The sequence below is a fragment of the Triticum aestivum genome, chromosome 4D (assembly GCF_018294505.1).
Source record: "Triticum aestivum cultivar Chinese Spring chromosome 4D, IWGSC CS RefSeq v2.1, whole genome shotgun sequence".
NCBI lineage: Eukaryota > Viridiplantae > Streptophyta > Magnoliopsida > Poales > Poaceae > Triticum > Triticum aestivum.
This window is the reverse complement of record NC_057805.1, coordinates 372,171,657-372,243,745: the sequence shown is the minus strand read 5'-3', so window position 1 is coordinate 372,243,745 and position 72,089 is coordinate 372,171,657.

Here is a 72,089-nt window from a genome sequence, read left to right as displayed (position 1 = left end):
TAGGTAATCCGGTGATGAAATCCATGCCAAGCTTGTCCCACTTCCATTCGGATATCGGCATGGGCTGCAATAATCCGGCTAGCTTCTGATGTTCTGCCTTCACTCTCTGACATACATCACGTATGGCTACGTACTCGACAATATCCTTCTTCATACCAGTCCACCAGAAACGCTCCTTCAAATCCAAATACATCTTGGTGTTTCCGGGGTGTATCGAGTATGGTGGGTCATGAGCCTCCTGAAGTATTAACTTCCTGATCTCTGCATTATTGGGCACATAAACACGGTTCCCAAACCACAAGGTGTCGTGCTCGTCCTCACGAAAACCTTTGCCTTGCTCATTCTCTCCTTTATCTCAGCAATCTCTTTGTCATCCTTCTGAGCTTCTCGAATCTTTCCCAATAATGTTGACTGAACTTCCAATGCTGCGACAAAACCTCTAGGGACAATCTCCAAACGAAGCTCCCTGAGATCTTCCGCAAACTCCTTTGGCAATCCTCCGCTTACGAGGGTATGAGCATAACTCTTCCGGCTCAAAGCGTCTGCTACGACATTGGCCTTGCCTGGATGATAGTGCAACTTCATATCATAATCCTTTATGAGCTCCAACCATCTCCTTTGCCTAAGGTTCAGCTCCTTCTGTGTGAAAATGTACTTCAAATTCTTATGATCCGTGTACACATCACAACGGTTCCCCATAAGAAAATGTCTCCAGGTCTTGAGCGCATGCACTACGGCTGCTAGCTCCAAATCATGCGTGGCATAATTCAACTCATCGAACGAAGCTGACGTGAGGCATAAGAAACAACTCTTCCGTCTTGCATAAGTACTCCAAGTCCTAAGCGAGATGCGTCGCAATACACTTGGAAATCCTTGCGTATATCTGGCAGAATCAGCACTGGGGTTGTAGTCAAACGTTTCTTCAATTCCTGAAAACTGGCCTCACATTCTTCTGTCCATTTGAACTTGGTGTCCTTCTTCAACAACTCCGTCATGGGCTTCGCAATCTTAGAAAAATTCTCAATGAATCTCCGGTAATATCCCGCGAGTCCTAGAAAACTGCGGATCTCTCCTACTGAGGTGGGTGCCAACCACTCAGTGACTGACTGAACCTTGGTGGGGTCTACTGCTATACCTTCTCCTGATATAACATGTCCAAGAAATCCAACTTCTTTCAACCAAAACTCACATTTGCTAAACTTGGCATACAACTGATGTTCCCTGAGCTTCTCGAGAACTAAACACAAATGCTCCTTGTGTTCCTCTTCATTCTTCGAGTATACCAAGATATCATCAATGAACACCATGACAAACTTATCTAAGAACTCCATGAAAACCTTGTTCATCATGCTCATAAAATAGGCAGGGGCATTAGTCAATCCAAATGACATAACCGTATACTCATATAGCCCGTACCTTGTGGTGAAGGCTGTCTTAGGTATATCTTGTTCTCGGATCTTCAGTTGGTGGTATCCTGATCGCAGATCGATCTTCGAAAACACTTTAGCTCCTTGCAGCTGGTCAAACAAATCATTGATCATCAGCAGTGGGTATTTGTTCTTGATCGTCACTTCATTCAACGCACGATAATCAACAACCATTCTTAACGATCCATCCTTCTTCTCAACCAAGAGTACTGGGGCTCCCCACGGCGATGAACTTTGTCGAATGTAACCTTTCTCTAGTAACTCCTTAATCTGTTTCTTGATTTCCTCCAGATCATTCGCGGGCATCCGGTATGGTCTTTTCGATATCGGTCCGGTGCCTTGATACGTCTCCAATGTATCTATAGTTTTTGATTGTTCCATGCTATATGATATTCTGTTTTGGACATTAATGGGCTTTATTATACACTTTTATATAATTTTTGGGACTAACCTATTAACCGGAGGCCCAACCCAGAATTGCTGTTTTTGCCTATTTCAGAGTTTCGCAGAAAAAGAATATCAAACGGAGTCCAAACGGAATGAAACCTTCGGGAACGTGATTTTCCGAACGAACGTGATCCAGAGGACTTGGACCCTACGTCAAGACATCAACCAGGAAGGCACGAGGTAGGGGGGCGCGCCTAACCCCCCTGGGCACGCCCTCCACCCTCGTGGCCCCATGTTGCTCCACCGACGTACTTCTTCCTCCTATATATACCTACGTACCCCAAACTACCAGATACGGAGCAAAAAACCTAATTCCACCGCCGCAACCTTCTGTACCCGTGAGATCCCATCTTGGGGCCTTTTCCGGAGCTCCGCCGGAGGGGGCATCGATCATGGAGGGCTTCTACATCAACACCATAGCCTCTCTGATGATGTGTGAGTAGTTTACCTCAGACCTTCGGGTCCATAGTTATTAGCTATATGGCTTCTTCTCTCTCTTTGGATCTCAATACAAAGTTCTCCATGATTCTCGTGGAGATCTATTCGATGTAATCTTCTTTTGCGGTGTGTTTGTTGAGACCGATGAATTTTGGGTTTATGATCAAGTTTATCTATGAACAATGTTTGAATCTTCTCTGAATTCTTTTGTGTATGATTGGTTATCTTTGCAAGTCTCTTAGAATTTTTAGTTTGGTTTGGCCTACTCGATTGATCTTTCTTGCAATGGGAGAAGTGCTTAGCTTTGGGTTCAATCTTGCGGTGTCCTTTCCCAGTGACAGTAGGGGCAGCAAGGCACATATTGTAAACAAGATGGGGTTTATATCATATTGCATGAGTTTATCCCTCTACATCATGTCATTTTACTTAAAGCGTTACTCTGTTCTTATGAACTTAATACTCTAGATGCATGCTGGATAGCGGTCGATGTGTGGAGTAATAGTAGTAGATGCAGGCAGGAGTCAGTCTACTTGTCGCGGACGTGATGCCTATATACATGATCATACCTAGATATTCTCATAACTATGCCCAATTCTGTCAATTGCTCAACAGTAATTTGTTCACCCACCGTAATACTTATGTCTATTTTCCATCATATTTAATCTCCCGAGAACAAGCTATTTCTGGTGCCGTTTTTATTTTGTTTACTTTACTTTGCATCTTTATCATAAAAATACGAAAAATATTATCTTATCATATCTATCGGATCTCACTCTCGTAAGTGGCCGGGAAGGGATTGACAACCCCTTTATTGCGTTGGTTGCGAGGATTTATTTGTTTGTGTAGGTGCGAGGGACTCGTGCGTGGCCTCCTACTGGATTGATACCTTGGTTCTCAAAAACTGAGGGAAATACTTACGCTGCTTTACTGCATCACCCTTTCCTCTTCAAGGGAAAACCAACGCAGTGCTCAAGAGGTAGCAAGAAGGATTTCTGGCGCCGTTGCCGGGGAGTCTACGCAAAAGTCAACATACCAAGTACCCATCACAAGCCCTTATCTCCCACATTACATTATTTGCCAGTTGCCTCTCATTTTCCTCTCCCCCACTTCACCCTTGCCGTTTTATTCGTCCTCTCTTTTCCGTTCGCCTCTTTTTCGCTTGCTTTTTGTTTGCTCGTGTGTTGGATTGCTTGCTTGTCACGATGGCTCAAGATAATACTAAATTGTGTGACTTTACCAATACCAATAATAATGATTTTCTTAGCACTCCGATTGCTCCTCTTACCGATACTGAATCTTGTGAAATCAATACTGCTTTACTGAATCTTGTCATGAAAGATCAATTCGCCGGCCTTCCTAGTGAAGATGCCGCTACCCATCTAAATAGCTTCGTTGATTTGTGTGATATGCAAAAGAAGAAAGATGTGGATAATGATATTGTTAAATTGAAGCTATTTCCTTTTTCGCTTAGAGATCGTGCTAAGCTTGGTTTTCGTCTTTGCCTAAAAATAGTATTGATTCTTGGAATAAGTGCAAAGATGCTTTTATCTCTAAGTATTTTCCTCCCGCTAAGATCATCTCTCTTAGAACCTATATTATGAATTTTAAACAACTTGATCATGAACATGTTGCACAAGCTTGGGAGAGGATGAAATTAATGATACGAAATTGCCCTACACATGGTTTGAATTTGTGGATGATTATACAATTTTTTTATGTCGGATTGATTTTTGCTTCTAGAAATCTTTTAGATTCGGCCGCGGGAGGCACTTTTATGGAAATAACTTTAGGAGAAGCTACTAAACTCCTAGATAATATTATGGTTAATTATTCTCAATGGCACACTGAAAGATCTACTAATAAAAAGGTGCATGCGATAGAAGAAATTAATGTTTTGAATGGAAAGATGGATGAACTTATGAAATTATTTGCTACTAAAAGTGTTTCTTCTGATCCTAATGATATGCCTTTGTCTACTTTGATTGAGAATAATAATGAATCTATGGATGTGAATTTTGTTGGTAGGAATAATTTTGCTAACAACGCGTATAGAGGAAACTTTAATCCTAGGCCATATCCTAGTAATTCTTCTAATAATTATGGTAATTCCTACAACAATTCTTATGTAAATTTTAATAAAATGCCTTCTGAATTTGAGACTAGTGTTAAGGAGTTTATGAATTTGCAAAAGAATTTCAATGCTTTGCTTGAAGAAAAATTGCTTAAAGTTGATGAATTGGCTAGGAACGTTGATTGAATTTCTCTTGATGTTGATTCTTTGAAACTTAGATCTATTCCTCCTAAGCATGATATCAATGAGTCTCTCAAAGCCATGAGAATTTCCATTGATGAGTGCAAAGAAAGAACCGCTAGGATGCGTGCTAAGAAAGATTGCTTTGTGAAAGCGCGTTCTTCTAGTTTTTATGAAAATAAAGATGAAGATCTAAAATTTATTGATGTGCACCCTATTAAATCTTTGTTTTGCAATATGAATCTTGATAATGATGGGACTCAATATGATCCACCTTTACCTAGAAGGCATTCCAAAAATTCGGAGTTTTAGATCTTGATGCAAAAATTGGTAAAAGTAGGATTGAAGAGATCAAAACTCTAGATATTAATGAACCCACTATTTTGGATTTCAAGGAATTTAATTATGATAATTGCTATTTGATAGATTGTATTTCCTTGTTGCAATCCGTGCTAAATTCTCCACATGCTTATAGTCAACATAAAGCTTTTACTAAACATATCGTTGATGCTTTGATGCAATCTTATGAAGAAAAACTTGAGTTGGAAGTTTCTATCCCTAGAAAACTTTATGATGAGTGGGAACCTACTATTAAAATTAAAATTAAAGATCATGAATGCTATGCTTTGTGTGACTTGGGTGCTAGTGTTTCCACGATTCCAAAAACTTTGTGTGATTTGCTAGGTTTCCGTGATTTTGATGATTGCTCTCTAAACTTGCACCTTGCGGATTCCACCATTAAGAAACCTAAGGGAAGAATTAATGATGTTCTTATTATTTCAAATAGGAATTATGTGCCCGTAGATTTTATTGTTCTTGATATAGATTGCAATCCTTCATGTCCTATTATTCTTGGTAGACCTTTCCTTAGAACGATTGGTGCAATTATTTATATGAAGGAAGGGAATATTAGATTCCAATTTCCGTTAAGGAAAGGCATGCATGGAACACTTCCCTAGAAAGAAAATAAAATTACCTTATGAATCTATTATGAGAGCCACTTATGGATTGCCTACCAAAGATGGCAATGCCTAGATCTATCCTTGCTTTTATGCCTAGCTAGGGGCGTTAAACGATAACGCTTGTTGGGAGGCAACCCAATTTTTTTTTTAGTTTTTTGCTTTTTGCTTCTGTTGAGGAATAAATATTTGATCTAGCCTCTGGTTAGATGTGTTTTTATGTTTTAATTAGTGTTTGTGCCAAGTTAAACCTATAGGATCTTCTTGGATGATAGTTATTTGATCTTGCCGAAAATTCCAAAAACTTTCTGTTCACGAAAATAATTGTTAAAAATCACCAGAACATGATAAAATATTGATTCCAATTTCTGCTGATCAATAAACAAATTATCTAGGTCTACCTTTTTTGTCTGAATTTTTGGAGTTCCAGAAGTTTGCGTTAGTTACAGATTACTACAGGCTGTTTTGTTTTTGACAGATTCTGTTTTTCGTGTGTTGTTTGCTTATTTTGATGAATCTATGGCTAGTAAAATAGTTTATAAACCATAGAGAATTTGGAATACAGTAGGTTTAACACCAATATAAATAAATAATGAGTTCATTACAGTACCTTGAAGTGGTGTTTTGTTTTCTTTCGCTAACGGAGCTCACGAGATTTTCTGTTAAGTTTTGTGTTGTGAAGTTTTCAAGTTTTGTGTAAAAGATTTGATGGATTATGGAACAAGGAGTGGCAAGAGCCTAAGCTTGGGGATGCCCATGGCACCCCAAGATAATCTAAGGACACCAAAAAGCCAAAGCTTGGGGATGCCCCGGAAGGCATCCCCTCTTTCGTCTACTTCCATCGGTAACTTTACTTGGAGCTATATTTTTATTCACCACATGATAGGTGTTTTGCTTGGGGCGTCTTGTATTATTTGAGTCTTTGCTTTTGAGTTTACCACAATCATCTTTGCTGTACACACCTTTTGAGAGAGACACACATGATTCGGAATTTATTAGAATACTCTATGCGCTTCACTTATATCTTTTGAGCTATATAGTTTTTGCTCTGGTGCTTCACTTATATCTTTTAGAGCATGGCAGTGGTTTTGTTTTATAGAAACTATTATTCTCTTATGCTTCACTTATATTATTTTTAGAGTCTTAAACAGCATGTTAATTTGCTTAAATTGGGAAATTGTTCCTAATATGTTAGGTATTCAAGACTAGTAAAAACACTTTCTTATGAGTGTGCTGAATGCTAAGAGAAGTTTGATGCTTGATGATTGTTTTGAGATATGGAGGTAGTGATATTAAAGTTGTGCTAGTTGAGCAGTTGTGAATTTCAGAAATACTTGTGTTGAAGTTTGCAAGTCCCGTAGCATGCACGTATGGTAAACGTTATGTAACAAATTTGAAACATGAGGTGTTCTTTGATTGTCCTCCTTATGAGTGGCGGTCGGGGACGAGCGATGGTCTTTTCCTACCAATCTATCCCCCTAGGAGCATGCGCGTAGTGCTTGGTTTTTGATGACTTGTAGATTTTTGCAATAAGTATGTGAGTTCTTTATGACTAATGTTGAGTCCATGGATTATACGCACTCTTACCCTTCCATCATTGCTAGCCTCTTCGGTACCGTGCATTGCCCTTTCTCACATTGAGAGTTGGTGCAAACTTCGCCGGTGCATCCAAACCCCGTGATATGATACGCTCTTTCACACATAAACCTCCTTATATCCTCCTCAAAACAGCCACCATACCTACCTATTATGGCATTTCCATAGCCATTCCGAGATATATTGCCATGCAACTTTCCACCGTTCCGTTTATCATGACACGTTCATCATTGTCATATTGCTTTGCATGATCATGTAGTTGACATCGTATTTGTGGCAAAGCCACCGTTCATAATTTTTTCATACATGTCACTCTTGATTCATTGCTATCCCGGTATACCGCCGGAGGCATTCATATAGAGTCATACTTTGTTCTAGTATTGAGTTTTAATCATTGAGTTGTAAATAAATAGAAGTATGATGATCATCATTCATAGAGCATTGTACCAAAAAAAAGAGAAAGGCCAAAAAAAGAGAAAGGCCAAATAAAAAAAAGGGGAGGCCCAAAAAAGGAAAATAAAAAGGGACAATGCTACTATCCTTTTTTTCCACACTTGTGCTTCAAAGTAGCACCATGATCTTCATGATAGAGAGTCTTTTGTTTTGTCACTTTCATATACTAGTGGGAATTTTTCATTATAGAACTTGGCTTGTATATTCCAACAATGGGCTTCCTCAAATGCCCTAGGTCTTCGTGAGCAAGCAAGTTGGATGCACACCAACTTAGTTTCTTTTGTTGAGATTTCATGCATTTATAGCTCTAGTGCATCCGTTGCATGGCAATCCCTACTCCTTGCATTAACATCAATCGATGGGCATCTCCATAGCTCATTGATTAGCCGCGTTGATGTGAGACTTTCTCCTTTTTTGTCTTCTCCACATAACCCCCATCATTATATTCTATTCCACCCATAGTGCTATATCCATGGCTCATGCTCATGTATTGCGTGAAGGTTGAAAAGGTTTGAGATTACTAAAGTATAAAACAATTGCCTGGCTTATTATATGGGTTGTGCATGATGAGAGCATTCTTGTGTGACGAAAATGGAGCATGACTAAACTATATGATTTTGTAGGGATGAACTTTCTTTGGCCATGTTATTTTGAGAGGACATAATTGCTTAGTTAGTATGCTTGAAGTATTATTACTTTTATGTCAATATTAAAATTTTATCTTGAATCTTTCGGATCTGAATATTCATACCACAATTAAGAGAATTACATTGAAATTATGCCACATAGCATTCCACATCAAAAATTATGTTTTTATCATTTACCTACTCGAGGACGAGCAGGAATTAAGCTTGGGGATGCTTGATACGTCTCCAACGTATCTATAATTTTTTATTGTTCCATGCTATATTATATTCTGTTTTGGACATTAATGGGCTTTATTATACACTTTTATATTATTTTTGGGACTAACCTATTAACCGGAGGCCCAGCCCAGAATTGCTGTTTTTTGCCTATTTCAGAGTTTCGCAGAAAAAGAATATCAAACGGAGTCCAAACGGAATGAAACCTTCGGGAACGTGATTTTCGGAACGAACGTGATCCAGAGGACTTGGTCCCTACGTCAAGACATCAACCAGGAAGGCACGAGGTAGGGGGGCGCCTACGCCCCTGGGCGCGCCCTCCACCCTCGTGGGCCCCATGTTGCTCCACCGACGTACTTCTTCCTCCTATATATACCTACGTACCCCAAACTACCAGATACGGAGCAAAAAACCTAATTCCACCGCCGCAACCTTCTGTACCCGTGAGATCCCATCTTGGGGCCTTTTCCGGAGCTCCGCCGGAGGGGGCATCGATCACGGAGGGCTTCTACATCAACACCATAGCCTCTCCGATGATGTGTGAGTAGTTTACCTTAGACCTTCGGGTCCATAGTTATTAGCTAGATGGCTTCCTCTCTCTCTTTGGATCTCAATACAAAGTTCTCCACGATTCTCGTGGAGATCTATTCGATGTAATCTTCTTTTGCGGTGTGTTTGTTGAGACCGATGAATTGTGGGTTTATGATCAAGTTTATCTATGAACAATATTTGAGTCTTCTCTGAATTCTTTTATGTATGATTGGTTATCTTTGCAAGTCTCTTCGAATTATCAGTTTGGTTTGGCCTACTAGATTGATCCTTCTTGCAATGGGAGAAGTGCTTAGCTTTGGGTTCAATCTTGCGGTGTCCTTTCCCAGTGACAGTAGGGGCAGCAAGGCACGTATTGTATTGTTGCCATCGAGGATAACAAGATGGGTTTTATATCATATTGCATGAGTTTATCCCTCTACATCATGTCATTTTACTTAAAGCGTTACTCTGTTCTTATGAACTTAATACTCTAGATGCATGTTGGATAGCGGTCAATGTCTGGAGTAATAGTAGTAGATGCAGGCAGGAGTCGGTCTACTTGTCGCGGACGTGATGCCTATATACATGATCATACCTAGATATTCTCATAACTATGCTCAATTCTGTCAATTGCTCAACAGTAATTTGTTCACCCACCGTAATACTTATGCTCTCGAGAGAAGCCACTAGTGAAACCTATGGCCCCCGGGTCTATTTTCCATCATATTAATCTTCCAACACTTAGCTATTTTTATTGCCTTTTATTTTACTTTGCATCTTTATCATAAAAATACCAAAAATATTATCTTATCTAACAGATCTCACTCTCGTAAGTGACCGTGAAGGGATTGAGAACCCCTTTATTGCGTTGGTTGCGAGGATTTATTTGTTTGTGTAGGTGCGAGGGACTCGTGAGTGGCCTCCTAGTGGATTGATACCTTGGTTCTCAAAAACTGAGGGAAATACTTACGCTGCTTTACTGCATCACCCTTTCCTCTTCAAGGGAAAACCAACGCAGTGCTCAAGAGGTAGCATGCCTGGCAACAGCTCTATCAAAAACTCAATGTCTCGATCTGGTGGCATGCCAGGTAATTCCTCTGGAAACACATCCGGGTAATCCTTCACTACATGCACCTCCTCCTGAACAACTCTTGAGAGGGAATTTACTTGGGTCCTCCTTGGCGCATGCCTGGATACATACTTGATCTTTTTTCCCTCCGGGGTGGTGAGCAAAATTGACTTACTGGCGCAATCGATGTTCCCTCCACACAACGACAGCCAATCCATGCCTAGAATCACATCCAATCCTTGGGACTCTAGAATTATCAGGTCTGAGGGGAAAACATGCCTACCTATGGTTAATGGCATCTGAAAACATCCACTGCTTGCCATATACTCAGCTCCGGGAGAGCTTACTAACATAGATGTTCTAAGAACCTTGGTGGGTAACTTATACTTATCCACGAATCCCCTTGAAATGTATGAATGCGATGCACTAGTATCAAAAAGAATGATTGCAGTAAATGACTTAACCAACTACTTACCGATAACTGCATCTCGCTGCTCTTCAACCTCCTCCACGTTAACGTGGTTTACTTGTCCCCTGTTGAAAGGGTTGGGCTTCTTCCCAGAGCTTCCATTGCCATTTCCGTTCTTCGCTACAGGGCACTCAGTGGCATAGTGTCCGGTCTTCCCGCACTTGAAACAAGTAATGTGACTTAGGTCCTTCTTGGCGGGTGTGGCTGGATTGGAGCGGTTCTGATTGCTGCCTGCTCCATTCCCATTCCCATTCTTGGGGCCATTGTGGTTATGGGAACTTCCTCCATTGTGAGTGTGGCCTCCATGGTTATGGGTATATCCTCCCGAGTTCGGGGTAAAACGAGGCTTCTGTTGTGCTCCTGAATTGTACTTCCCTTGTCCATACTTCCTTTTGCGACTCTCAATCTTCTGCTGCTTCCCTTCTATCATAAGAGCCTTGTCTACCAACTCCGGGTAGTTGTTAAAGGTTGCCACCATCAACTGCATGCTCATCTCATCATTTAGCCCTTCCATAAACTTCTCCTGCTTCGCGGCATCTATAGCCACATCATCTGGGGCATAGCGAGATAACTTACTAAACTCATCTACGTACTGAGCCACAGTACGGTTTCCTTGGCGCAAGTTGCGAAACTCACGCTTCTTCATGCTCATTGCTCTAGTTGAGACATGGGTTGTGCGGAATGCTTGCTGAAACTGATCCCAAGTGATATTGGCTATAGGGAAAGTGGTTATATAATTCTCCCACCATGAAGCTGCTGGTCCATCCAATTGATGTGCGGCAAAACACACCTTCTCAGCATCTGTGCAACCTGCAGTGGTCAACTCCCTTCCAATCCTGCGTAGCCAGTCATCAGCAACTATAGGCTCGGTGCTACTGGAAAACACCGGCGGCTGCAACCTCAGAAAACGGGCTAAATTGTCAACTAGAGGTGGTGGCGGTGGGTTGTTGTTGTTGTTGCCTTGGTTCTGAACTAATATCAGCATCAAGGCATTCTGCTGCTGGATCAACTGGGTGATTTCCGGTGGGAAGACAAATCCGGTGTCACGTCTCGGAGGCATCTGATGGGTTTAGATGGCAGAGATTAGAATAGAGTGGGGTCTAATGAGAAAGCACTACCCATATGCACATGAGACAAACACAATCATATCACACCAAATCAAATCAAGCAAGGGCATACAACCGGTCTAGAACTACTATTACAGTGCTCGGACTACTACTATGTACATGGGGAAGTGCTACTAATCATATGGTGGTCTACTAGAAATTTTGTTCAGTGGAAGACTCCATGATATCCGCTCCAGCTTCGTCTTCGTAATCATCATCACTACCATCAGGGTCAGAGTCCGTGTCGTCGATGATTATGTAGTCTTCAGAACGTATCTCCTTGGGTTCGTCGTCTTCTCCTCCTGGTGCGGGGTCTCCCATGAATACTCCTAACTTCCTTGTCAGGTCATCATTCTTCTCCATGAGTATTGCGATTTCCTCCTCATATCCGTCGCGTGTAGACTTGAGTTCCTCTTCTAGCTCCGTGTTCCTGGTCATCACCTTCTTTAGATCTATCATGCTTGCACACATCTGGTTCTCCCGTCGACGAATGTGTTGGTTTAACTCCTGGATGAAAGCTGCAATGGACCTGTCCCTCCTGGTGCTGGCTATCTCCCATTGCTCATCTCGGCGCCCACATATCTGGTAGACAGTGTCCTTCAGCTCCTGTTTGTAGACTTCTCCGATGCGTCCCATAGCAATGTGGGCTGCCATGCTCTTGCCTAGACTCCAGGTTGGTGCATCAAAGGAAAACTCTATGGGCTTAGTGACTGGCGTGAATGTCCTTCCGGGAACTTGAACTCGAATCATCCATCGCTCCTCTTTTTGTAAAGTGGCGGTATAGGTCCCGATGAAGCTTGGTATTCCGATATTCAGGTACCTAGTGACTTCCTTCAAGTGTCGTCCAAAAGGTGTGTCTTCATCCGGTTGTGCAAACTTGTTCCTTGAGTCCGCCATCCTAAAGAGTAGAAAAATGGAGAGCAGTCAGAAATGAGTAGAGAAGAGTGTCCTAGCGCTCATCTTAGTGGTCGTTTCCTACATTCAGCGTGTGCTCTGATACCATCTTGTAGCGATCCGACCTCAGATGGTCAAATCTCTGTGTTTAGTGTCATCCCTGGATTGGTTATGCTGACACAGACAGTACTTGAATGGATTGATAGCAGAGTAGCAAACACACACTTATTACGTTGAATGTCCCAAAAGAGAACTTATTATAATAAATATGGCTTAAGGCCATCTAACTAAGATAACAACGGAAGGCTTGGAAGATAAAGTGAGCCCATCAACTCCAACGGCATAACTGAGTGCACGACAAACGACCTAGCGCACCTTAATCTTCGTCTGAAAAGTCTGCAACGTGATATGTTGCAGCCCGAAAACGGGTCAACACATGGAATATGCTGGCAATATAACACAATAGAGCAAAGAATAGATAAATGCTATCACTACATGCAAATATGGCTGGTGGAGGCTCTATGGTTATAATGTTTTGCGAAAAGCCAATTTTTCCCTACAACAAAGGAATATGTTTTATTTAACTATCATGGTAGTTGAAACATCATTGAGAAGGTTCCTCCAACTCAATCCCAATTAGAGTAATCATTTACATCCCAACAAATTAATTTAGAGTTATGAGATCAATCAATAATTCAAGTACCAGATACTCTAGATGTCCATAACCGGGGACACAGCTAACCATGATTAGTTTGTACACTCTGCAGAGGTTTGCGCACTTTTCCCCACAAGACCCGATCTCCTCCGTTGGATTTCTCGCACTACATGGTGTTTGAGAAACGGATGATCGAGACACAGTCTTTCAGAAACATTTACTCTTTACTCTGGGTGGACAGTTACACCTACTTTCCCCTACATCTGCTAGCCCACCACTGAAAGAGGTCATGCAACCGACTCAACTATGCTAGAGCCCATAATAGCTTGTGGCTGCACACGGAAGTTTCTAGCATGAATAATATTATGATCCCTTTGAGCCTGGGTGGTGAACCATAGGATGATCACATGGGTACTCCGGGATATCCTAGGACAACACTGGATTCTCCAGGTGACCAAAACCAACAATCCACCCAGATGTGTATTTAAGTAGCCACCTTAAGTTAACCATTATTTATCAATCTCACATCTGTCATGGAATACACTCAAACCCAATCCACGTCTACGAGCATAGCATGACAATATAAGCATAACGTAGAAGTAACTCCCAAGGGTTTGATAATAAAAGGCAATAGGTTCTACCTCATCAACTACTTCCCAAACCCACATGTTAAGAGATCCTAATCATGCAATGTTTGAGGATTGTAACTAATGCATAAAAACTAGGTATGAAAAGGGTATGATCAATGTGTTACTTGCCTTGCTGACGATCCACAAAGCCTAGTGACTCGTAGTAGCACGCTTCGCACTCCGGGAATTCTATCGCAATCAAATAATAGCATACATAAGCCCTCAAGCAAAGATGCACGATTAAAACTCAATCAAGAAGATCGAATCTAAAAACTCAACTGAAGAGATTCGATCTGCAAAAAGAATCAATCGAATCGGAGCTACGTAACTAAAACTACGGTCAAAAGAACTTCAAATTCAAATCTGCATGAAACCAAAATTTTAAATTGTCAAAACCTTGTTCAAGTTGATTAAAAAGAAAGAGGGTTTCGAGACGAAGACTTTGGCGTTGGTTTCACTGGATTTGGACAAATGGTTGAGAAACTTCGAGGGTTTGAAAACCAGGGGCTATTCTGCGATAAAAATAATCGCGGATAGGTCCCTGGACAAAAAATAAAATAAAAAGAAAATACTAACGAACGAATGTTCGCTGTCTGAACCTAACCAACGAATAGCGTTCGTAAAAACAAACGAATGGACGAACTTCCGCTAAATAAATAAACCGACGAAAAACCAAACCGATAAAATAATAAAAAACGCATATAGGGTTTAAAAAATCGATCGGTTTTTACCTAAACCGAAAAAAACCAACGGCGGATTGGATCGGTATCGGCGGCGGCTCCGGCGGCGTGCGGTGCGGCTCCGGCGAGGCAGGGCAGGGCGCGGCGTGGCGGCGAGCGCGGCGGGCTGCAGCGGCGGCGACGCGGAGACTCGGCGGCGGGGCTAGCGACTCGGTGGCGGGGCTGGCGGGGCGCGGTGATGTGGGGCTCCAGGGGGGCCCCGGGGTCGGCTTATAAGGGGGGCGACGCGAGGTGGCGTGGGGAAGGGGGCTCGGCCTCGGGAGGCGGAGTCCCGGGCGGCGGCGGCTCCTCCCGTGTCCCGGCCGGACTCGGGGAAGGAGTCGGCGGGCGGCTGGGCCGACCCAGTTCGGCTGCGGAAGTTAAAAAAAAACAAATTCCGCCGGAAAAAAATCCTAAATAAATAAAAATCTAAAAATGCCAAAACAAATTTTGACCGTCTAAATAAAATATTTAGAACATGATGAACATTTTCTTGGCCTAAATATGCAATTTAGAAAAGTGCATAATTTTTCTAATTCATATAAAATAGCCATAAAATCCAAATAAAATTATTTGTCTGATTTTAATATTTTCCTCCAATATTTCATTTATTTTGGAGAAGTCATATTATCTCCTCTCATATATTTTAATTTAAAATATTTTCAGAGAGAAAATAATTAAAACAAAAATGGTCCTTGTTTCGATATTCGAGAAATTTCAAATATGAAAACGGTGAAATCCCCAACTCTCTCCATGGGTCCTTGAGTTGCTTAGTTTTTTCTAGGATCGCAAATCCAAATGCAATAAAATATGATATGCATAGATGACCTATGTATAACATTCCAAATTGAAATTTTGGGATGTTACAAACCTACCCCCCTTAAGATGAATCTCGTCCTCGAGATTCGGGTTGGCTAGAAAATAGGTGTGGGTGGTCTTTCAGTAGATCATCCTCTCATTCCCAGGTGGCTTCATCCTCGGTATGGTGGCTCCACTGAACTTTGCAAAACTTGATAATCTTGCTGCGTGTAACTCGGCTCGCAAACTCGAGAATCTTGACTGGTTTCTCCTCATAGGTCAGATCACTATCCAACTAAATTGCTTCCAGGGGCACTGTATCTCTCAGAGGGATATCGGCCATCTCTGCATGCCACTTGTTCAACTGGGAAACGTGAAACACATCATGAACTCCTGACAGTCCTTCGGGTAACTCCAACTTGTGGGCTACTTCTCCCATACGTTCCAAACCTCGGTATGGTCCTACAAATCTCGGCGCTAACTTCCCTTTGACTCCAAAACATTTAACTCCTCGCAGAGGTGACACACGAAGATATGCTTTGTCTCCGATTTCATAGACTACCTCCTTGCATTTCGAATCTGCATAACTCTTCTGTCCGACTGAGCTACCTTCAGTCTATCTCGAATCAGCTTAACCTTCTCTTCTGACTCTTTGATCAAATCCGGTCCAAACAACTGACGGTCTCCAACTTCATCCCACATCAACGGTGTTCTGCACCTCCTTCCATACAAAGCTTCAAAAGGTGCCATCTTCAAACTGGCCTGGTAGCTATTGTTGTATGAGAACTCCGCGTAGGGTAAATTGTCGTCCCAACTAGATTCATAATCTAGCGCACAAGCTCTCAACATGTCCTCCAGAATCTGATTGACTCTTTCTGTCTGTCCGTCCGTCTGCGGGTGAAAGGCCGTACTGAACACCAGCCTGGTACCCAAAGTCTGGTGCAGCTGGTGCCAAAACTTTGAAGTAAACTGTGTTCCTCTATCTGATACGATGGTCCTCGGAACTCCGTGCAGACATACGATCCTGGTCATATATATCTTGGCCAACTTCGCACTTGTATAAGTGGTCTTCACTGGGATAAAGTGAGCTACCTTGGTCAAGCGATCCACTACTACCCAGATAGAATCATATCCTGATCGGATCCTAGGTAATCCGGTGATGAAATCCATGCCAAGCTTGTCCCACTTCCATTCGGGTATCGGCATGGGCTGCAATAATCTGGCTGGCTTCTGATGTTCTGCCTTCACTCTCTGACATACATCACATACGGCTACGTAGTCGGCAATATCCTTCTTCATACAAGTCCACCAGAAACGCTCCTTCAAATCCAAATACATCTTGGTGTTTCCGGGGTGTATCGAGTATGGTGAGTCATGAGCCTCCTGAAGTATTAACTTCCTGATCTCCGCATTATTGGGCACATAAACACGGTCCTCAAACCACAAGGTGTCCTGCTCATCCTCACGAAAACCTTTGGCTTTTCCCTTGATCATTCTCTCCTTTATCTCAGCAATCTCTTTGTCATCCTTCCGAGCTTCTCGAATCTTTCCCAATAATGTTGACTGAACTTCCAATGCTGCTACAAAACCTCTAGGGACAATCTCCAAACGAAGCTCCCTGAGATCTTCCGCTAACTCCTTTGGCAATCCTCCGCTTACGAGGGTATGGGCATAACTCTTCCGGCTCAAAGCGTCTGCTACGACATTGGCCTTGCCTGGATGATAGTGCAACTTCATATCATAATCCTTTATGAGCTCCAACCTTCTCCTTTGCCTAAGGTTCAGCTCCTTCTGTGTGAAAATGTACTTCAAACTCTTATGATCCGTGTACACATCACAACGGTTCTCCATAAGAAAATGTCTCCAAGTCTTTGAGCGCATGCACTACGGCTGCTAACTCCAAATCATGCGTGGCATAATTCAACTCATGCAGTCGAAGCTGACGTGAGGCATAAGAAACAACTCTTCCGTCTTGCATAAGTACTCCTCCAAGTCCTAAGCGAGATGTGTTGCAATACACTTGGAAATCCTTGCGTATATCTGGCAGAATTAGCACTGGGGTTGTAGTCAAACGTTTCTTCAATTCCTGAAAACTGGCCTCACATTCTTCTGTCCATTTGAACTTGGTGTCCTTCTTCAACAACCCCGTCATGGGCTTCGCAATCTTAGAAAAATTCTGAATGAATCTCCGGTAATATCCCGCGAGTCCTAGAAAACTGAGGATCTCTCCTCGTGAGGTGGGTGCCAACCACTCAGTGACTGACTGAACCTTGGTGGGGTCTACTGCTATACCTTCTCCTTATATAACATGTCCAAGAAATCCAACTTCTTTCAACCAAAACTCACATTTGCAGAACTTGGCATACAACTGATGTTCCCAGAGCTTCTCAAGAACTAAACGCAAATGCTCCTTGTGTTAAGATATCATCAGTGAACACCACGACAAACTTATCTAAGAACTCCATGAAATCCTTGTTCATCATGCTCATAAAATAGGCAGGGGCGTTAGTCAATCCAAATGACATAACCGTATACTCATATAGCCCGTACCTTGTGGTGAAGGCTGTCTTAGGTATATCTTGTTCTCGGATCTTTAGTTGGTGGTATCCTGATCGCGGATCAATCTTCGAAAACACTTTAGCTCCTTGCAGCTGGTCAAACAAATCATTGATCATTGACAGTGGGTATTTGTTCTTGATCGTCACTTTGTTGAATGCACGATGATCAACAACCATTCTTAACGATCCATCCTTCTTCTCAACCAAGAGTACTGGGGCTCCCCACGGCGATGAACTTTGTCGAATGTAACCTTTCTCCAGTAACTCCTTAATCTGTTTCTTGATCTCCTCCAGATCATTCGTGGGCATCCGGTATGGTCTTTTCTATATCGGTCCGGTGCCTGGCAACAACTCTATCAAAAACTCAATGTCTCGATCTGGTGGCATGCTAGGTAATTCCTCTGGAAACACATCCGGGTAATCCTTCACTACAGGCACCTCCTCCTAAACAACTCCTGAGAGGGAATTTACTTGGGTCCACCTTGGCGCATGCCTGGATACATACTTGATCCTTTTTCCCTCCGGGGTGGTGAGCAAATCTGACTTACTGGCGCAATCGATGTTCCCTCCATACATCGACAGCCAATCCATGCCTAGAATCACATCCAATCCTTGGGACTCTAGAATTATTAGGTCTGAGGGGAAAACATGCCTACCTATGGTTAATGGCATCTGAAAACATCCACTGCTTGCCATATACTCAGCTCCGGGTGAGCTTACTAACATAGGTATTCTAAGAACCTTGGTGGGTAACTTATACTTATCCACGAATCCCCTTGAAATGTATGAATGCGATGCACCAGTATCAAAAAGAACGGTTGCATTAAATGACTTAACCAAAAACTTACTGATAACTGCATCTGGCTGCTCTTCAACCTCCTCCATGTTAACATGGTTTACTTGTCCCCTGTTGAAAGGGTTGTGCTTCTTCCGAGAGCTTCCATTGCCATTTCCGTTCTTCGCTTCAGGGCACTCAGTTGCATAGTGTCCAGTCTTCCCGCACTTGAAACAAGTAATGTGACTTAGGTCCTTCTTGGCGGGTGTGGCTGGATTGGAGCGGTTCTGATTGTTGCCTGCTCCATTCCCATTCCCATTCTTGGGGCCATTGTGGTTATGGGAACTTCCTCCATTGTGAGTGTGGCCTCCATGGTTATGGGTATATCCTCCCGAGTTCGGGGTAAAACGAGGCTTCTGTTGTGCTCCTGAATTGTACTTCCCTTGTCCATACTTCCTTTTGCGACTCTCAATCTGCTGCTGCTTCCCTTCTATCATAAGAGCCTTGTCTACCAACTCCTGGTAGTTATTAAAGGTTGCCACCATCAACTGCATGCTCATCCCATCATTTAGCCCTTCCATAAACTTCTCCTGCTTCGCGGCATCTGTGGCCACATCATCAGGGGCATAGCGAGATAACTTACTAAACTCATCTACGTACTGAGCCACAGTACGGTTTCCTTGGCGCAAGTTGTGAAACTCACGCTTCTTCATGCTCATAGCTCTAGTTGAGACATGGGCTGTGCGGAATGCTTGCTGAAACTGATCCCAAGTGATATTGGCTATAGGGAAAGTGGTTGTATAATTCTCCCACCATGAAGCTGCTGGTCCATCCAATTGATGTGCGGCAAAACACACCTTCTCAGCATCTGTGCAACCTGCGGTGGTCAACTCCCTTCCAATCCTGCGTAGCCAGTCATCAGCAACTATAGGCTCGGTGCTACCGGAAAACACCGGCGGCTGCAACCTCAGAAAATGGGCTAAGTTGTCAACTGGAGGTGGTGGCGGTGGGTTGTTGTTGTTGTTGTTGCCTTGGTTCTGGACTAATATCTACATCAAGGCATTCTACTGCTGGATCAACTGGGTGATTTCTGGTGGGAAGACAAATCCGGTGTCACGTCTCGGAGGCATCTGATGGGTTTAGAGGGGAGAGATTAGAATAGAGTGGGGTCTAATGAGAAAGCACTACCCATATGCACATGAGACAAACACAATCATATCACACCAAATCAAATCAAGCAAGTGCATACAACCGGTCTAGAACTACTGTTACAGTGCTCGGACTACTACTATGTACATGGGGAAGTTCTACTAATCATATGGTGGTCTACTAGAAATTTTGTTCAGTGGAAGACTCCATGATATCCGCTCCAGCTTCGTCTTCGTAATCATCATCACTACCATCAGGGTCAGAGTCGGTGTCGTCGATGATGATGTAGTCTTCAGGACGAATCTCCTTGGGTTCGTCGTCTTCTCCTCCTGGCGCGGGGTCTCCCATGAATACTCCTAACTTCCTTGTCAGGTCATCATTCTTCTCCACGAGTATTGTGATTTCCTCCTCATATCCGTCGCGTGTAGACTTGAGTTCCTCTTCTAGCTCCGTGTTCCTGGTCATCACCTTCTTTAGATCTATCATGCTTGCACACATCTGGTTCTCCTGTCGACGAATGTGTTGATTTAACTCCTGGATGAAAGCTGCAATGGACCTGTCCCTCCTGGCGTTGGCTATCTCCCATTGCTCATCTCGGCGCCCACATATCTGGTAGATAGTGTCCTTCAGCTCCTGTTTGTAGACTTCTCCGATGCGTCCCATAGCAATGTGGGCTGCCATGCTCTTGCCTAGACTCTAGGTTGGTGCATCAAAGGAAAACTCTATGGGCTCAGTGACTGGCGGGAATGTCCTTCCGGGTACTTGAACTCGAATCATCCATTGCTCCTCTTCTGGTAAAGTGGCGGTGTAGGTCCCGGTGAAGCTTGGTATTCCGATATTCAGGTACCTAGTGACTTCCTTCAAGTGTCGTCCAAAAGGTGGGTCTTCATCCGGTTGTGCAAACTTGTTCCTTGAGTCCGCCATCCTAAAGAGTAGAAAAATGGAGAGGAGTCAGAAATGAGTAGAGAAGAGTATCCTATCACTCATCTTAGTGGTCGTGTCCTACATTCAGCGTGTGCTCTGATACCATCTTGTAGCGATCCGACCTCAGACGGTCAAATCTCTGTGTTCAATGTCATCCCTGGATCGGTAATGCTGACACACACAGTACTTGAATGGATTGATAGCAGAGTAGCAAACACACACTTATTACATCGAATGTCTCAAAAGAGAACTTATTACAATAAATATGGCTTAAGGCCATCTAACTAAGATAACAGTGCAAGGCTTGGAAGATAAAGTGAGTCCATCAACTCCAACGGCATAGCTGAGTGCACGTCAAACGACCTAGCGCACCTTACTCTTCGTTTGAAAAGTCTGCAACATGATATGTTACAGCCCGAAAATGGGTTAGCACATGGAATATGCTGGCAATATAACACAATAGAGCAAAGAACAGATAAATGCTATCACTACATGAAAATATGGCTGGTGGAGGCTCTATGGTTATAATGTTTTGTGAAAAGCCAATTTTTTCCTACAACAAAGGAATATGTTTTATTTAACTATCATGGTAGTTGAAACATCATTGAGAAGGTTCCTCCAACTCAATCCCAATTAGAGTAATCATTTACATCCCAACAAATTAATTTAGAGTGATGAGATCAAATCAATAATTCAAGTACTAGATACTCAAGATGTCCATAACCGGGGACACGACTAACCATGATTAGTTTGTACACTCTGCAGAGGTTTGCACACTTTTCCCCACAAGACCCGATCTCCTCCATTGGATTTCTCACACTACATGGTGTTTGAGAAATTGATGACCGAGACACATTCTTTCAGAAACATTAACTCTTTACTCTGGGTGGACAGTTACACCTACTTTCCCCTACATCTGCTAGCCCGCCACCGAAGGAGGTCATGCAACCTACTCAACTATGCTAGAGCCCATAATAGCTTGTGGCTGCACACGGAAGTTTCTAGCATGAATAATCTTATGATCCCTTTGAGCCTGGGTGGCGAACCATAGGATGATCACACGGGTACTCCGGGATATCCTAGGACAACACTGGATTCTCCAGGTGCCCAAAACCAACAATCCACCCAGATGTGTATTTAAGTAGCCACCTTAAGTTAACCATTAATTATCAATCTCACATCTGTCATGGAATACACTCAAACCCAATCCACGTCTACGAGCATAGCATGGCAATATAAGCATAACGTAGAAGTAACTCTCAAGGGTTTGATAATAAAAGGCAATAGGTTCTACCTCATCAACTACTTCCCAAACCCACATGTTAAGAGATCCTAATCATGCAATGTTTGAGGATTGTAACTAATTCATAAAAACTGGGTATGAAAAGGGTATGATCAATGTGTTACTTGCCTTGCTGACGATCCGCACAGCCTAGTGACTCGTAGTAGCACGCTTCGCACTCCGGGAATTCTATCGCAATCAAACAATAGCATACATAAGAACTCAAGAAAAGATGCATGATTATAACTCAATTAAGAAGATCGAATATGAAAACTCAACTAAAGAGTTTCGATCTGCAAAAAGAATCAATCGAATCGGAGCTACGGAACTGAAACTACGGTCAAAAGAACTTTGAATTCAAATCTGCTTGAAACCAAATTTTTAAATTTTCAAAACCTTGTTCAAGTTGATTAAACAGAAAGAGGGTTTCGAGACGAATACTTTGGCATTGGTTTCACTGGATTTGGACAAACGGTTGAGAAACTGCGAGGGTTTGAAAATCAGGGGCTATTCTGCGATAAAAATAATCGCGGATAGGTCCCTGGACAAAAAAAAGACTAACGAACGAACGCTCGCTGTCTGAACCTAACCGGCGAATAGCGTTCGTAAACATGAATGAACGGACGAACGTCCGCTAAATAAATAAACCGGCGAAAAACCGAACCGATAAAATAATAATAAAACGCATCTAGGGTATAAAAGAACCGATCGGTTTTTACCTAAACCGAAAAAAACGGCGGATCGTATCGGGAACGGCGGCGGCTCCGGCGGCGTGCGGCACGGCTCCGGCGAGGCAGGGCGGGGCGCGGCGCGGGCAAGCGGCGGCGCAGCGCGGCAGCGGCGGGCGGCGAGTGCGGCGCGGCAGCGGCGGGCGGCGAGTGCGGCGCGGCAGCGGCGTGGCGGCGAGTGCGGCTGGCTGCAGCGGCGGCGGGGCGGTGACTCAGCGGCCGGGTTGGCGACTCGGCGGCGGGGCTGGCGGGTCGCGGCGATATGGGGCTCCAGGGGGGCCCGGGGTCGGCTTATAAGGGGGGCGCGAGGTGGCGTGGGAAGGGGGCTCGGCCTCGGGAGGCGGAGTCCCGGGCGGCGGTGGCTCCTCCCGTGTCCCGGCCGGACTCGGGGAAGACGGCGGCGGGCGGCTGGGCCTGGCCTGGCCCGGCTGGGCCGGCCCAGTTCGGCTGCGGAAGTTTTTTTTAAACAGATTCCGCCGAAAAAAAATCCTAAATAAATAAAAATAAAAATCTAAAAATGCCAAAACAAATTTTCACCATCTAAATAAAATATTTAGAACATGATGAACATTTTTCTAATTCAAATAAAATAGCCATAAAATTCAAATAAAATTATTTGTTTGATTTTAATATTTTTCCTCCAATATTTCATTTATTTTGGAGAAGTCATATTATCTCCTCTCATATATTTTAATTTGAAATATTTTCGGAGAGAAAATAATTAAAACCAAAATGATCCTTGTTTCGATATTCGAGAAATTTCAAATATGAAAACGGTGAAATCCCCAACTCTCTCCGTGGGTCCTTGAGTTGCTTAGGATTTTCTAGGATCGCAAATCCAAATGCAATAAAATATGATATGCATAGATGACCTATGTATAACATTCCAAATTGAAAATTTGGGATGTTACAACATTGTTTCAAATGAAGACCAAACTTGTAACTCAAATATTCTCCTCCACGATGAGATCGTAGAAACTTTATTTTCTTGTTACGATGATTTTCCACTTCACTCTGAAATTCTTTGAACTTTTCAAATGTTTCAGGCTTCTGTTTCATCAAGTAGATATACCCATATCTGCTCAAATCATCTGTGAAGGTGAGAAAATAACGATACCTGCCGCAAGCCCTAATATTCATCGGACCACATACATCAGTATGTATGATTTCCAACAAATCTGTTGCTTGCTCCATTGTTCCGGAGAACGGAGTTTTAGTCATCTTGCCCATGAGGCATGGTTCGCAAGTACCAAGTGATTCATAATCAAGTGATTCCAAAAGTCCATCAGAATGGAGTTTCTTCATGCGCTTTACACCAATATGACCTAAACGGCAGTGCCACAAATATGTTGCACTATCATTATCAACTCTGCATCTTTTGACTTCAATATTATGAATATTTGTGTCACTAATATAGAGATTCAACAAGAATAGACCACTCTTCAAGGGTGCATGACCATAAAAGATATTACTCATATAAATAGAACAACCATTATTCTCTGATTTAAATGAATAACCGTCTCGCATCAAACAAGATCCAGATATAATGTTCATGCTTAACGCTGGCACCAAATAACAATTATTCAGGTCTAAAACTAATCCCGAAGGTAGATGTAGAGGTAGCGTGCCGACCGTGATCACATCAACTTTGGAACCATTTCCCACGCGCATCGTCACCTCGTCCTTAGCCAATCTTCGCTTAATCCGTAGTCCCTGTTTCGAGTTGCAAATATTAGCAACAGAACCAGTATCAAATACCCAGGCACTACTGCGAGCATTAGTAAGGTACACATCAATAACATGTATGTCACATATACCTTTGTTCACCTTGCCATCCTTCTTATCCGTCAAATACTTGGGGCAGTTCCGCTTCCAGTTACCAGTCCCTTTGCAGTAGAAGCACTCAGTCTCAGGCTTAGGTCCAGACTTGGGCTTCTTCACTTGAGCAGCAACTTGCTTGCCATTCTTCTTGAAGTTCCCCTTCTTACCTTCACCCTTTTTCTTGAAACTGGTGGTCTTGTTGACCATCAACACTTGATGCTCCTTCTTGATTTCTACCTCCACAGCCTTTAGCATTGCGAATAGCTCGGGAATTGTCTTATCCATTCCTTGCATATTACAGTTCATCATGAAGCTCTTGTAGCTTGGTGGCAGTGATTGAAGAATTCTGTCAATGACACTATCATCAGGAAGATTAACTCCCAGTTGAATCAAGTGATTGTTATACCCAGACATTTTGAGTATATGCTCACTGACAGAACTATTCTCCTCCATCTTGCAGCTATAGAACTTATTGGAGACTTCATATCTCTCAATCTGGGCATTTTCTTGAAATATTAACTTCAACTCCTGGAACATATCATATGCTCCATGATGTTCAAAACGTCGTTGAAGTCCCGGTTCTAAGCCGTAAAGCATGGCACACTGAACTATCAAGTAGTCATCAGCTTTGCTCTGCCAGACGTTCATAACATCTTGCGTTGCTCTTGCAGCGGGTTTGGCACCTAGCGGTGCTTCCATGACGTAATTCTTCTGTGCAACAATGAGGATAATCCTCAAGTTACGGACCCAGTCCGTGTAGTTGCTACCATCATCTTTCAACTTAGCTTTCTCTAGGAATGCATTAAAATTCAACGGAACAACAGCACAGGCCATCTATCTACAACAACATAGACATGCAAAATACTATCAGGTACTAAGTTCATGATAAATTAAAGTTCAATTAATCAAATTACTTAAGAACTCCCACTTAGATAGACATCCCTCTAATCATCTAAGTGATCATGTGATCCAAATCAACTAAACCATTTTCGATCATCACGTGAGATCGAGTAGTTTTCAATGCTGAACATCACTATGTTGATCATATCTACTATATGATTCACGCTTGAACTTTCGGTCTCAGTGTTCCGAGGCCATATCTGCATATGCTAGGCTCGTCAAGTTTAACCCGAGTATTCTGCGTGTGCAAAACTGGCTTGCACCTGTTGTATGTGAACGTAGAGCTTATCACACCCGATCATCACGTGGTGTCTCGGCACGACGAACTTTCGCAACGGTGCATACTCAGGGAGAACACTTATACCTTGAAATTTAGTGAGAGATCATCTTATAATGCTACCGTCGAACTAAGCAAAATAAGATGCATAAAGGATAAACATCACATGCAATCAATATAAGTGATATGATATGGCCATCATCATCTTGTGCCTTTGATCTCCATCTCCAAAGCACTGTCATGATCACCATCGTCACCGGCGCGACACCTTGATCCCCATCGTAGCATCGTTGTCGTCTCGCCAACTATTGCTTCTACGACTATCGCTACCACTTAGTGATAAAGTAAAGCAATTACATGGCAATTGCATTTCATACAATAAAGCGACAACCATATGGCTCCTGCCAGTTGCCGATAACTTTGTTACAAAACATGATCATCTCATACAATAAAATTTAGCATCATGTCTTGACCATATCACATCACAACATGCCATGCAAAAACAAGTTAGACGTCCTCTACTTTGTTGTTCCAAGTTTTACGTGGTTGCTACGGGCTGAGCAAGAACCGTTCTTACCTACGCATCAAAACCACAACGATTTTTTGTCAAGTATGTGCTGTTTTAACCTTCAACAAGGACTGGGCGTAGCCACACTCGATTCAACTAAAGTTGGAGAAACTGACACCCGCTAGCCACCTGTGTGCGAAGCACGTCGGTAGAACCAGTCTCGCGTAAGCGTACGCGTAATGTCGGTCCGGGCCGCTTCATCCAACAATACCGCCGAATCAAAGTATGACATGCCGGTAAGCAGTATGACTATTATCGCCCACAACTCACTTGTGTTCTACTCGTGCATATAACATGTACGCATAAACCTGGCTCGGATGCCACTGTTGGGGAACGTAGTAATTTCAAAAAAAATCCTACGCACACACAAGATCATGGTGATGCATAGCAACAAGAGGGGAGAGTGTTGTCCACGTACCCTCGTAGACCGTAAGAGGAAGCGTTATGACAACGCGGTTGATGTAGTCGTACGTCTTCATGATCGACCGATCCTAGCAACGAAAGCACGGCACCTCCGCGATCTGCACACGTTCGGCTCGGTGACGTCTCACGAACTCACGAGCCAGCAGAGTGTCGAGGGAGAGCTTTGTCAGCACGACAGCATGATGACGGTGATGATGAAGCTACCGGCGTAGGGCTTCGCCTAAGCACTGCAACGATATGACCGAGGTGGGTTTTGGTGGAGGGGGGCACCGCACACGGCTAAGAGATCAATGATCAACTTGTGTGTCTATGGGGTGCCCCCCTCCCCTGTATATAAAGGAGTGGAGGAGGGGGAGGGCCGGCCCTCTCTATGGCGCGCCCTAGGGGAGTCCGACTCCCACCGGGAGTAGGATTCCCCCCTTCCAAGTAGGAGTAGGAGAGGAAGGAAGGAGGAGAGAGGGAGGAAGGAAAGGGGCCCGCCCCCCTCCTAGGCCGCCTAGTCATCTCTCACAGTAAGGCCCAATAAGGCCCATACACTCCCTGGGGGGTTCCGGTAACCTCCCGGTACTCCGGTAAATGCCCGAACTCATCCGGAACCATTCCGATCCAAACATAGGCTTCCAATATATCGATCTTTACGTCTCGATCATTTCGAGACTCCTCGTCATGTCCGTGATCATATCTGGGACTCCGAACTACCTTCGGTACATCAAAACACATAAACTCATAATACCGATCGTCATCGAACGTTAAGCGTGCGGACCCTACGGGTTCGAGAACTATGTAGACATGACCGAGACACGTCTCCGGTTAATAACCAATAGCGGAACCTGGATGCTCATATTGGCTCCCACATATTCTACGAAGATCTTTATCGGTCAAACCGCATAACAACATACGTTGTTCCCTTTGTCACCGGTATGTTACTTGCCCGAGATTCAATCGTCAGTATCTCAATACCTAGTTCAATCTCATTACCCGCAAGTCTCTTTACTCGTTCCATAATGCATCATCCTGCAACTAACTCATTAGTCACATTGCTTGCAAGGCTTATAGTGATGTACATTACCGAGAGGGCCCAGAGATACCTCCCCGACAATCGGAGTGACAAATCCTAATCTCGATCTATGCCAACTCAACAAGTACCATTAGAGACACCTGTAGAGCACCTTTATAATCACCCAGTTACGTTGTGACGTTTGGTAGCACACAAAGTGTTCCTCCGGTATTCGGGAGTTGCATAATCGCATAGTCATAGGAACATGTATAAGTCATGAAGAAAGCAATAGCAATATACTAAACGGTCAAGTGCTAAGCTAACGGAATGGGTGAAGTCAATCACATCATTATCTAATGATGTGATACCTTAATCAAATGACAACTCATGTCTATGGCTAGGAAACTTAACCATCTTTGATTCAACGAGCTAGTCAAGTAGAGGCATACTAGTGACATTCTGTTTGTCTATGTATTCACACATGTACTAAGTTTCCAGTTAATACAATTCTAGCATGAATAATAAACATTTATCATGATATAAGGAAATATAAATAACAACTTTATTATTTCCTTTAGGGAATATTTCCTTCAAGTCTTGGGGGTAGAAAGTATTGCTTGGTGATTGTGGATGATTATTCAAGATACACTTGGGTATATTTCTTCAAGAGGAAGAGAGAGACTCAACAAACCGTTATTGACTTTGCAAATGAAGCTCAACACCAACACAATGCAAAGATTTTAATGATAAGAAGTGATAACGGCACCGAGTTCAAGAACTACACCTTGGATGAGCTTCTTAGTGATGAGGGGATCAAGCATCAATATTCCGCACCTTACACCCCTCAACAAAATGGTGTAGCGGAGAGGAAGAACCGGACATTGATGGACGCGGCAAGGACCATGATGGCGGAGTTCAAGTCTCCGTACAAATTTTGGGCCGAAGCCATCAACACCGCTTGTCATGCATCCAATCGGCTCTATCTCCACAAAGGCTTGAACAAGACTCCATATGAGATACTTACCGGCAACAAGCCCAACCTCAAGTATTTCTAGGTGTTCTGTTGTAAGTGTTTCATTCTCAAGAAAGGTGTTCATTTGTCTAAATTTGAGGCTAGAGCTCATGAGGGCATATTTATTGGTTATGCTAAAAACTCTCATGCTTACCGTGTTCTCAACAAGTCCACAGGACTCATTGCGGAGACGTTTAACATGGAGTTTGATGAGAATAACGGCTCCCAAGTGGAACAAAGTGGTACTTGTGATATAGGTGATGAAATTCCTCCCCAAGCCATAAGAAGAATGGGTGTTGGCCATATCCTACCCATTTAGGAACCCCTTGTAGCCGAAGGAGAAGGACAATATTCCACTCAAGTGGAACCATCACCAACCAAAGACCCACACGCTTCCTAAGAACAAAGTGAAGGCCCTCAACCAAATGAACAAGATCAAGGGCAAGATCAACCTCAAGATGGTGGTGATCCACCAAGTGATGCCCAAGGTCAAGTTCTTGCCACCGTGCAAGTTCAAGATCAAGAGCAAGTTCAAGTTCAAGAGCAAGCTCAAGATCAAGAACAAGCTCAAGACGACGCTCATGATGATCAAGTTACCACTTCTCAACTCTCTCTTGAGGAGCAATTGGAGTCGTGCCGCCAAGATTGCGTCAAAGCTCACTACCAAAGATCATCTCATGAAGAATGTGCTTGGAAGCTTAAGAAAGGGGGTAAGCACTCGTAGACAATTATCAAACTATTGTGAACATCATGCGTTTGTTTCTTGTGTTGAACCCCAAAAGGTCTATGAGGCGCTCGAGGATCCAGATTGGCTTAATGCCATGCATGAAGAACTCAACAAATTCGAGCACAACAAGGTGTGGAGATTGGTGTCAAGTCCAAAGGAGAACATAATGTCATTGGAACCAAATGGATATTCAAGAACAAGCAAGATGCTCACGGGATTATCATTCGCAACAAGGCTCGTTTGGTGGCACAAGGCTACTCCCAAGTCGAGGGTATCGACTATGGTGAAACCTTTGCTCCCGTTTCTCGCCTTGAATCTATTCGTTTGTTGATTGCTTATGCTTCTCATCATAACTTCAAGTTGCAACAAATGGATGTGAAGAGTGCTTGTCTTAATGGTCCTATTAATGAGTTGGTGTATGTCAAACAACCCCCGGGGTTTGAGGATCCCGAGTTCCCGAATCATGTGTACCAACTCGATAAGGCACTCTATGGCCATAAACATGCCCCACGTGCGTGGTATGAGCACCTTACCGAGTTGTTGCAAGATCGTGGGTTTGAAATTGGGAAAACCGACCCCACTATTTTTACTAACAAGGTCAAAGGGGAGTTGTCTGTATGCCAACTATATGTTGATGATATTATCTTTGGTTCTCCTAACAATGCTTTCAATGAGGAGTTTGCCGCACTCATGACCTCGAAGTTCAAGATGTCCATGATGGGAGAGTTGAAGTTCTTTCTCGGGTTCGAAATCAAACAAAGAAGAGAAAGAACCTTCATCAACCAAGCCAAATACACTCAAGACATGCTCAAGAGATTCAAGCTAAGTCATGTCAAGCCGGCTTCTACACCCATGCCTACCAAATGCCAACTTGACATTGATCCCAATTGTCGTGGAATTGTTACGGCAGATGTCCTTGAGCTAGGACTTAGTCGTGGAGCCATCGCAACTAGGAAGCTTGAAGGGGTTATGCGGGACAAGGAACACGAGGGTTTATACTGGTTCGGCCCCTTACGGTGAAGGTAAAAGCCTACGTCCAGTTCGCGGTGTTATTGATTAGGGTTACGATCGCCAGGGAGCTAAACAGCTATGCCCGGTTCTCAATGAGGTTGTTGTCGCCCTTAAACCGCTGTCGGGTCCTCCCTTTATATAGGGAGGCTGACGCCCGGCAGCCCTTAGAGTCTCGGCCGGCTCATAAGAGCGTCCGGCTCGGACTCTGAACAATACTTGCCTTACACTACAAGCCTACTATAACAATGATTGTAACTACAGGCTTTAAGCCATATCCGGGTCTCAGCCCATCTCTGGCCCATTATCTTGACACTTAGCTCCGGGCTTCTGGCAATGACCCTTAGAATAACCCGGCCCTCCTGGCGGGTGACTCCAAGGTCTATATCCTCAACATTAGGCCCCAGATTGACTTGAGCCGGCTCGTGTCAATCTTCAACTCTGCAGACAGAAAAAATCTCCGGCTTACCATTCATGTGAAGGCCATAACCCGGAGTGACGTCATCCTCTGGACTCCGGATAATCCGCCGTGACGTCATCCTCCATTAAGTCCGTTTTTTACTCCGCCAGATCCGCAACGGATCTTTGCCTTTACTGTCATTCCGAAAATCGAGGCGCCGTGAGGGGGAGATAACCACGCCGTGGCCTCCTTGAATCTCGCGCCCACTTATGACCCTGCCTTATAAATAGGCCGGCCCAACGCTCTCTTCTCACACTCTCCTTCTTCCTCCTCGCGCTGTCGCTTCTCTGCCCGAGCTCCGCCACTGCCGCCGCCGTCGCGCCCCTGATCTTCATCAACCCGGCCGCTGCATCACCCTGACTCGGACCAGATAACGGCGGCGACCTCCGCTCTTCCTCAACTCCGGTGAGTCTTCTCTGCCTTGCTAGAACAGATCTGTGGTAGGGTTCCTTCCGTTCTTCGTGTTCGTCACCATTGCCCACAAACTCGGTAGTCCTTGTCACCACTGTAGTTGGTTGATCTTTAACCTTGCGTAGAACCACTGCGGTAGATGTTTGAAACCCATTTCATCTGCAAGAAATCCTCTTTTTACTGCATAAGAACTGTGTTCAACCTCAAGAACTTCTCCTGCCTCTGTTTTTTAGGTCTAGAAAATTTTCTCTGCTCCGACTATTTTGATCCAAAAAAGTTACGGTAGTATGTGAAACCTGTTTTACCACACTTAGTAAAAACTGCAACCATTGAATCTCGGCGGCTTACATGTTCGGCTTAAAGAAAACACGCGCCATAGAACTTTCCGGTTTAAGGAGAACCATGCTCTGTAGACTCTTCCGGCTTAACTGTAGTAATCCGTAGATGACCAACTTATTCTGAACGCTCCTACGGCTTAGATAACCCACCATATCTGAATACATATCATTAGTCCCCTTCATAAGCCGCCACCTTAGTTTGAACAATAGATCCCCGGCTTATAATTGACCCGGATACTCTTCTCTTTATTATAGACCACCAACCTTCACCATGCCTCCCAAGGCTCCTATCACTTGCAACTGGATGAGATCCAACGTCACTGACGAGACCCTGGCCAACTTCGTTAAGTCCGGATATCTGCCCAAGAAGGAAGTGATGTCCTACCGTGCCCCTAACCCGTCAGAAGAAAGACCACAGCCGAGGGACGGGGAGGTAGTGATCTTTGCGGACCATATGAGCCGGGGCTTCGCACCGCCCGGCTCAAAATTCTTCCGGGACGTGCTCAACTTCTTTGACCTCCGGCCTCAGGATATAGGACCCAATTCCATATCCAACATCTGCAACTTCCAGGTCTTTTGTGAAGTATATCTTGGAGAAGAGCCGAGTCTGCTGCTCTTCAGAGAGCTGTTTTATTTGAACCGCCAAAATGAGTGCGCCAACGGGCCAAGTCTAGAGTTAGGCGGCATCTCCATCCAGCGACGTAGGGACTGTCTGTTCCCTTACGCAGAGCCGCCGAGCCACCCTAAGGACTGGAATATGACTTGGTTCTACTGCCAAGATACATCCCCGGCTGACGAGAATCCGCTGCCCGGCTTTCGCCCAACGCGCCTGGAACCGACTCATCCACTATCCGACAAACTGACTGCCGCGGAACGCCAGCCCCTGCTTCCAACGATCAACAAGATCAAGGCCCTGCTAGGCAACGGTCTGAACGGAATTGATCTAGTCCGGGTCTGGATCTCATGGCGGGTGATCCCATTAAGCCGCCGCCCCGGCTTAATGTGTGAGTACACCGGGCGAAAGGATGACCCGCAGAGGCACAGTCGCAATGATCTTCCAGAAGACGTTGCCGAAGAAGAAACCAAGGCTCTGTTAAACGAGAGCCTGGCAGATTGTGGAAGAACCGGGCTAGCCCCGTTCTGCAAGACCAATCCAGCCCCAGCGGTAAGCCGCTGACTTTAACCTTTCCACTTCTTTTACATGTCACCTTGCTCTGAACCATTTTAAGAGTTCATTACTATATTTCTCAGGCTGATGACAAGTTCTGGCGGGTCAAGTATGACCATGAGGCGGCCAAGAAGGCGAGGAAGGCGAAGAAAGCCGCCAAGAAAGCCGCCCCTCGCAAAAAGGGAAGCAGACCCACTGCTTCGGAGCTGCTGCAATTAAGCGACAGCTCCGAGTCAGAGGTAACCCTTAAACCTTTAAACTCCTGCCATATTTGTCGTTTGCTGCTGTCCGCCTTATCAACATTTTGCTTATTGACAGGATGACACCGGCGCCAGTAACCCGGTGATTGAAGAGGTAACATCACTTTCCTCCGACTCGGAGCCTTTGCCGCAGCTGAAAGTCCGAAGAGTAACCCGGAAAGTAAGCTTTTCTCATCCATTAGCTCATCAAGACCCTCAATTTCTTTTGAAGCAACAGGTCCATGAAAGCCGGCGTCACACCCGGGCCCGCAAGGACGCCGACCTCTCCGCCGGTTTACCCGACGCAACAAGGAAGCGTCGTACTGAGGTTTTTTCTCACCTGTACCCTTTTCATCCATTGGCGGGTGTCATCCGTCAGCCACTCAACTCTTCTGACTCCAATTACCAAGAGACCTCCCCCTCTTCGGGTGACTCCATGCAGTCAAGTCTGCCGGCCTTCAAAACTGCACCCGGGTAATAATAATCTCCTTACATTATCTGTCTGTACTTACTCTTTGTATACCTAACACTTCTGTCTTTTCAGTGCCCAGGCAAAGCTCACCAAAAGAGCAAAGAAGACCAGGTCAGCCGGAGTGCCAGACTTGCCTGAGCCGGAGACGACAGCTCAAGAGCCGCCAGCCGCCTCCGCCGTCGAAGCCACCATTCCCATGGACACGGCGCCTGAAGCCCCTGCCCCGACCACCAAGACAACGACCGAAGCATCAGCTAACCCGGAGGCCTCCGGCTCAGCCCCACCAGCTAACGACCCGGACGTGGTAATTACCCGGACGGAGTATGTTGAGCCGGGGAGGCCGACCGCGCTGGCCAAATGCTCCGCCAAGGGGGAGTTGCTGCAACCCCACCGGGTGAATCTGGATCTCTCCAGCTACACCGACTTAAGCATTGGAGAGCTCGTCTCAGGCTACATCAGCCAAGTTCACAAGAGCCGGGACGCCGAGATCGCCATGGTCAACCAGATCCAACAAAAATCTGAGGTAACCTTCTGCTGTCTTCTTAGTTTCTGCATAGTGATCCTTGTCATTCTAGCCCCCAAGTCTATGACTTATACTTGAATATGTCGTAGACTTAGGTTCCGGTTTACTTAACTGAACCGGCAGTACATAGATAGATACATTCAATATGCATTAGCCCCCAAGTGCCAAGTGTCTTTGCTTGGAAAGTGCTTGGGACTTACAAAATGACTGTTAATAACCCGGAAATATATGCAGGCTGTTGGCAAGAAATTTGAGTCAGACCTTGCGGATCTCAAGAGCCGGCTAAAGACACAAGAGATGGAGACCCGGAAGGCAAACGCCAAGTTTGTCTCCAGCATCGCCGCTCAAGAGAAGCTGAAGACCGAATTCGATGCTGAGCGGAAGGCCTGGGCTGAGGAGAGAGCTGCCCTGGTGACCCGGGCCGAACAGGCGGAGAAGGCCCTCACTGAGAAGACCGCTGAGCTCTCCGGCCTAAAGCGCCAGGTTTCCCAAATGGTGGCTGCTATCTTCGGTAAGTCGCCTCGCCGGCTTTCGTCAAATCTGTATATGTTATGACTCATCCTTGTCACCGGCTTGTCTGACCTTTATTAAACAGGTCCCAGGAGTGCCAACCTCAACCAGAGCGTGGTCACCAAGTTAAAGGCCGTGTACACCCTGGTGGAACAACTCTACACCGGGTCACAGCGCGCCTTAGCTGTGGTGGCCCTATCCAACGAGGTGCCAACCCATCTGGCTGAAGTCCTGCGCCGGCTCGCTGTTCTGCCACAGCGGATCCAGGAGCTACGCCGAGCCTCCGCGAGATCCGGAGCAATTGCCGCGCTGAGCCGGGCCAAAGCATTCCTGCCGGAGCTAGACCCGGCAGACATCGCCCTGGGTTACCCAAGCCTGAAGGAAGACGGCTCCGCCTTCGACCAGAAGGACTTCGCGGCATGTGTGAAAGCTGTACGCCCGGTGGCCACCATCATTGGGAACGACACCGACTTATCCAAGTATCAGCCGGGGTACAACGCGGAGAATCAGAGGATTCCAACCCCTCGCTATGAAGCTCTCAGTCTGATTCCTCCGGCTCGCCAGCACACCTTCGCCCCCGAGATTGACCCGGCCGGGTTAATTGACGAAGAGGCCCAGTTCGAAGCTCTCAGCGGCATCGACTGGAAGTCATCAACCTTCGAGGTTTTGGGATCAGCCGGAGCAGAAGACGAGCCGGGGACTTCAACTCAGCAGGCGTCATAAAGCGGCTGGCGGTTCACCGAACAACGCTCCACCCTTGAGTCTTTGAAGGATTTTTGTAATAGAATAAGTGCAACAATTTATCTCTGCCGTGCCATCGTGCACGTAATGAATGCTGAAACCCCTTGAAGTTATTCTTTTGGTGCTCCTCCGGGTCATAATTACGCCTTTGTCCTTCTCAACCTTAAAAAATACCTTCAAGTGTCTGCATAGAAAGGAAAATCACAAGTCTCAAGGCGGCTTACCGCCCTGAGAATCAGACGTTTGAAATGGATAACCCGGAATACGAACCAAAAAGAACTGGTCGTTAACTATACTCGGAACATAGCCGTGATAGCACACTTAACGGCCTGTAAGCATACTTCCGGTTTAAATAACCCGGGTAGCTTGGTTGATACCTGAACTCGAATTTACCTGTCTGGATGACATCCATGATGTTCAACTAACAAGATAAACCAAAATTAAGCCGGCAAGTGAGACCCGGCAGTACATACTTTGACATGATCAGAGTAGATTTGTGACAAAATATAAAAATTTGGGGCTTCCGATTCGAATACGACCAGAAACCCGGTCCAAAGGGGTTAAGCTAAGATTTGGATGCGATCATATAGCCCCCAGTGGGTGCGGCGATGCCAATCAAAAGGGTATCGACAGCTATGTTCTCTTTGGTTCGAATACGACCCATGTTTGAACAGGAAGCCCCCAAGTGACTCTGAAAATTGTTTAACGACGCTGATTCGAATACGATCCACGTCGGTTCTCAGAGGGGTTACACTATGATTCAAATATGACCAAAGGCAACCTCCCAATGAGCTCGGCACTTTGCCAATCAAAATGGGTATCGACAGCTATGTTCTCTTTGGTTCGAATACGACCCATGTTTGAACAGGAAGCCCCCAAGTGACTTTACTGCTTACGGCTAGACTCGAATACGATCATAAGCCGGATCCTCCTTTCAAATTAGTATGTAAAAAATGACACACACATAATTGGAGGAGAAAAAAGGACAGAGGTCCTGCTTTATTGCTTATCATAATATATACATGTCTGAGATAAATATGTACACCACGAGAGCCGGCAGCTCAAGTGTAGTAAGGCCGAAGCTGAGCTATATTCCATGGCCGACGGGTCTCCTCCTCAGATTTACGCGAATCCTTATGTTCCCGAATATCAATGAGATAATATGACCCGTTGTGCAAGTTCTTACTGACCACAAAGGGCCCTTCCCAAGGTGGGGATAACTTGTGTGCATCAGTTTGATCCTGGATGAGCCGGAGCACAAGGTCGCCTTCCTGGAAGACCCGGGATTTGACCCGGCGGCTATGATAACGGCGCAGGTCTTGTTGGTAAATCGCTGAACGGGCTGCCGCCACATCACGTTGTTCGTCCAACAAGTCCAGAGCATCTTGGCGCGCTTGTTCATTATCCGTCTCAACATAAGCCGCCACACGAGGCGAATCGTGACGGATGTCGCTGGGGAGGACTGCTTCTGCTCCATAAACCATGAAGAAAGGCGTGAAGCCAGTAGACCTGTTAGGAGTAGTGTTGATGCTCCATAAGACGGAGGGCAGCTCCTCCACCCAACAACCCGGCGTCCGTTGCAAAGGGACCAAAAGCCGGGGTTTGATGCCCTTCAGAATCTCCTGGTTAGCTCTCTCAGCTTGACCATTGGATTGGGGGTGAGCCACTGAGGAAACATCAAGTCGGATATGCTCCCGTTGACAAAATTCTTCCATAGCGCCCTTGGATAAATTGGTGCCATTGTCAGTTATGATGCTGTGCGGAAAGCCGAAGCGGAAAATCACCTTTTTCATAAATTGAACCGCCGTGGCTGCATCGCACTTGCTAACTGGCTCAGCCTCCACCCACTTCGTGAATTTGTCAACGGCCACCAAGAGGTGGGTCTTCTTATCCTTGGATCGTTTAAAAGGCCCAACCATATCAAGCCCCCAGACCGCAAAGGGCCAAGTGATTGGGATCATCCTCAACTCCTGAGCCGGCACATGAGCCCGTCGTGAGAACCTTTGGCAACCATCGCATTTACTGACCAAGTCCTCTGCATCAGCGTGAGCCGTCAGCCAATAAAAACCATGACGGAAAGCCTTGGCTACAAGAGATTTTGAACCGGCATGATGGCCACAATCCCCTTCATGGATCTCGCGCAAGATCTCTTGACCTTCCTCAGGGGAGATACAACGCTGAAATGCCCCTGAAACACTGCGATGATGCAACTCGCCGTCGATAACAATCATTGACTTAGCCCGCCGGGTTATTTGCCTGGCCAGAGTTTCATCCTCCGGCAATTCTCCCCGGGTTATGTAAGCCAGATATGGCATTGTCCAGTCTGGTATGACATGAAGAGCCGCCACCAGTCGTGCCTCCGGGTCAGGGATAGCCAAGTCTTCTTCTGTAGGCAACTTAACCGAGGGGTTATACAGGACATCCAGGAAAGTGTTAGGCGGCACCAGCTTTCGCTGAGAGCCTAGCCGGCTTAAAGCATCAGCCGCCTCGTTCTTCCTGCGATCAATGTGCTCCACTTGGTATCCCTGAAAGTGCCCAGCAATGGCATCAACCTCGCGACGATAAGCCGCCATGAGGGGATCCTTGGAATCCCAGGTGCCTGATACTTGTTGAGCCACCAAATCTGAGTCCCCAAAGCACCTTACCCGGCTTAAACTCATCTCCTTAGCCACTCGAAGACCGTGGAGCAAAGCTTCGTATTCAGCCGCATTGTTAGTGCAATGAAACATCAACCGTAGCACATAATGGAACTTGTCACCTTTAGGGGAAGCCAATACAACACCAGCCCCCGAGCCCTCCAACTGTCTGGACCCATCGAAGTGGATAGTCCAATAAGTGTTATCCGGCTTTTGCTCAGGCACTTGAGACTCCGTCCAATCATTGATGAAATCCACCAAGGCCTGAGATTTAACAGCAGTGCGTGGCACATATTTGAGGCCGTGAGGTCCAAGTTCTATAGCCCACTTAGCAATTCTCCCTGTAGCCTCTCTGTTCTGGATAATATCACCAAGGGGGGCAGAACTGACCACAGTGATGGGATGACCCTGAAAATAATGTTTGAGCTTCCGGCTCGCCATGAACACACCGTATACGAGCTTCTGCCAATGCGGGTACCGCTGCTTGGACTCAATGAGCACCTCGCTGACATAATAAACCGGCCGCTGAACCGGATGCTCCTTACCCGCCTCCTTGCGCTCCACAACAATAGCCACGCTGACAGCTCGTGCATTTGCCGCTACATATAGTAGCAAGGGCTCCTTATCAATCGGAGCAGCAAGGACGGGGGGCTCTGCCAGTTGCTTTTTCAAATCCTCAAAAGCGGTATTAGCTGCATCATTCCAGATAAAGTTATCAGTCTTCTTCATCAACTGATATAGAGGCATAGCCTTCTCACCCAAACGGCTTATAAACCGGCTTAAAGCAGCGATGCGACCCGCCAAACGCTGAACGTCATTTATACATGCCGGCTTAGCTAGGGAGGTGATAGCCTTGATCTTCTCCGGGTTAGCCTCAATGCCTCTGTCAGAAACCAAGAAGCCCAATAGTTTGCCTGCAGGAACACCAAAAACACACTTGGCCGGGTTAAGCATCATCTTGTAGACCCGGAGATTATCGAAGGTTTCCCTTAAGTCATCTATCAGGGTTTCCTCCTTGATGGATTTAACCACAATATCATCCACGTAAGCGTGAACATTGCGCCCGATCTGTTTATGAAGACAATTCTGTACACAACGCTGGTAAGTCGCCTGTGCACACTTGAGTCCAAAAGGCATAGACACATAGCAGAAGGCTCCAAAGGGAGTGATGAACGCCGTCTTCTCCTGGTCCTTAACTGCCATCTTAATCTGATGATACCCGGAATAGGCATCCAAGAAACTTAAGCGTGCACAACCTGCCGTAGCGTCAATGATTTGATCAATACGGGGGAGAGCAAAAGGATCAGCCGGACACGCCTTGTTCAAGTCCGTGTAGTCCACACACATCCGCCAGGTGCCGTTCTTCTTGAGTACGAGCACCGGGTTAGCCAACCACTCCGGGTGAAAAACCTCAACAATGAACCCGGCTGCCAAGAGCCGGGCCACTTCTTCACCAATAGCTTTCCGCCTCTCTTCGTTAAACCGTCGAAGGAACTGTCTGACCGGCTTAAATTTTGGATCAATATTGAGAGTGTGCTCAGCGAGTTCTCTAGGTACACCTGGCATGTCAGAAGGCTTCCACGCGAAGATGTCCCTATTCTCACGGATGAACTCGATGAGCGCGCTTTCCTATTTCGGGTCCAGATTTGCACTGATGCTAAACTGCTGAGACGAGTCACCCGGAACAAAATCAACAAGTTTAGTCTCATCAGCTGATTTAAATTTCATTGCTGGTTCATTCTCTGTGGTTGGCTTTTTCAGAGAGGTCATATCTGTTGGGTCAACATTGTCTTTATAAAATTTCAACTCTTCTGTGGCGCAAACAGACTCTGCATAAGCTGCGTCACCTTCCTCACACTCCAGAGCCACTTTCCGGCTGCCGTGAACCGTAATGGTCCCATTGTGACCCGGCATCTTGAGCTGTAAGTACACATAACACGGCCGTGCCATGAACTTGGCGTAAGCCGGCCGTCCAAATATAGCGTGGTATGGACTTCTTATCTTGACCACCTCAAAGGTCAACTTCTCCACCCTGTAGTTGTTCTCATCACCAAAAGCCACTTCCAGTTCGATTTTGCCGACTGGATAAGCCGACTTACCGGGTACCACACCATGGAAGATAGTATTTGACTGACTGAGGTTCTTATCGACTAGCCCCATACGACGGAAAGTCTCATAATAGAGGATGTTGATGCTGCTGCCTCCATCCATGAGTACCTTTGTGAACTTATAGCCTCCCACCTGAGGAGCCACCACTAAGGCCAGGTGGCCCGGGTTATCCACCCGGGGGGGTGATCCTCCCTACTCCACACTATGGGCTGCTCAGACCACCGTAAGTAGCGTGGAACCGCCGGCTCAACAGCATTAACAGCCCTCTTGTGAAGCTTCTCGTCTCGTTTGCACAAACTAGTGGTGAACACGTGATACTGTCCACCGCTAAGCTGCTTCGGGTTGGTCTGATAACCCCCCTGCTGCTGTTGATGACCCTGACCGGACTGTTGATTAAAGCCCCCTTGACCGTTCTGAGGACCGGAATTTGAACCGCCGCCCGGGCCATGAAAGCCGCCGGCGCCTGAGCCGCCACCCGGACCATTGTAGTTTTTAAAGGCCTTCATGATAGCACAATCCTTCCACAGATGAGTCGCTGGCTTCTCTCTAGAGCCGTGTCTCGGACAAGGTTCGTTCAACAGCTGCTCCAGAGAAGGTCCTGACCCGCCGCCTCGGGGAGGGGGCCTCCCCTTGCGTCGCTGGTTATTACCTTGAGAGTTGGTGTTGGCTACAAACTCTAGGCTGCCATCGGCCTTACGCTTGCCTCCTCCTTGGTTCCCCGGGTTAAACTGAGGACCCTTGCCGTTGCCATTCTTCTTTCCCTTCCCTGCCCTTTCATCATCTGAAGGGGGATCCTTGGTACCATCGGAATCGGCGTACTTGACAAGAGCCGCCATTAGGGTACCCATATCGGTGCAGTCGCGCTTGAGCCGCCCAAGCTTCATCTTAAGGGGCACAAAGCGACAGTTCTGTTCCAACATTAAGACTGCAGAGCCGGCATCCATCTTATCTGATGAATGTATGATCTCCTTGACCCGGCGAACCCAATGGGTCGTGGACTCACCCTCCTGCTGCTTACAGTTAGTCAAATCCACAATTGACATAGACTGCCTGCAGGTATCTTTGAAGTTTTGAATGAACCGGGCTTTCAGCTCAGCCCAAGACCCAATGGAGTTCGGTGGTAACCCTTTCAACCACGTGCGGGCAGTTCCATCTAACATCATGGTAAAATATTTGGCCATGGCCGCCTCACTGACCTCCAGCAATTCCATGGCCATCTCATAACTCTCAATCCAGGCTGCAGGCTGTAAGTCCGCTGTATAGTTAGGCACCTTCCTAGGGCCCTTGAAGTCCTTAGGCAGACGTTCATTACGGATGGCTGGTACCAAACAAGGGACACCCCCGGTCCTAGTAGAAATTCCCACATCAACGGACGTCGTTGGATACGCCGGGGGGGTCTGGTAAGCCGTCAATTGAGGCGCCTGCTCCGCCTCTCGCCGCGCTTGGTCTGTTGCGTAGAAGGCTCCATTATGAGCCGGGCCATGACCAGGGGGCGGGTCATGGCGTCGGACGTTACTTGAGCCGGTCGCTGAGACCATGTGCCGGCTGTAACTCGGGCTCTGGCCTGGTCGAGGGGTTGAGTGGATCCTGTCCCGGCTGTAGGAGTATGCCTCCTGCTGCGCCAGTGCCGTCTGAAGCAGTTCCCTGACCCGGCGGGTTTCAATAGCCGTCGGGGAGTCACCGTCAACTGGGAGAGCCGCCAGCCGTGCTGCCGCAGCGACCATGTTCTCCAGCGGGTTATTATAATGACCCGGGGGTATTGGCACATACTGAGGCGGGGCAGGGGGCACCTGGGGAGGCCCCATCACTCGTGGCTGAATAAGGGGTCCAGACCCGGGTGCTATGACCCCTGGCGGGTTACTGGATCCTGCACCCGGCGTGTTGAAGAGATTGCGTGGATCGTAAACCGGCGGGAGTCGAGACTGGGCCTTCTGATGCCTCCTTCTCATGACCTCGTTGGCCGCGTTCTGATCCATCGTGAGTTGTAAGGACTGCGCCTGAATCAACTGAGTCCGGGCGTCGAGAGCCGCCCGCTCCGCAGCCAGCCTGATCCCTTCCGCTGCAAGATCCTCTTTAGCCTTTATCAGATCCAATTTCAACTGTGCCACCTCCGCATCATGCTGGGCTTGATCCGCCGGGTCAACCGTGGCGGTTAACAGGGCCGTCATCTTGTCCGTGAGATCCATCAGCACCTGAGCCGGAGAAGGCACCGGGTTTCCTGCTCCAGCAGCAGGGTTCTGAACAGGCTGCGCACCAGCCATAAAAACTCCAACCTGACTTGGCAGCTCGAAAAGGTCCGGAATACTGTCACCGTCGGAACAACCTATGAGCCTGCCATCTTGAAGTTGGTACAATGAGTTTGACTCATCAGTGGCCGACTCGCCGTCAGAGCCGGCGGCCGCCTCATCACCGGACCCGGATGGATCAGAGGGCCCTTCATGGATGCATCCCACAAAGGCACGCCTTAAGGCAGGCCGGGCCCGGGCGGGTCGTGCGCGCTGAGCCGTTTCGATGAGATTGGCGCAGAGATCCGGCTCGGGGCCCGGCTCACCGATCTTGCCAATGAAGACATGAATTCCGCCAAAGGGGACCCGGTATCCGTACTCAATTGAGCCGGCGTCGGGGCCCCAGTCCTCGTCGTCGATGTAGAGCTTGCCGCGACGACTCTTGGTCATCCGGCCTACGGCGTATCCCTTGAGCCCTCCGAAGCTGCCCTTCAAGAACTCAAATCCACCGTGCGCCGGCCCCACGGTGGGCTCCAACTGTCGTGGAATTGTTACGGCAGATGTCCTTGAGCTAGGACTTAGTCGTGGAGCCATCGCAACTAGGAAGCTTGAAGGGGTTATGCGGGACAAGGAACACGAGGGTTTATACTGGTTCGGCCCCTTACGGTGAAGGTAAAAGCCTACGTCCAGTTCGCGGTGTTATTGATTAGGGTTACGATCGCCAGGGAGCTAAACAGCTATGCCCGGTTCTCAATGAGGTTGTTGTCGCCCTTAAACCGCTGCCGGGTCCTCCCTTTATATAGGGAGGCTGACGCCCGGCAGCCCTTAGAGTCTCGGCCGGCTCATAAGAGCGTCCGGCTCGGACTCTGAACAATACTTGCCTTACACTACAAGCCTACTATAACAATGATTGTAACTACAGGCTTTAAGCCATATCCGGGTCTCAGCCCATCTCTGGCCCATTATCTTGACACTTAGCTCCGGGCTTCTGGCAATGACCCTTAGAATAACCCGGCCCTCCTGGCGGGTGACTCCAAGGTCTATATCCTCAACACCAATGGTAAAGCTGTGGATAAAAAGGTATATCGTTCTACGATTGGTTCCTTGCTTTACCTTTGTGCATCTAGACCAGATATCATGTTGAGTGTGGGAATTTGTGCATGGTTTCAAGCCTGACCTGAGGAAAGCCACTTTGTGGCAGTCAAGCGAATCTTTCGATATTTGGCTCATACCCCAAACTTTGGCTTATGGTACCCTAGAGGAACAAACTTCAATCTTGTGGGTTTTCTGATTCGGATTGGGCGGGAGACAAAGTGGATATGAAGTCAACTTCCGGAGGGTGCCATTTCTTGGTTGCTCTTTGGTAAGTTGGTCTTCTAAGAAGCAGAGTTGTGTGTCTCTCTCCTCCACCAAAGCTGAGTATGTGGCCGCCGGTAGTTGTTGTGCTCAACTTCTATGGATGAGGCAAACTTTAAAGGATTACGGTGTCATTTGTGACAAAGTGCCTCTTTGGTGTGACAATGAGAGTGCCATCAAGATTTCTCTCGACCCGGTGCAACACTTCAAGATGAAGCATATTGAGATTCGGTATCACTTCATCCGGGATCACATTAGGCGAGGGGAGACTAAGCTCAACTATGTCAACACTCATGATAACCTTGCAGATATTTTCATGAAGCCTTTGGATGAAGCAAGATTTCGCGAGTTAAGGCATGAGCTAAATATCATCGATTTGAGCAATGTGGCTTGAACCTTTGCACACCCCACCATACTCATCTTGTTGTCTTGTTTAGGTGTAGGCATGGACATAGGGGGAGTGTTGTTCTCTCAATGAACTCTCCCTCCCCCCATTATGCATAAATTAATCAACTCTTTTGCATTCGCCATTGTTGATGGTACTTGTGCTTCAAAGACGAGTTTTGGTCATGGGCCCAAGGATAATTCTTCGCGGTGCCATACCAATTGACTCAAACATAGGTGGCTCCGGCCACCACCCTCTCTTCATGAGAGGTTTTGGGTTTGTTGTTTGGTCCTTGTTTTCTCTTTGCTTTTCTTCTAGTCCTTGTTTGTGGTTAAGTTGCTTCTTTTGTGTTCTCTTTTGTGTGTCCGTGTGCTTGAAGTTTGTATTGCAAAGGCCTTTTTGTTTCTCTCTTGCCGAAACTAGCACTTTCTTTGGCATGCGGTACTACTGTGGCGTGCCACGGTACTACCGCTGGAGGTGGGTGGCTCCTGTGCTCGCATAGCTGCGACCATGTCACGGTACTACCGCTTCCAGCGTGGCAATAAATTTTTACTGCCGCTGGAATAGCAGTACTACCGCCCGGGCTATACTACCGTGATGACCTGCGGTACTACCGCGCTGTCGAGACCGCGTGGGGGTTAAGCGCGGGCAGGGGGAGTTCCAACTCCCCCATACCCATTCATCTCTTCCCCTCACGTCTCTCTCTCTCCTACCCAAGAATGGCGCTGGAGGACCTCGCCGGATCTCCGTCTCCGGCCACTCTCCTCTCATTTCAACCGGTGGGATCGATCCCCACCTCGCCCTCTTGCCATGGACCCCAGTATCTCCCCTAGTCCTTCTCTCCTTGCCTCTTTATTTTTGCTTCTAGGTCTTGGGGGATATATGAGTTGGTCTTGTGATTTTTGGCTAAATCTCTGCAAGAGGAGATGTTTGGAGAGTGCTAGTGCAGTAGATATGCTATTTGGTATGATACAACAACATAGTTTTGATCAACGGTAGTGCCGATTTAACTTTACGGATGTTCTCAGATCCGTTCATGTGAGATCCGCCCCGTGCGGTACTACCGCTCCGCCTGGAGCGATACTACCGCCCGGTGCACGGATGTAAAATTTTACTTCCGCCCTGAGCGCGGTACTACCGCTGGCATCAGCGGTACTACCGCGGTCAGAGCAGTAGTAAAAATTTACTTTCGCGCCCAGTTACAGTACTACCGCTTGACTTAAAATTATTTTGTTTTGTCACATCCAATCTCATTTCTAGTTGTTTCATTTTTGGCCTTGGTCTTTGCAGTAATCCTTCTCGCTCTTCTCATGTGTTTGCGTTGTGTGTCATAGGTGGTGGCTCCGGTTCCGGTGCTAGGCGCTCGAATCACATCTGTGATATGAGCTCAAAGCGTCTTCGCACCCAAGAAGCTCCTGAGGGGTCCAATGCCCCGCAACGCAACGTCAAGACCACAGCCACCAAGATCAAGGAGCTAGTTGTCAGCATGGAAGAAATGCCTCAAGCAGAGTTTCAGATTCGAAGGAAGCTCAACCCCTACGTCAAGCCTAGGGAACTCATAAGGGGCAATGACTTGTTTTGGACCAAGCAACAAAATCTTATCTTCCTAGATGTGATCAAGGCCAAGCAGAACATCAACGTACCCGTTCAATGGATTGACATGGATCATCCAAGGAAGAACCATACATACTTTGGTGAGCCTATGGACTTAGTGAGCAGCTTGGTATTAAGGAGATCATCACGTTCCACCTTGACTATGACCCGGAGATTGTGGCTCAGTTTTTTGCTTCTGTCCACTCCCACGCGGATGAGAAGCGGAGCATGACTTGGATGACAAATGGAAAGAGGATGACTGCTGAGTGGAAGGAGTTCATGGATCTGTTGCACGTTCGTGATGAGGGGCTAGATGTGCCCGTTGGTATCTGCCCGCATGCCAACCCAGAGTCTGGTTCCAAGAACAAGCTTCAACCCTACCTTGTTGAGAAGACTTTACCCAATGGCAAGAAGTCTTATGTGCTGAACCCGTTTCTTGACATGATGCACCGGATCTTCCGTAACTCTCTTTTTCCTCGCATGGGCGACAAGGACAAGGTGCATTCCTATCTTGTGGACATGATGCTCATTTGTGAGGAAGCTCATCTTCAACAACCTGGACCACTTCACTACAAAAAGAAATACACTTCCGCGATGATACGTGTTTGTCACAGTAGGTCACGTTTTCTATCATGCATGTACATCCATGACGATTTTATGACAGAATCAAGATAGTCATACATGTGCTGTCGTAGAAGTGTTCCATGACATTACCAAAATTATCATCACGGAAGTGTCCACTTCCATGACGATAAATCGCACATCGCAGAAGTGCATTCGTCAAGGGTGACTAACACGTGGCATCCACCGTAACGGGTCGCAGTTAAGCTATCGGGTTCTCGTTTGGATCCGATGACCCGTTAACAGCCCCGACCAATGGGGATTTTCCACGTGTAAAATTCTCATTCGCCGGATAATGCACGTGTCAGCTAATCGTTGGGACAGATGTCATTCCTACAATGGACGGAAGACGCCTATGATATGTTGACACGTGGCACAGCCCAACAGTGGCCCATTTTAGGTAAAAAGGCCGGCCCAGCTAAAGGCCCACCATGTTTTTTCAGGCACTAGTGGGCTGGCCCGTTAACATCCTGCCATGTTTTGGGTCAAGTTGAGGCCCATATCAGACCAGGACCGTTCACAGCCTGCCGTGTTTTGGGCCAAATTACGGCCCATATCAGATCAGGCCCGTTAATAAGCCACTGTTCTTTCGGGCCCATTCTAAGCGAGGTTTGTATTTCATCCTGTTAAATGCCCGTTTACCAGTTCGGCCCGATAATAGTTTCGGCCTATTAGTGACCTGTGGTGCATCTGGGACGTTGTCGGCCCGGTTTAACTTTAGGCCATTTAACGGCGTATAGTCTTCGTGGCTAAATTTCAGCTCAACTGGCCTATCGGCCTGTTAGTGGCCCGTGTAACAGTTGGGCCTAATTACAACCCGTGTTGAATCCGGCCTGCTTACAACCCATCTGATAATGGCACGTGGAACTTTTGGGCCTATGGCCCGCGTGGATACTGGCCTGCTTAAAGCCCATAATTTTATTGGGCCAAACAGGCCCGAGATATATTTTGGCCTATTAACGGCTCATCCTATTTGGGCCAAACATGGGCCTTAGGCAGTTTCAGCCTGTATTGGCCTGTGAATTTTTTGGCTCAATGCTAGCCCAATCTAGGTTTTAGCCTGTTAAATGCCCATGGTATTCTCTGGCCTAGCTGGCCAGAACTTTACTCGGCCTGTTAAAGGTGGAAAACTACTATAGGTTTAGACCTGCTAATGGCCCAAGATGATTATAGGCCCACTTTTTCGCCCATATGAGTAACGGGCCGGCCTGAAGACCGACAACACTAAGATCCACTGAACCTTCCAGCCTAAATTACAGCATACCGACCAAGAATAAACCTAGAGTATACAATAAAGAAATTATGACATATTACATCCACCGGGAATCAAAGTTCGCTACCGGTGATAATAAAGCGCAACGTGACCGTGGATTACATACACTGGGCATCAAAGGTCGCTACTAGTGCATATAAACGTGCCGACAAAAGAATATACAAAACTGAGAGCACTTCAGAAGGCATTAGTCCTGGCCAGGACGGGCTCCGCAAGCAGACGAACAAGCTGATGAGACCTCAATTGTGTCAACGTTAGATGCTCCATCCCTAGCTTTATAGCAGCATAGTGTGCAAGGCAGTCCTTTGACGCCCTCTCGGCAGATGCGGCCGCGCTCAATGCGGATGCGGCGGCACTCTCGGCGTAGGCGGCCGTGCTCTCGGCGCAGGCGGCCGCGCTCGGGGAGGACGCGGCCCTCATACGGGCCTTCACGAAGCATTTCCATGGCGTCATCTTTGCAAGAAGGGGGTGCGGGAATGGGGATCGGGATTCGTGGATTTGGGGGTTGCCGGCACTGGAGCAGACAAGCCGGCGAAGCTTAAGGAGGAAGACTTAAATAAACCCAGAAATTTTCATAGCAAACGGTTCCTACAAAAAAATTGTGTGTGATGTTGTGGATATTTTTTATTAGCTGTGAAAGACGAATTTGGAGTAAAGTGGCAACGGATGGTGTTTTAAATGTACGAGAAAATTTGTAGTACTAATACAACTGTCATGTCAAATTTTGGAAAATTCCAAGGGTCATTTGAACTTTTAAGACATTTAAGTGATTTTCTAGCCATTTAATGACCATAATTCAAATTTGAACTACGTGTACATGCAACAGCTAACCATAACGGCTTGAAAAGTCATATTTTGTGTACTTGTGTGCGATTTAATTCCATGTGCAGTAAATTCGAAGGAATATTCAAACATATTGGTCTAACAGCTATGACACAATTAACCATGGAGTGCCATGGCATTTAAATTCCAAAAAATTAAAAAAGATCAGAAACACATGAAACCTTGCTTGGTGTAATGTCATGCCACCAAGATTATGTGGTAAATTTTTTGGCATGTTTGATGAAAGTTTGGACACACACCCCTCATAAACCGAAGTAACTCACTAGAAGGCTCATGTTTCCGAAAGGGAACAATGCATATTTGATGACGAACGGGAGATAGCTTCCCCTTACGGCCTTCAAATTTTTTCTACATTTAGTGTGCACTAATACAACTGTCATGTGAAAATTTGCAAAATTTCAGGGGTCATTTGACCTTTTAAAGACATTTAAGTGATTTTCTAGCCATATAATGACCGTAATTTAAATTTGAACTACACGTACATACAACAGCTAACCATAACGGTTTGAAAAATCATATTTGTGTACTTGTGTGCGAGTTAATTCCATGTGCAGTAAATTAGAAGGAATTTTCAAACATATTGGTCTCACGGCATGGACACATGCATGGAGTGCCATGGCATTTAAATTCCAAAAATTAAAAAAAAATGATCAGAAAAACATGAAACCTCGCTTGATGTAATGTCATGCCACCAAGATGATGTGGTAAAAAATGTGCATGTTTGACGAAAGCTTGGACACACCCCCTCACAAACCGGAGCAACTCACTAGAAGGCTCGTGGTTCCGAGAGGGAACAATGCATGTTTGATGACGAACGGGAGATAACTTCCTCTTACGGCCTTCAAAAAGTTTCTACGTTTAATCTGCACTAATACAACTATCATGTGAAAATTTGGAAAAATTCAGGGGTCATTTGACCTTTTAAAGACATTTAAATGATTTTCTAGCCATTTAATGACCGTAATTCAAATTTGAACTACATCTACATGCAACGGCTAACCATAACGGTTTGAAAAATCATATTTGTGTACTTGTGTGTGAGTTAATTCCATGTGCAGTAAATTAGAAAGAATTTTCAAACATATTGGTCTCATGGCATGGACACATGCATGGAGTTCCATGGCATTTAAATTCCAAAAAAAATGATCAGAAAAACATGAAACCTTGCTTGATGTAATGTCATGCCACCAAGATGGTGTGGTAAAAAAATTGGCCTGTTTGACGAAAGTTTGGACACACACCCCTCAAAAACCGGAGCAACTCACTAGAAGGCTCGTGGCTCCGAGAGGGAACAATGCATGTTTAATTACGAACGGGAAATAGCTTCCTCTTACGGCCTTCAAATTTTTTCTATGTTTATTAACGTTCACTAATACAACTGTCATGTGAAAATTTGGAAAATTTCAGGGGTCATTTGACCTTTTAAAGACATTTAAGTGATTTTCTAGCCATTTAATGAAAGTAATTCAAATTTGAACTACATCTACATGCAACGGCTAACTATAACGGTTTGAAAAATCATATTTGTGTACTTGTGTGCAAGTTAATTCCTTGTGCAGTAAATAAGAAGGAATTTTCAAACATATTGGTCTCACGGCATGGACACATGCATGGAGTGCCATGGCATTTTAATTCCATAAAATTAAAAAATGATCAGAAACACATGAAACTTGCTTGATGTAATGTCATGCCACCAAGATGATGTGGTAAAAAAATTGGCATGTTTGACGAAAGTTTGGACACACATCCCTCACAAACCGAAGCAACTCACTAGAAGGCTCGTGTTTCCGAGAGGGAACAATGCATGTTTGATGATGAACGGGAGATAGCTTCCCTTTATGGCCTTCAATTTTTTTTCTACATTTAACGAGCACTAATACAACTGTCATGTGAAAATTTGGAAAATTTCAGGGGTCATTTGACCTTTTAAAGACATGTAAGTGATTTTCTAGCCATTTAAGGACCGCAATTCAAATTTGAACTACATCTACATGCAACGGCTAAACATAACGGTTTGAAAAATCATATTTGTGTAGTTGTGTGCGAGTTAATTCCATGTACAGTAAATTAGAAGGAATTTTCAAACATATTGGTCTCACGGCATGGACACATGCATGGAGTGCCATGGCATTTTAATTCCAAAAAATTGAAAAATGATAAAAAAACATGAAACATTGCTTGATGTAATGTCATGCCACCAAGATGATGTGGTAAAAAATTGTCCTGTTTGACGAAAGTTTGGACACACCCCCTCACAAACTGGAGCAACTCACTAGAAGGCTCGTGGTTCCGAGAGGGAACAATGCATGTTTGATGACGAACGGGAGATAACTTCCTCTTACGGCCTTCAAATTTTTTCTACGTTTAACGTGCACTACTACAACTGTCATGTGAAAAATTGGAAAATTCTAGGGGTCATTTGACCTTTTAAAGACATTTAAGTGATTTTCTAGCCATTTAATGACCGTAATTCAAATTTGAACTACATCTACATGCAACGGCTAACCATAACGGTTTGAAAAATCATATTTTGTGTACTTGTGTGCGAGTTAAAAAAATCATCAGACGATGTAAATATCTGGTGTTCAGAAAAGAAAATGTAAAGATCTGGCAAGACAACCGGCCCCCACACGATTGGCACTCTATCTCGTGGCTCGAGGTTTGGTAGGTGAGTGGTGGGGGTCATTAATCAGACATGGTTATGTATTGGAAATCGTCAGCTATTAAGTTCACACACGGATTTTGCTGCGGGAATCGTGTGTAATTCAAACTACAGTACTCGTAAATTCCGGCGACCGGCGTGTGTACTGATAATACTCAAGTGCAAGGAATCATCATAGCACTCTCCAAAGGTGGAAGTGTTAAGTATGGAGTGTCGAACCCACAAGGAGCTAAAGGTAAGATCAATATTCTCTCAAGTCCTATCTACCACTGATACGACTCTACGTACACCGAACGTTTGCTTCCAACTAGAAACGAGAAATAAAACTACGTTGTAGGTATGAAGAGGATAACTTTACATGATATCGGAGAACTAAAATATAAAAGTAGGTGCTGTTAATATAAAGTTAGAATATGTTACTATGTATTATAAATAGCGAGTGTGGAATAATGATGGGTCGGTGTGCGGAATTGTCGTAGGCAATTGTTAACAAGATCGATAATCATTATTGCAATTTCATATGAGGGAGAGGCATAAGCTAACATACTTTCTCTTCTTGGATCATATGCACTTATGATTGGAACTCTAGCAAGCATCCGCAACTACTAAAGATCATTAAGGTAAAACCCAACCATAGCATTAAAGCATCAAGTCCCCTTTATCCCATACGCAACAACCCCCTTACTCGGGTTTAAGCTTCTGCCACTCTACCAATCCACTATAAGCAAATCATGAACGTATTGCAACACCCTACATCGGGAATCCTTCACGTGTGCGCGGCACGGAAGGCACCATAGGACAACACCAAAATAAAACATACAACTCAAACCAATCTATATCATCAATCAACCCAAAGGACAAAAGAAATCTACTCAAATCATCATAGGATGGCAACACATCATTGGATCATAATATGTGGCATAAAGCACCATGTTCAAGTAGGGGAATATAGCGGGGTGCGGGAGAGTGGACCGTGTAAAAGAGATGAGGATGGTGATGTTGATGAAGACGATCACCGAGGCGATGGTTCCCCTGATGGCACTCCGGCGCCACCAAGAGAGAGGGGGAGCGGTTCTCCCCTTTGTGCTTCCTCCTCCATGCCCCCCCTTAGATGGGGAAAGGTTCTCCCTCTGGTCCTTGGCCTCCATGGCGATGGTGACCCCTCCGGCTTCCTCCTCCATGGCCTCAGGTGATGTTGGCCCCCTCCGGCAGGGTGCCAGAGAGGTCCTAGATTGGTTTTTCATGGCTACAGAGGCTTACGGCAGCGGAACTCCTGATCTCTCTTCTGTTCTGGGGTTTTCTTTATTTATAGGAGGGTTTGGCGTCGGTTTCACGTCAGGGGGCCCCATGAGGCGATCACAAGGTTGGAGGGCGCGCCCTAGGGGGTGGGCGCGCCCCCCACCCTTGTGGTGTCCCCCAGACTCCTCTTGCGTATCTTTTTCTTCCAGTATTTTTCATATTTTCCAGAAAAATTCTCTGTTAATTTTCAGCTCGTTTCGAGAACTTTTATTTCTGCACAAAAACAACACCACAGTAGTTCTGCTGAAAACAGCGTCAGTCCGGGTTAGTTCTAATCAAATAATACCAAAATCATATGGAATTGTTGTAAATATGGCATGAATACTTCATAAATTATAGATAGGTCTGAGACGTATCATGTACTATTCCCGTCGATCTAGATTCCGGCCGCCAATAAATACTACCTTGCTCATGTCGTCCCGCCTGCATTCTCATCTACATCCTCCCCTCGCTCGCCCTCTCTCTCTCTCTCTCTCTCTCTCTCTCTCTTTCTCTCTCAAATCTCTGCCATGGCGCCGCCGGTCTGCCCACGCACCGACGAGGAGTCGCTGCCCCCTGAGGACGCTCACTCGAATAGCCGCGACGAGGACCCCTACGTGCCGCCGGACAAGGTTGCACCGGACCCCCAACTTTGGATTGGTTTTGGGGCCAGTACAATCATTGTCTGTGGAAGTCGCTGCCGCCGGCTGAGAAAGTCGGGCAAGTGGTGTTCAAGAAGGAGATGGCGGAGGAGGAAGCCAGGTACCAGGCGGCCTGTGAAGCCCGTGATGCTCCCTGGAAAAAGGAGGCGGCGGAGCTTTGGGGGCGGGCGCGTCGTCGTGCGGAGGAGGTGTACGAAGACATGTACTTCACGAGGAAGGTCAAAGGCGCTGGGCGCCTCATTGTTGCGTGGAGGTGGGCCGATAAGCTCCAGCATGCCACCGACGAGGAGCTCGGTGGACACCCAACAAAATGGCAAGATCGTTCGTGCTCGTCCGCTGGCAAGAGGCAGATCGGTACGTCAAGCGCTGCGAGGCGGAGGAGGCGGAGTACTGCCCCCGCACTGGGAGGACGCCACGCACCAAGGAGCTGCTGGCGAGGGGCTGCCAGAATACTGGCCCCAGGAGGGATTATTAGCTTTAGTATTGTTCGTTTTCAATTTTATGCATTGTACCTAGTAGTTAAGAATCATCACGTATATGTGATGATATTATATATATTCTGTGATGAACTAATGAACAATTAATATATATATATATATTATGAATTCCATGTTCTATATGTTTCTGTATACTAATTTGAATCTAGCTGTTATCATCCACATATACAGAATGGAAAGCGTATATACACATATTGAAACAGAACATATAAGAACGGAAAACAGAGTACACACATTGAAACAGAGCAATAAACAGAGCAATACTATGATTGCTGTGAATACATAGCTATCCACGTCGAAACCACTCAACAAAATAAAATGCGTCCATGAGACCATGACCAGCATCCCTTGCCTACAGTAGCTCTTGGCTCTGCCTGAACTCGTGTAGGCATTCGTCCAAGCGGTCGACATGCTCGCGGTACATCTGGAACGCGATCTCGAGCTCCAAGTTGGCTATTTCATCGGAGATCAGCAGCTCGAGGATGCGACGGCCATATTCCTCTACTGCGCCCAGGTGGACACCTGGGCCAAGGAGGCGGTTGAGCCTACCGACCAACGCGTTGGCATCAAGCGGGCAGCGGACAAGGCGAACGACGCCACCCATGCGAACAGCACGGCGGGCGTCCGGTGCAAGTACGACGCGGACGGCCTCTGGTGCAAGTATGATGCAGAGGGCCTCTGCCCACTCCTGGCGGGGAATGGGGCTACTGACGGGACGTGTACCCAGCTGTGACGCCGTGCCGACAATAGGTAAGCGCCTATGGATCCGCTCTTGCTATGCGGCGCGCCGCGCCTCTCGCTCTGCGGCGAGCCGCAGCCTATTGGCGCGGACGCGCCTAGCTTGCTCTGCGGCGCGCCATCGATTATGTTGTGCGGCGAGCTCCAGCCTCTCGGTGCTGACATGCCTATCTTGATCCGCGGTGCTGAAGCGCCATGCGCTAGGGGTCTGCTCAACCCTGGCGATGACGTGCATCACGGTGTCATCCATCATGTTGCTGGGGAGTGCCTCGGCCTCGACGGGCCGTGGCGCCTGCTCGTTTTCCTCGTTGATGAGGTTGATGGCAGAGGCGGCGCTTTGGTGGGTTGGCATGCTTGGAAAAGGTGGATGTGCTACAGGCTGCGCTTGTTGCATTCGTGCGTCGCGCGCCGCCTAGGTTTATGCGCAATATTGCTGGGTGGCGGGAAACCGGTGAGGAAATGGCGGGAAACGGTGGCGTGTTCATAAAATGCCATTAATTAATGCAGACTTAGAATAGAAGGAACATCGAGCTAGCACAAGAAGTAGATGATGATTAGATGATCGTTTATCCTAGTTAATTATGCATGTAATTGTTTACTTTGGTGTGTGGAAATGTCGTGTGTGTACTAGCCACCTATGTAATTGGATGTTTGCCACGTATTACATACATCTTGTTTATGTGAAACGTTTTTGTTCTCTTGGCTCAACACAAACAGTTTATCGGAATGAACTATATGCCCTCAATTGCACACACCTTGATCTAGTTGAACCGTTTCTGTTGCTTTGCCTAATCGAAAACAGTTCATCCGAGTGAACCGTATGCCGTATACCACACACACCTTGATCTGGCTAACCATTTCTGTTGTGTTGCCTAATCACAAACAGTTCATCCGAGTGAACCGTAAGCTGTATATCGCACACACCTTCATCTGGCTGCCCGTTTCTTTTGTTCTGCCACATCGCAAACAGTTAATTGAACTGAACCGTATGCCCTGCATCGCACACGCAACTAAAATCTGAACCGTGTTTGATGCATCCGTCATCGCAAACGTTTTGCACCTTTTTTGATGGTTTTTATGGGTTTTTTATTTTTGTGCCCCTGGTTCCTTAGCTCTACTCATTCAACCCCACTCTGTTAACTTTTGCTCACTTTTCCCCACTCCCTTGCCTGAAACCCTCAGAACAGGTTACAATGGACATTGCCGTCGGGTCAATGCCTTTGACTGTTAACTCTGACGAGTGGGGCCGCGTAGGGCCGAGTACACCTTTGACCGTTACCCGTATAGTTGTTTCGTATGCTGACGATACAGGTATTCGTATACGTGGGCGCATGCAATGGACCGCGGTCGTGGGGTAGCACGTGTCCATGGGACGTGCCCGAAACGTCCATCGTATAAAGAGGGGCAACCACCTCCATTGCCCCCTACCATTTTCCCCAAAATCCCCTCCCTGCCGCATCGTCTTCCTCTCCCCCACCGGTGTCGTCTGGCTCTCCTCCACTGCCTCGACCACACCGTCTCACTCTTCCCCACCGCATCCTCTTCCTCACCTTCATCGCCTTCACCCGGAGATGGCCGAAGCCTGTGGCGACGCTGGCGCAGCGGCCGGAGATGTGGTCGAGCTGCAGGGCGCGGTGACCGCGGATATAGGCGGCGTCCACGACGGTGCGGGGAAACTCGCAATCGCTGCGGATGTGGACAAGGAGGTGGCGGGCTCCGCCTCAGCGCTGCAGAAGGTGACAGCGTCGAGCGGCGCGGTCAATTCCGATACCCCCCATGCGCAGCCTGGCGAGGAGCAGGAGGTATTTGCACTTGCTTTGCTTTAGGATATTAGCTTGTAGAGTTAGTTGGATTGGTTAGATTGTGGATTCATACCGTAGTTCAGATGGTTAGAGTAGTTGGTTTGACGGATGGGCGGGGCTTTTCTATATTGTGGGGATGGGGGTTTTTCTACTAGGGTTTGTTGGATAAATTCGTTGCAAAAATGCTAGATAGATCTGTTTATTAGATGTGCTTCAATGCTACACAGATGTATGCTTATTAGATTTGTTTTTAATGCTCATAGATTGGGGTTTTTAATGCTACAGACATGTATGCTTATTAGATTGGGAGATTGGGTCCCTATTAGATTTGTTTTTGAATGCTACTCAGATTGGGGTTTTGAATGTCATATGCCCAAATGGAATCCATTGATTAAGAAGTTATTTGATTCATTAGTATATAAATTTGTCCACAATATGCAGTTTATATTAGCTATGTTTTCAATGTGTGTGCATGACCAATGATCAATGTGTTATTTGAATGCCACATTGGGGTTTTGATCAATGTGTGTACAAATCTAATACATTGATATACTAGTGATGGATCTGGTTTTTGAATGCATAGACCTAAGGGGCACAGAAATAAAAAAAACCCACTTCTAAAACATTTCTGATATTGGGAGTATATTAGCCCTATGATCAATGTGTCATGTGTGCATATCTAAATTTTCAATTGGCTACTAGTTATTTGATTCATTAGTATATAAATTGGGACAATATGTAGTTATATTAGCTCTGTTCTTCAATGTGTGTGCATGACCAATGATCAATGTGTTATTTGAATGTCATATTGGGGTTTTTGATCAATGGATGTAATTGTATATTCAGGATGATGATGGTTGGGGGGGAAGAGGAAGCTGGCCGACTACGACACGTACGAGGGGGCGTTTAGTGACGATTCTGAATATGAGGTAAGCCTATCCCTTGTTCATTTAGTTCCTTTGACATGGTGTATATTGATACATCTCCAACGTATCTATAATTTATGAAGTATTCATGCCATGTTTACTATTGTTTTATATGATTTTGGTATGATTTGGTTAGAACTAACCCGGACTGACGCTGTTTTCGGTAGAACTACCGTGGTGGTGTTTTTGTGCAGAAATAAAAGTTGACGGAATGCGTTGAAAATCAACGGAGATTTTTTCTGGCAAATATAAAAACTACTAGAACGAAGAGTTACCGGAGGGGAGTCCCGTGGGACCCACGAGGGTGGAGGGCGCGCCCACCCCCCAGGTGCGCGCCCCTGTGCCTCGTGGACTCTCCGTGGGCCCCCCTGACTTGTTCTCGATGCCAACCTCTCCTATAAATGCCCAAACCTCCAGAAAATAACCAAGATTGGTAGTTTCGCCGCCGCAAGCCTCTGTAGCCACCAAAAACCAATCGGGGCCCTGTTCCGGCACCCTGCCGGAGGGGGGAATTCATCACCGGTGGCCATTTTCATCATCCCGACGCTCTCCATGATGAGGAGGGAGTAGTTCACCCTCGGGGCTGAGGGTATGTACCGGTAGCTATGTGTTTGATCTCTCTCTCTCTCTCGTGTTCTTGATATGGCCCGATCTTGATGTATCGCGAGCTTTGCTATTATAGTTGGATCTTATGATGTTTCTCCCCCTCTACTCTCTTGTAATGGATTGAGTTTTCCCTTTGAAGTTATCTTATCAGATTCAGTCTTTAAGGATTTGAGAACACTTGATGTATGTCTTGCATGTCCTTATCTGTGGTGACAATGGGATATTCACGTGATCTACTTGATGCATCTTTTGGTGATCAACTTGCGGGTTCAGTGACCTTGTGAACTTATGCATAGGGGTTGGCACACGTTTTCGTCTTGACTCTCCGGTAGAAACTTTGGGGCACTCTTTGAAGTTCTTTGTGTTGGTTGAATAGATGAATCTGAGATTGTGTGATGCATATCCTATAATCATACCCATGGATACTTGAGGTGACATTGGAGTATCTAGGTGACATTAGGGTTTTGGTTGATTTGTGTCTTAAGGTGTTATTCTAGTACGAACTCTAGGATAGATCAAACGGAAAGAATAGCTTCGTGTTATTTTACTACAGACTCTTGAATAGATCGATCAGAAAGGATAACTTTGAGGTGGTTTCGTACCCTACAATAATCTCTTCGTTTGTTCTCCGCTATTAGTGACTTTGGAGTGACTCTTTGTTGCATGTTGAGGGATAGTTATATGATTCAGTTATGTTATTATTGTTGAGAGAACTAGCACTAGTGAAAGTATGAACCCTAGGCCCTGTTTTGAAGCACTGCAATACCGTTTGTGCTCATTTTTATCATTAGTTACCTTGTTGTTTTTATATTTTCAGATTACAAAAACCTATATCACCATCCATATTGCACTTGTATCACCATCTCTTCGCCGAACTAGTGCACCTATACAATTTACCATTGTATTGGGTGTCTTGGGGACACAAGAGAATCTTTGTTATTTGGTTGCAGGGTTGTTTGAGAGAGACCATCTTCATCCTACGCCTCCCACGGATTGATAAACCTTAGGTCATCCACTTGAGGGAAATTTGCTACTGTCCTATAAACCTCTGCACTTGGAGGCCCAACAACGTCTACAAGAAGAAGGTTGTGTAGTAGACATCAAGCTCTTTTCTGGCGCCGTTGCTGGGGAGGCGAGGAAAGCGGCACTAACACCCCATCAACTACGCTCTTTTCTGGCGCCGTTGCCGGGGAGGTTAGTGCTTGAAGGTATATCTTTAGATCTTGCAATCGAATCTTTTACTTTCTTGTTTTATCACTAGTTTAATCTATAAAAGAAAACTACAAAAAAATGGAATTGAGGGTGCGGCATATGCTTCATCTTTTTAATGTCTTCCGTGAAAATAAGGATTCCGATAATTGTGCTCAATTGCTAGACGAAGAATGCATTAGAATGTTTGGCACTAAATCTTTGAATGATGAGCATGATTGCAATGTTGTTAGTATGAACTCTTTGAATATCCATAGTACTAATGATGATTGCACTAGTCATGATGAAAATATCTCTTATAAGCATGTCAACTTTTATGGAGTACATAGAGTTTGCAAGTACACACCAAATAGGGAAGATAGATTTTGCAAGAGGCATACGTATTTAGAAGCTAAATGGTTGCAAGAGAGGCTAGATGTTTGTTCTGAAAATTTAAATATTCTTAGCTGTACTTGTGAACTTTGCAATGAACATGGTCATTTAAATCTCCAATGCAAATTGTTTCATGATCGAATTGTGTCCAAAAATTGTGATGACTTGATTTCCCTTGCACATCATAATGAACTTAGTTTGCTTTTGGGTTATGAAGAAATGAAACGTATAACTAAGGATATTCCAGAATTTGTCCTTGATAAAGTTCTTGATTTTGATCTAGAGGAAATTTATATGTATTGTGCAGTGAATTGCATTGAAAATCCTTATATTGCCAATTACATAAAGACAAGAAAACAAATATAAGATGAAGAGAATACTAATGAAAGGGAAGAGACTTCCCAATATCCTTCTATTCTTTCTTATGATGAATCAGGTAACGAGGAGGAGCCTTCTATTCAACTAATCTCATTAATAAGGAGCTCCAAAAAGAGGATTAAACCCACACATGATGCGAAGAATAAAAAGAAGAGACGGAGAAACAAAGGTAAAAAGGTATCCCTCCCAAATGATGTTGCTCCTATTACTCATTGTGACGATAATAATTGCTATACTATTGGTGCTATCCATACTATTAATGATGAGAGTGATTGTGCTTATGATATGAAAAGGCCCAAGCTTGGGGATGCTATGTTCGATGAGAATGACATGTTTGAGAATTTGTTCGCTGTAAAAAATGTTTGTCCCAAGCTTGGGGATGCTAAGTTGAATGAAGATGATATTTTTAGTCTCCCAAGTTTTGATATGCAAATTTGTTATGATGATAGCATGCCTCCTACTTATGATGATTATATTTATGAAAGTGGATTTGTAGAGGTCATGACTTTATTTAGTAATGATTCCACTATCTTGGAAGAGGTTTCAATTGATTATGATGAGAACAAAGTTGCTACTTATGATGATTATTGTGATGATATTTATGCTATAAAAAGTAGTGATGATTATATTTATAAAACTTGTCATGATTATGATTACCCTTTTTCTGAACATTACTCTTTTAATGTGGAAACAATTTATAGTATTCGAGTCTCTTATGATACTCCCACTATTCCTAATAAAAAGAAATTTTATGTGGAGAGTAGTAAAATTTCTATGCTTGTGCATCATGAAAATAATGCCTTATGTGATGGTTATATTGTTGAATTCATTCATGATGCTACTGAAAATTATTATGAGGAAGGAATATATGCTTGTAGGAATTGCAATAATATCATGTTTCCTCTCTATGTGGTGAAAATCTTGAAGTTATGCTTGTTTTGCTTTCCTATGCTAGTAGATTCTTGTTCCCATAAGTTGTTTGCTCACAAAATCCCTATGCATAGGAAGTGGGTTAGACTTAAATGTGCTAGTCATATTCTTCATGATGCTCTCTTTATGTTTCAATTCTTATCTTTTATGTGAGCATCATTGAAATCATCATGCCTAGCTAGGGGCGTTAAACGTTAGCGCTTGTTGGGAGGCAACCCAATTTTATTTTGTTCTTTGCTTTTTGCTCTTGTTTAGTAATAAATAATTCATCTAGCCTCTGGTTAGATGTGGTTTTATGTTTTAATTAGTGTTTGTGCCAAGTAGAACCTTTGGGAAGACTTGGGTGAAGTCTTTGCAATCTTGCTGTAAAAAACAGAAACATTTGCGCTAATGAGATTAGCTGCCATTTTTTACAGAAGAGTGATTTTGAGTTGATTCTTTTTGAAGAAGATTAATAGACAAATTCCTCACGTACACAAATTTATTTCATAATTTTTTGAGTAGCAGAAGTATGGTTGTTGTTCAGATCATTACAGACTGTTCTGTTTTTTGACAGATTCTGTTTTCATTGTGTTGTTTGCTTATTTTGATGAATCTATGAGTAATATCGGAGGGTATGAACCATAGAGAAGTTTGTATACATTATATATTACACCAATATAAATGAAGAATGAGTTCACAACAGTACCTAAGTGGTGATTTATTTTCTTATACTAATGGAGCTTACGAGTTTTCTGTTAAGTTTTGGGTTGTGAAGTTTTCAAGTTCTGGGTAAAGATTTGATGGACTGTGGAATAAGGAGTGGCAAGAGCCTAAGCTTGGGGATGCCCAAGGCACCCCAAGGTAATATTAAAGGACAACCAAGAGCCTAAGCTTGGGGATGCCCCGTATGGCATCCCCTCTTTCGTCTTCGTTCATCGGTAACTTTACTTGGAGCTATATTTTTATTCACCACATGATATGTGTTTCGCTTGGAGCGTCATTTTATTTTATTTAGTTTTGCTTGCTATTTGAATAATATCCCAAGATCTGAAATTCTTAAATGTTAGAGAGTCTTCACATAGTTACATAATTATTCGACTACTCATTGACCTTCACTTATATTTTTTTGGAGTAGTTTGTCATTTACTCACGTGCTTTACATATATCCTATGAGTAAATGGTTGAATGAATTGAATATCATAAATATGAATTTATATACATTTCATATGCTTATAACATGGGGAGTAATGACTTCACACATAATAAGTATAGGTACTAAACTTATTGAAAGTTAGCAAACGCAGAAATGGTCACTTGAACAATTCATGAAAGAATATTGAAGGAAGAGAGATTTCACATATAAATATACTATCTTGGACATCTTTTGTAATTGTGAGCACTCATTAAAATATGACATGCTAAAAATTTGATGTTGGACAAGGAAGACAACTTAATGGGTTATGTTTTCCTATATCCGAAACGTTATATTGTCTTGGATCATCCAACATGTTGAGCTTGCCTTTCCCTCTCATGCTAGCCAAATTCTTTGCACCAAGTAGAGATACTACTTGTGCTTCCAAACATTCATTAACCCAGTTTTGCCATGAGAGTCCACCATACCTACCTATGGATTGAGTAAGATCCTTCAAGTAAGTTGTCATCGGTGCATGCAATAAAAAATTGCTCCTTAAATATGTATGATCTATTAGTGCGAAGAAAATAAGATTTATATGAACTTGTGATAGGGAAGAAATAAAAGCGATAGACTGCATAATAAAGGTCTTTATCACAAGCGGCAATATAAAGTGAGGTTCTTTTGCATTAAGATTTTGTGCATCCAACCGTAAAAGCACATGACAACCTCTGCTTCCCTCTGTGAAGGGCCTATCTTTTACTTTTACCTTCTACCCTTATACAAGAGTCATGGTGATTTTCACCTTTCCTTTTTATTCCTTTGGCAAGCACTTTGTGTTGGAGCGATCCGGATATATATATCCACTTGGATGTAGGTTTTCATAAAGTATTATTGTTGACATTACCCTTGAGGTAAAAGGTTGGGAGGCGAAACTATAAGCCCCTATCTTTCTTTGTGTCCAATTAAAACTTTGAACCCATAAATATCACGTGAGTGTTAGCAATTGTGAAAGATTAAATGATAGTTGAGTATGGGGAGTATGCTGAATCAAAGCTCTTACGTAGACCCTTCCCGAAATAAGATGAATTGCAATTGTTTCATGACTAAGAGCATGGTTTGTTAGTTTCAAGAAAGTTTATGATCCATACTTTAACATGTGAATAGCTTGTTACTTGATCATGAAAAGTTCTATGTGTTGAGCTACTGTTATGATATATAATGATGCTAGAAAAAGTGATTGAAACTATCATTGATCAAACTTAAGTGCTTGCTAGCATTCACACTTCATAAATTATTTCTTTTATCATTAACCTCCTCGAGGATGAGCAGGAATTAACCTTGGGGATGCTCATACGTCTCCAACGTATCTATAATTTATGAAGTATTCATGCCATGTTTACTATTGTTTTATATGATTTTGGTATGATTTGGTTAGAACTAACCCGGACTGACGCTGTTTTCGGTAGAACTACCGTGGTGGTGTTTTTGTGCAGAAATAAAAGTTGACGGAATGCGTTGAAAATCAACGGAGATTTTTTCTGGAAAATATAAAAAATACTGGAACGAAGAGTTACCGGAGGGGAGTCCCGTGGGACCCATGAGGGTGGAGGGCGCGCCCACCCCCCAGGGGCGCGCCCCTGTGCCTCGTGGACTCTCCGTGGGGCCCCCTGACTTGTTCTCGATGCCAACCTCTCCTATAAATGCCCAAACCTCCAGAAAATAACCAAGATTGGTAGTTTCGCCGCCGCAAGCCTCTGTAGCCACCAAAAACCAATCGAGACCCTGTTCCGGCACCCTGCGGAGGGGGGAATTCATCATCGGTGGCCATTTTAATCATCCCGACGCTATCCATGATGAGGAGGGAGTAGTTCACCCTCGGGGCTGAGGGTATGTACCGGTAGCTATGTGTTTGATCTCTCTCTCTCTCTCTCTCGTGTTCTTGATATGGCCCGATCCTGATGTATCGCGAGCTTTGCTATTATAGTTGGATCTTATGATGTTTCTCCCCCTCTACTCTCTTGTAATGGATTGAGTTTTCCCTTTGAAGTTATCTTATCAGATTCAGTCTTTAAGGATTTGAGAACACTTGATGTATGTCTTGCATGTCCTTATCTGTGGTGACAATGGGATATTCACGTGATCTACTTGATGTATCTTTTGGTGATCAACTTGCGAGTTCAGTGACCTTGTGAACTTATGCATAGGGGCTGGCACACGTTTTCGTCTTGACTCTCCGATAGAAACTTTGGGGCACTCTTTGAAATTCTTTGTGTTGGTTGAATAGATGAATCTGAGATTATGTGATGCATATCGTATAATCATACCCACGGATACTTGAGGTGACATTGGAGTATCTAGGTGACATTAGGGTTTTGGTTGATTTGTGTCTTAAGGTGTTATTCTAGTACGAACTCTAGGATAGATCGAACGGAAAGAATAGCTTCGTGTTATTTTACTACAGACTCTTGAATAGATCGATCGGAAAGGATAACTTTGAGGTGGTTTCGTACCCTACAATAATCTCTTCGTTTGTTCTCCGCTATTAGTGACTTTGGAGTGACTCTTTGTTGCATGTTGAGGGATAGTTATATGATTCAGTTATGTTATTATTGTTGAGAGAACTTGCACTAGTGAAAGTATGAACCCTAGGGTTTGTTTTGAAGCATTGCAATACCGTTTGTGCTCACTTTTATCATTAGTTACCTTGCTGTTTTTATATTTTCAGATTACAAAAACCTATATCTACCATCCATATTGCACTTGTATCACCATCTCTTTGCCGAACTAGTGCACCTATACAATTTACCATTGTATTGGGTGTGTTCGGGACACAAGAGACTCTTTGTTATTTGGTTGCAGGGTTGTTTGAGAGAGACCATCTTCATCCTACGCCTCCCACGGATTGATAAACCTTAGGTCATCCACTGGAGGGAAATTTGCTACTGTCCTACAAACCTCTGCACTTGGAGGCCCAACAACGTCTACAAGAAGAAGGTTGTGTAGTAAGACATCATATATGAATCTATAATGTATTAATGCAATTCATTCATGTGTGGAGTATGATTCTGCAGATGATGTGTACAAGGGCAACGTCGCGTCGTTCACAGCCAAGGAGGTGGAGAAGATCAAGGCCAAGGGAGTTTCTTCCTTCTACAACCGCAAGTTCAAGAAGTGGCACTGCCCCTACTGCACCACCAAGCCAAAGCCCAAGGATGGCCGCTTCGATCACCTTTTGTCTCATGCAGAGGATGTAGCGATCCGCGGGTAGGACTACATGATCAGGGACAGCATGCTGCGCTCGCGAAGGCCCTGACTCCGGCATGAAGTGATGTGATGATGCTGTGATGATGTGAACTGAATCTTAATCTTTTGGGTACTTAGGGTCCGGTTACGTATGGTAAACTTAATGTGGCAATTTATGGTGTGAACTTAATCTATGGTGATGCTAGTAACGTATTATTCTATCTATATTTGTCTGTCCTTATATTTGCCTGTGGTGTATGGTTAGATCTGTTTAGATGTTGTGAACTATGAGTTTAGGTGCTGCAGTGATCAAACATGTTGTTTCAGTGTTGCTTCACTGATCAGACATGTTGTTTTAGTGTTGCTTCACTAATCACTTCAGTGTTGCTTCACTGATCACACATGTTGTTTCAGTGTTGCTTCACTGATCACACATGTTATTGGTCTCATGTTTATTAATCAAATCAAATGCATGCTTTTTCCCACTAGCAAATTATCTATGTATGTTTGTGTAAATTCAAGAAAATGCACAAAAAAAACCTTGGCAAAGTATCTATGTTTGTGTAGGAGATCATGTGTGCAAAATTTGAGGTGATTTAAAGAAATTTGAATTTGAGAAATGTGCTCCAAATGAGCTCCCAGGCTAGGGTAAACAGCCCATTTGTAATCATGTTTTTTGGACCTACTCTAAATGAGCCAAATGTTTTTTATTAACACCTATTCAATCTATATAGTGTAGATTCGAAGTCTCACTTTTTGGAATTAATCTTCGTATTTTTACATTTTCTTTTAAAAAATATGCTTTAATATAAAAAACTATTAAAAACACGTTTAAAATATGAAAATGAAAAACTAAGTTCAGATCCTTCTTATTCACTTAGAAATAAAGCTTTGATGATTTTTTTATTTTTCAAAAACAGAAGGTAACCCTACCTCATCTCCTTGAACTCTATGAAATCTTGTAGGTGATAGCTCATATGTGTGAAGGTTTTCTCATGAAAATGACCATAGACCAAGTTTGTGATTTTTAGTTGGTAACATGTCACATAAGACAATATTGTGCGCAGGTTTCATATTTTTTTGTTTTTTTAATTAATGGTGCTCATTTGACCTCGATCGTGCCAGCTAGAGTTTTTTCATGAAAATGACCATAGACCAACTTTAGTGTTTTTCCTCGTTAATGTGTCTTATAAAACGACGAACGGCGAAGGTTTCATATTTTTTGATTTTTTTTAAATTAGTTATGCTCAGTCAAAGCTTTCGTAACCCTGTTGACCAGCTCAAAACCCCTCTAAAATCCGCGGGGTTTCGCCTAACCCTAGCTCTGAACGTCAGCCGTCCGATCATACCCTGGCGCCAAGCGACAACACTCAGATGTGGTCTTCTAGAAGGACTGGATGGGCAGGCTGCGTGCAGGCTCCGGGCCGTTGGATCACAAGGACGGATCCGCATCGTTGGATCGTGGGGCAATCCGCGAGAGGCGATCCTGTTGGTTGTGCTCGGCTGCTCGCCCACCACTGATTCGTTGCAAAAAAACGTTGTTATTGGGCCCAAAAGGAAACCAAACTCTGTTTGGGCCATTGAATTGCGTCGTTTTTTGTGAACGTGTTGGCTCTGTTTTTTTGCATCGTTTGAAATTACACATCAATTGACATTGCATAGAAAATTTAGTTCTTTTTGTTCTATACAAATGCAAAATGACCAAATTTATAAGGGCTAAATTTATTTTATCATGCAAAATGGCCACAAACTATTAAAAAATAGGTCATTTTGCATTTGTATAATGGCCACAAGCCCTCTATCTTTTTTTATCATGCAAAATGACCAAATCTTTTAATTTATTTTTATCATGCAAAATGGCCACAAGCCCTTCAAAAATTGTCTCTTTTTGTTCATAATATATATATATATATATATATATATATATATATATATATATATATATGACCATGGTTTCCCACGCGTGCAATTAGCTTCTTTTTCTTCTTCCTTTCAAACCACCGTTTCCCACACGTGTACACTCCCGATGCTGCGGTGGGTTTGACAAACGGGCTACTAACTTGACATTTGACCCAGTTATTGCCACGGCCAAATAACACGTAGCACTTCGGCTATTTAAGCCAAATTCTACCTCTGTCATCTCTCACCCTCTGCCTCTGCCATCTCACACCCTCTGCCTCTGCCATCTCTCATCCATCTGCCCTTCTTGCTCTTCGACCCCTTCTCCTTCTTCTGCACATCCCTCAGCCATGCAGTACACCGGACCAACCTACCGCTTCCCACCCACCGTGCCGAAGAGGCTCTACCCTACCGGCGTATACGTTGATCGCACACTACGTGTGTGGGCGATATCAAGGCTGAGGACCACAAGGAACTTCACCGAGTTCTTCCTCGCGTCCGGCTACCACCACCTCCCGAGGGGATCTCCAACGATATTCTGCGTCGAGGAGGCCATCCAAAACCGGGTGGTGGTTGCTCTCCTTGACCACTTCACCAACACATTCGACGCCTTTTACCTCCTCGGCCTGGTGTTTTGGTGTGGTTCCGAGTTCATCGCTTTCACCACCCACAACATGTTCACGGAGTACACCAACATCTTCCCCACCTCGACGCGCATGCACACTCTTCCGTACCCCATCGACAACGCCCCGGAGGAGCAGTGAAAAGGGCACCCGGAGGAGGAGCGAGGTGGAGAAGGCGGTGGCTAGGGTTCTAAACCCTCTATCTTTTCTTTAGTCTATGTTATGTTAAGTTGAAATTGAACTATGTTGGAGTTGCTATGGGCTTGTTGGCTTAAGTTTTCTATCTATTATCTTATTAAGTTCTTCCTAGTTTGAACTATGTGATCGTGCTATGGGCTTGTTGGCCCTATCTACATACTGGGACTACATATTTGTTGATTGTTTTCTTAGAGAGCTCGGCTTGTTAGTAGGGTTCCCTTGTTAGTAACCACCTAGTGCATGCATGCAAGCTTTGTTAGTAGGGATGAATGAGTAGAGCTAAGCAAGGGAGTGGCTCTTTTTTACACAAGCCACAAATATGTAGCCACCTAGCTAGAAGAGAGGAACCAGCGGCAGTGACCATCGCTGCATCCGTGGCGGCTGGCGTGCAAGAAAGCTGCTCGGTGAGTGCATCGTGGCGGACGCATCAGCGCATGCAGGCTTGGTCGGCGCATCATGGGATCGTGGCATCGGCGCATGTAGGCAGGCTTTGTTGGGTGCATGCATAGCAGGCTTCTATCCTGGCGGCGCGCGCAGATGTTTAATGCAAGGGACGGCCCAACGAAACCACGGCCCAATGGTCGAACATCGACACCACCCAACACGGCCCCACTTGTCAGGTCGAACGGACGACACAGTCCAGCGTGGCCCCACTAGTCAGAGTTAACGGTCAAGCCTTTGACCCGACGGCAACGTCCGTTGTGCCCAGTTATGAGGGTTTTTGGCAAGGGAGTGGGGAAAATTTAGCAAAAGTTAAGAGCGCGGGGATGAATGAGTAGAGCTAAGGAACCAGGGGCACATATGTAAAAATCCCTTTTTTACACCATTGTTTGCGATTAATGCATCGCACACAGTTTCGTCAAAGGGTCTCTTATCGTAGTGTCGCGTTAGCAGCAACCTGCAGTAGTGGATCTATCAAGAGTTCGTACTAAAATAACACCAAGTTATTCTTTCCGATCGATCTATCAAGAGTTTGTACTAAAATAACACCAAAGAAAATTCAAATTCATAATACTCAATCCAACACAAAGAACCTCAAAGAGTGCCCCAAGATTTCTACCGAAGAAACAAAGACGAGAACATGCATCAACCCCTATGCATAGATTACCCCAATGTCATCTCGAGAATCCGCGAGTTGAGTGCCAAAACACATACCAAGTGAATCAATATGATACCCCATTGTCACCACGGGTATTCATAGCAAGACATACATCAAGTGTTCTCAAATCCATAAAAGTATTCAATCCGATAAGAACGAAATCTCAAAGGGAAAACTCAATTCATCACAACAAGATAGAGAGGGAGAAAGACCATATGATCCAACTATATTAACAAAGCCCGCGATACATCAAGATCGTGCCATCTCAAGAACACGAGAGAGAGTGATTAAACACATAGCTACTGGTACAAACCCTCAGCCCCAAGGGTGGACTACTCCCTCCTCATCATGGTGGCCGCCGGGATGATGAAGATGGCCACCGGTGATGATTTCCCCCTCCAACGGGGTGCCGAAATGGGGCCTAGATTGGTTTTTCGTGGATACAGAGGCTTGCGGCGGCGGAACTTCCGATCTAGGGTTATTTTGGGGGTTCTGGAATATTTGGAAATTTATAGGGCGAAGAGGCGGTGCGGGAGGCCACCGAGGTGGGCACAACTCTGGTACTTCTTTGGCCCATCCTGGGTCTTCTGGTCCATAAAAATTCTCCAAAAAAATTCGCTGCGTTTGGACTGTGTTTGATATTGATTTCCTGCGAAGTAAAAAATAAACAAAAAACAACAACTGGCACTGGGCACTATGTCAATAGGTTAGTCCCAAAAATGATATAAAGTTGCTATAAAATGATTGTAAAACATCCAAGAATGATAATATAACGGCATGAATACTTCATAAATTATAGATACGTTGGACACGTATCATGCTCCAAGCGAATTTTGATTTAAATTAAATGATTTACGGTGGCACAGTAAGTTGGAATGGTCCAGGAAAGTTACTGTGGTGAATTCTATAACAGAAGGCTGAGTATATTGCCACTTTAGAAGCAACAATAGAGAGTAATGAATGAAAGGTTCATTTATGAACTTGGCATGGTTTCTAGATAATTGTGCAAATAGAACACTGTTCTCAGATAGTGGTTCTATAGCTCAATATAATCAAAGGTCTTACCAATGATTCAATATATACTAAGCTTGTTTCACAAAAATTATGAATTTATGTGAAAGCATGATGGATGCATTGAAATGCAAATGATACACATGGATCTAAAGTTGTCAGTTTCGATAAGACGAAGTCTATACCACAAGCATAACATGGACTGACGCCGGATTGCCATTGATGTAAAAGTTAAAAGTGCTAACTAGATTATTAACTCTAGTGCAAGTGGGAGACTGTTGAAAATATGCCCTAGAGGTAGTAATATTTGTATTATTATATTTCCATATTCATAAATTATAGAGTTTATATTTCATGCTATAACTGCTATGATCCTGGCATATGCGATTCAGTGGAAAACTCATATGCACTTGCGGAATAATAAACGGTTAAATAAAAAGGTTCCTAGTCTTGCCTCTAGGACTAGCTCAAGTGTTGTTGGTGATCACATTTCCAGATCTTAGGATATCATTTAAAGTGTTAAACAATAGTCCTAAAACAACTTTCAGATTATGATGTTGGAAGAACGATCATATTGAATCGACCCAAACTTGTTTGTTGTGAATTGAATTAATATCGTATGTATTCAATTGTCATAACACAGAGTGTTAACGTGTGATTTTGCTCCTTAGACCATGTGAGCATCGCGGTCACTTCTTACTGTACGGTGAGCTTTGGGGTTGCTCAAACATCACCTGTAACACGGTGATCATAACGACAACTTATAGGTTCATCGGAAAGTTTCACAAGTGGCCAGATAGCTAAGGAGTGGGATTTGCTCCTCCGATGATGGAGAGATACTTTTAGGGCCCTCTTGGTGTGACGACATTGATCATCGTCTGGCCAGACACACGTGAATTCATCACGAGGATGCTGGAACACAATAACGAGAAAGAAGAACAAAACCGATAATGAGGATTTCGGTATAGCGAGCATAGTGATAACTCAGGAGGATACCGATGCATCCCGGATTTTATGAAGTATTGCGAAGCAAAGGGAACATCACAGGATAACCAAAGGTTCACTCGAATATCATTCGTGTACTCATATGGACCGATACGGACGTCCACGATCCTGCTGCCGGTCAATGAACGAACGGTTTCGTTCATGTCTATGAGTTACCGAACCTATGGGGTGACAAGCTTAAGGCAATCATGATCTGCTGAGCGTTAGTAGTGTGGGGGTCATGAGAATATATTTATGGAATTATTTCATGAATATTCGGAATAGTTCCGAGAGGATCCGAAAGCGTTTCGGGGTCACCGGAAGGGTTTTAGAGTGTATCGGGTAATACCGGGTATTACCGATAAATTATATATAGGTGTAAAATGTTTTTGGAGATGTTAAAAAAAAATATAATGGTCTAGAAGTATTTAAAACATTTCATATTTGATTTAAATATCAATGGGCCTAAAAAGGCCAAGTGATGGAAGACCATTTGGGCCACTTGGGCCCAATAGGCGTGGCGCCCCGTTCTCCCCATTGAAAGGGGAGAGGGAGGCCGAATTGGAGGGACAGTCCTCCACTCCTCCTTGGCTGGCCAAGGGAGGGTATTTTCCCTCCCTCTTGTGGCGCGCCCTCTTTCCTCCTAACCTATATACACTTGAGGTATTAGCCCTTTTCTACATACAAGTTTAGGAGCCTCCTTTAGTTCTTGTTCTAGTTGGTCCTAGTTGACTAATTAGAGCGTGGCTAATCCTCTTCTCCTCATAATTAGAAGCCCTGTGTGGTTCTAATCTCCTCCCTCTAATTCTCCGGCGACGATTAGTTCTGGACGGCGAAGCGCTGCTGAATCATAAAGGCCGCACGCTTGGAACCAAGTAGAGAGGCCATGCTTTCAGTCTTTAGTTAGAGGGACTATTCGTGGGCGGTATGAGGGATCTTTCATCGACGGTTCGAGGGACACCAAGTACCATCTACACCGACATGTTCTTCTTTCGCTGCAACTCGGTGACGGTAATGATCGTGATCCCAACCCGTAATGCATCTTCATATTGATCTTGGGTGATCGTAGGTGCGATTTTTTTGTTTTCTACTATGTTTCCCAACAGAGAGAAGACGAGTACAATGAGACCTGACAGGCGTTGATCTCGGCCGATGTGCCGCTTCAATGCCGACCCCTATGCGATGTCGCTTCTACTCTGGGTCGACATGAATGCAGCGTTGGCCGGCATAAATGTGCGGAACTACTTCGCGGTGGAATGGGCGCAGGCGAGGGAGTGGAACTGCTTTGCGGTGGAATGGGCGCATGTGAGGGAAAGGGTTTGGGTGAGAGCAGGGCGTCAGACGCGTGCGTGGCAGCGGCCCGAACGCCCGCAAAGCCCCCCTCCCCCTCCTTGCGGTTTGCTTCCAGTTTGCGGGGAAAAAACAAATGTCCGGACCAATCCGCGAAAGGATGGAGTACCGCGTTGGGGCAAAACATGTTCTAACCATCCTGTCCGGAT